This window comes from Lepus europaeus, chromosome X (assembly GCF_033115175.1).
Source record: "Lepus europaeus isolate LE1 chromosome X, mLepTim1.pri, whole genome shotgun sequence".
Classification (NCBI taxonomy): domain Eukaryota; kingdom Metazoa; phylum Chordata; class Mammalia; order Lagomorpha; family Leporidae; genus Lepus; species Lepus europaeus.
Window position 1 is genome coordinate 27650555 of NC_084850.1, and position 72089 is coordinate 27722643.

At 38.2% G+C, this 72089-nt stretch overlaps 1 pseudogene; it reads right to left on the reverse strand.

The window, feature by feature from the left end:
* Nucleotides 1–11922: 11922 nt before the first annotated feature.
* Nucleotides 11923–12925, reverse strand: LOC133752525 (bifunctional methylenetetrahydrofolate dehydrogenase/cyclohydrolase, mitochondrial-like; annotated as a pseudogene).
* Between the last annotated feature and the right edge of the window lie 59164 nt (nt 12926–72089).

Below are 72089 nucleotides of genomic sequence, written 5' to 3' on the forward strand. Positions count from 1 at the left end.
GCAGAATCTTGAACAAGTTACTCAACCTCTTTGCCCTTAAGTTTCCTCATCTGAAAAGGAATTACTACCTTGTAGACCTTTTCTGTAGATTGAATGAGATTATGCACATTAAGTACTTAGCCATCCCCATTCATACTAGATATGTAAGTCAAGCTATCTCAGGCCTTCCAACCCATCATATTATTCAGCATAACACTGCTGAATAATTCCAGGTGATGCCATGGGGAATAGAATTGCCCAGATAACCTTGTCCAAATTCCTGGCATACAAGACACATAAGATTTAACAAAATGATGGTTGTTTTAAAATGCATTGATTTAAATAGTTTGTTATGCAATAATAGTAATGGAAATAATTTTTATTATCAGTAAATGTATTGGGGTGGGGGATCTGCTGTAAAACAGTTGCCATGGCTTTGTGGGATAGGCAGCAGATGGAAGCTAGAAAGACTTTGAGGATACTGTTCAGGGAAGCTTTGTTGTTTCAAAGAGGCTGTGAGTACTTAAAGGAAAGCCCAGAAAATATTGGAATACAGTAGAAATATTTTGTGTGCAGTGGCAGAAAATTTAACAAATTTGTCACCATATGTATGCATGTGTGTGAATAGTGAATATATTTATAATTTTTACTTTATATATGTATATAGATAGATAGTTGCTACTGTTACAGAAATCCAAGGTGGGAAGACTCCCTTTGTTCAAACAGGCACCAAAGACAGTGGAGGATTGAAGCAGTCTATTATGCCAGTGAGCTCAGCTGGAACCATTTCCTGTGAACTGAGCAGCAATTCCAAGTTTCTTACAATATTTATAGGTTCATCAGCATCATACCTTAGCTGTTACAGCATTGGTGGGTTTAAATCGTAGCCTACGTGACTTAGGACCACGCTTCCAATGGTTGGTGGGCCTGGTATGTTTGTAGAAGAGATACCAGGGGCAGATTTCTTAGGACAGATTTATGACTGGAGTTTACAGAAGCAGAATTTAGGACATCTTCCCTCCCTAGACAAGATAATAGGGGGCAGCTGCTTCACTAGTTAATTGCGAACAGCCACTTTTCAAGGTCTGTGTTGGGAGGAGAGGTCTGCTTCTCTGTCTTTGTCTCTGGTTGCAGCCTATTTCTTCTACACTATGTATCTAGGTATATATAGATATATAATGTACCTGGACTGACAGATCTAGCCAACAGCTTTCCACAAAGAATGTGGAAGGTATCAGTTCGTTTCTTTCTGTTCATACTATACAGTGTGAATGGAGGTGAGCTACAGAAAGAGCTCTTTAGTTCTTTAGAAGAATCTTGAGGCAATATGAAGGAGCCAGGACTTAGTGAACTCAAAAATTATTTCTCATTTCAAGTCAATATGAAAAGATGATTCTCAAAATAGGAAATGTCTTCAATACAAAGGTCAGGTCCAATAAATATGATCCCAGTTTTTTTTTTTTTTTTAAAGAATAAGAAGAGGAAGAAGAGGTGGAAGAAAAAGAGGAAGAGGAAAAGGAAAGGGTGTGGCCATAAAACCCTTGGTTAAGACTTTTAAAAGAAGGTGCCTCAGAGATACTTTCAGACAGACAATATGCTTTCCAAGGATTCAGCCCCACATACAGCACAATGTATAGAAAACGTCATCTTGAAACTATCTGAGATTTTGGTTTAATGAAATGAATAAACTGATATATAAGTAAGTCACAAAGTTTTAAAAGCTATTATGTCAGCTGGGACTGAAAAGCAGAAAAACTGCAAAATTAAGAGTCTTGAATACCATACTTCTATGATCAAGAAACAGGTTGAGAAAACTATTCAACTAGAAACAGTCTACTTGTTTTTTTGTAAAAAGAAGAGTGACTCAGCAGAATCAGTAGACCAGAAAGTAGATCCAATGGGTAGGATTGTAATAAATGAACTGTGGGAAATTCTGATTTCCACATTATTCTGGATCCAGGAGTACTATGTATTTCCTAATCTCTTTAAATGACAATATCTATTGTTAGCTTATCTCTGCCCACCATCATATGTTGAGTGGAAATACTTTGTCTCATTTCAGAGGTCATCTGATGGAAAGGATCCATATCCCAGGTACTGAATCTATGGAGCCTTAAATTTACTTTTACCTAATTAAGATGACGAAGTCCTAAATCTCAAACCTAGGTCTAATGCCCTAATTGAATACACCTCTTGCACAACACTGGGAAGGACTGAGCACATTTCACATGTTTGAAGAATGTAAATATTTTTTAGGCAGAGAGTGCAGTGTCACTGTTTTAAAAAAATGGTTCAAATAATTTGCTATTTCTCTCCTGGACAGGAGGGATCAATATTTCTTCCTTTGAATTCAGAGGGCTTATAATTTTAACCACTTACATCAGGAGTAAGTGACTCTTCGTGACTTCTGAGGCTAAATCTTAAGAGGCGATATAGCTTCCTCATGCTTCTCCTGGGAGATTTACTCTGTCATAACAAATTCCACCACCTGAAGCCATCATGCTAATGAATGTTAGGTACTTTGGTTGTTATTCTCAGCTAAGCATAACCTCCAGACTCTGCCAAAATGTAAGATATGTTGAGTTGGCCATTGTGGTTTCTCTGGACTGCCTCATCCTCCTACTGAGTACCACTGAGTGACCTCAGTTAATGTCACGTAGAACAAAGAATCATGTCAAGTCTCCACTGAAATCCTGATATCTAGAATTCATGAGATATAATAGAATTTGCATATTTTATGTTATTAAGTCTTAAGATAGTTGCTTATACAACAATAGTAATTGAAACATGAAGTTTGCTATTATGCAGTTAATAGAAATTTTCTTCATATATGAGAGACCAAATAAAGTGATACCCAAGCATGTCCTCAATATTCCTCCTAAAATGACTCTTAATTTGAGTAATAGTTAACATGCTTTTATGCCTGTAATGTTGCATGGAAACCTGAAGTCTTTCATAGTCATTGTCCTGGGTACACCTTTGAGCTATAATAGGGGATACCATAAAATGTTCCCAGTTCCAAGATATCTCCTAGCAGTTCTGCTTTAGTGACTGAAACTCCTTTTATCTGAGTCAGTGCTTTGGCATGGAGCATACTCTGTATTGGAGGTTTGTACTAATTAGCCATTGCCAACCCAAAACAGGTATCTTTATATGATACCTCTCTATCATCTCTGAAAAGCAAAGATAATGGCCCTGGATAATAGGACATAAAATGAAAATGCTTATGCATGAGAAGAAAGAAATCTGAAGCATGGCAAGAGGGGAAGTAAGAAAGGTAGCTGTAAGTGGTCATCTCAGGAAATGACTCTTAGTTATCAGAAACAGCAGAAGAGTACTAAATGTCTAATAATAGTTTTGCAAAAAGCAAGGTCAACCAACTTATTACTTCTTGAGGTCTAGCAGTATATAGTCATATTTTGCAGCAACTCTCAATTGTTTGCTAAGTATTCATGTAATATTGCTATTGTCAGCAAGCGATCTAGGACTTGCTCCCTCATTTCTCTATTCTAAGCTCAACTTGTTCTTTCATTTCTCTATTCTCCTCAAGGTAGGAAACTAATTCTATTATGAAGGAATCTGTAGGACGCACAATTTAATCTTTAGATCTTATAAAAGAGATGGCTAACATTTTTCTGTAATAGCATAGCCAAAATAAGAACTTAAATAATAATCTCGCAGCTAGATTCACTTCGCCATCAGCGAAGTATACAATAAGTAGAAAAAACCTCCCTTTCAGACCAAAGGGAAAGAAAGTTTTAAAGTGAGAATATAATTTTCCTCATGGGCATTGTCTACCTTAGAAAAACTACTACAGAACATGCCTGTGACTATAGACTTGTAGTTCAGGCCACCGAAGATCAGAGATGGGATTTGGGCACTCCCTTGACTTGCATCCTCTGGTCTGCTTTAACACAAACCAGGAGGAAAAGAAAGCTAGGCATCAGAAGCAATGGGTGGCAGGCCTATTAATGGCTGATCTGTATAGTGATCTGCCCTCAAGGAGACACAACAGGCCAGTCCACTGCAGTGGCTTTCAATGTGGTAAGCCTGGGCTTCAGCAGAAGTCAGCTTGTGAAGAGCCCTGGCAGCTCTGCCAAGAGTTGGATCAATTGATAATTGGAAATATGGGTAGTTGCTTTAGAAAGTTTTGAGAGCTATTTTCTTGAAACTAGTATTTCCTCATATTTTGAATAGTACTTCATGATTTATTAAGGATATTTGCATGCTAGGAATGAAGAAAATGTTATAATCTGTTCATATTTTCACATGAGGGAACAGATCAAAAGAGTGAAATGGGTTTCCCCCAAACTCCATCACTCTTGACTTCCTGCCACAGTGACTTTGAAGCTCAAAGTTGTTTATTGTTTGTAGATGTCAGTGTGCATTCATATAGAATATATACAAAACAAAATACTCTGTATAGACAATACTAATGTGTATTTTTCTCTCTGCTAATTTGAAATGAAATGGTCTTCATAGACCATTATATAAAAAACTCCAAATGGCTGTCCAGATTTAATTTAGAGCTTGTAATTCAGAAATGTTGAAGCATTACATGGATCTTGAAAGCCTTTTAATTATGCCAGCCTTTCACTTTTATTTTTTGATGGAAAGATATCTGTCAGAAGAAATGAGATTTAGAGTGCAGATCAAATGAAATTAGTTAAAATAAGGTAATTGTGAAAAACACTTCTACTGTCTGTAGGTTTCCATGTTACATGGACACAGGGAACACCCATATAAGGATCCAACACAAAGGAACCTTCCTAGGGCTGAAACCATTAGATAATTTAGTCCCAGATCAGGGCACATTTTGGAGTGTAATGAATGAGAAGTAGTAAGGCAGGTTGATGGAAGGGATGAGTATACTTCAAAAGTTCATGGAAAATGGAGTTAAAAACCACGTTTGTATTGGTTTGAAATATTTTTGAAATCTGTGCATTGAGAGGTCTTCAAAAATTTCATGGAAATGTATATTATGAAATAACTGCACAGATTTTGATTTTTTTGTGTGTCAAATTTGTTTTTAGTTCTTTATTCCATGAACTTCTTGAAGTATCCTCAAATGTTGTTCCATGAGGCAACAATCCTGGTTTGTAAGTCTGTTTCATTTTGATTGGCTATGTAGCTTGGGCAAGTGATTCTTTGAATTTTAGTTTTCTCATCAACAAACTGGGAATTTATTTTTGCCTGCCTGAGGCAAGTAGCTGGAGCAGATGCTCTCCTGAGAGCTCTTCTCAATTTAAGGTCTAGGATTGTAATCTTTCCTCTTTGGTTTCCCATTTCCCTCTATGGACATTTCATTCATGAATTTATCTAAGCCCTTTTGTAACTGATTTATATTTTGGCCTTCAGGGTAGCAAGTGTAACTGAAATTCTAATTCTTTTTTCTTTAATACTCACTATTTCAAGCACCACGGGACTGTGGAGTGAGAGTAGTATTTCAGTATGTGGTCCAGTCTGCCCGGTTCTTTGGTGTTGCTAAATCCCAGGCTGATTTGAACAGAAGAATTGCAAAAGAGTTCTGGGTAAAAGAAAAATAAATCTGAACCATGTTTTCATTTTTTTCTACATCACTTGCATTTACAACCCATGAAGCATTTTCTTTGTGAGCTTAAAGTTGGCTCCTCCAATCTTTAGTTTAATAAAAATTAATTTATTTTCATTGTTGTCAGATAGCTTGCATTTTCCAGGGCTGGATATTTGTTATGATTCTTAATTACATTATAAATTTTTGTGATCATCACAAAAGAAATAACAATAGTATTGTATAACACAAAATGTGGACTTAAATCATAGTGGAGGAAGATAATATAGACTAAAATGTATTCATAACCCAAGGAAATAGAACTTGCCCACAGCAAATATTAATTATTGGGACAATTATCTGAGTGACATCACTTATTTCAGAGACAGGAAATAAATCTGAATCTCATGCCAGTATTGTTTTACAAACCAAATGCTATTTGTTTTGAGTCAGAGATGATATGTGACTTTTAAATTTAATTATTTTTTTTAAATTTAATTTTCTTTCAAGATTTGAGAAAGTCAGGCCTATGAATAACTCTACATGAATGGATTTCAAATTTAGTTCTTCAACTAACTTAAAGTCATCTCACATTTTAGGTGGAGGTTTCAAGCTGGAATTGAACTGCATGCTATGTGCTATGTGCAATGATAGCTAACCCATGATCAGATATTTTAAAGCTACTTTCATTGGGACAAGAATTACACTAAGCACAGGAGATATTAGGGTGAAAAAGACAGATGTGGTTCCTACCGTCATGGGATGTAAAGTCTAGTAGGAAGACAATCATGGAACAATTAATTTCAAGATGAAGTTTAAGCTTGTGCTCAGGTCACATAATCAGCTCTTTGTTCTTAGGCAACTGACCTTCTTATAACCTCAGGTTTTTCTTCACTTCTAATAAAAAAAAATGCCTTGTAGAATTGTTGTGTTGATAAAATGAGATGCTTGACCAAAAATCGCTCTTTAAATGTGCTGCTGCGGGTGTTACTGCACTTCAAATGCATCTAATTGTTTGAGAAGTTGATAGTCCATTTAGGTTTAGAACTCTCTTATGGTCTCTATCCCTGGTCACTTCTCAGCTACCTTTATTCCTCAAGCTTCTTTGTTTTTGTTGCACTTGCACTCCTCCTTCCCTGTCCCTCCTCAAAGGCTTCTTGGCTAGGTTAGACTAAGAGTTTGAAAGTATTAGTAATTTTACTGCCTGTTGGCATGTTCCATGAGTAGCTACCTCATATATTTTTACAAACTTTTCTTAATTGATTCATTTTGTTGATTTAGAAAGTAATGCTTGTTTTGCAAGTATGGGGAATTGTCATTCTTTTCAGGGGTAGAGTTGATCCCAAGTCTATTTTCTCTCACTGTTCCATTATGGAGAGCCTTTAAGTACAGACTCGGACTTACAGAACACTCATATTACCTTCTTGGAAAACAGCAATTTACAAATGACTGCACATTCTAATGAAACCGAAATAGATCTAGGCTTATGTGAAAGCATATTGAAAGGAGTACTATAGGAGTTTGTTTCTATCTATGAATATCATCATCCTTTGTCTTGCCAGTAAGTGTATAATTCCCTCCTATGAGTCACTGAACCAAGGCATTGAAAGAAAGAGTTCACAGAAAATGCTTTGATTTTTTTTAAATGATTCATTTATTAATTTATTGAAAGGCATCATGACAGAAGGAGCAAGGTAATGGGGCTGGGGGGATTTATCTATATTCTGTTTCACTCACCAAATGCCTGCAACCACAACTACCAGGACTGGGCCAAGAACTCCACCTGGTCTCCGACATGGGTGGCAGAGACCCAAGAACTTGGGCTATCATCTGCTGCTTCTCAGGATGCAGATTAGTAGGAAGCTCAATTAGAAATGAAGGTGAGGAGTCAGCGCCATGGCTCACTTGGTTAATCCTCCACCTGCAGTGCTGGCATCCCATGTGGGAGCTGGGTTCTAATCCCGATTGCTCCTCTTCTAGTCCAGCTCTCTGCTGTGGCCCGGGAAGGCAGTGGAGGATGGCCCAATTGCTTGGGCGCCTGCACCCATGTCAGAGATCAGGAAGAAGCACCTCACTCCTGGCTTCGGAACAGCGTAGCTCTGGCCGTAGCAGCCATTTGAGGGGTGAACCAATGGAAGGAAGACCTTTCTCTCTGTCTCTCTCTGTCTCTCACTGTCTAACTCTGCCTGTCAAATAAAAGAAAAAAAAGAGAAATGAAGGTGAAACTAGACTTCAGATACTATAATAGGGGATGCAGTCATCCCTAGAAGGTTTAATGAGAAATAGGGTAATATATCAAATTTTAAAATTGTCTTTTTCTATTTGAAGGAGACAAAGACCGAGAGAGAGAAGAGAGAGAGAGAGAGAGAGAGAGAGAATCTTCCATCTACTGGGTTACTCCTCAAGTGTCTGCAACAGCAGGGGTTGGCATAGGCTGACTAGGAGACTGGAACTCCATCTGGGATTCCCACATGGCTGGCTGGTGCCCAAAAACTTGATCCATCTTCTATTGCCTCCCAGGCACATTGTTTAGTGAGTTGTATTGGAAATGGAGCAGCCAGAACTTGGACCAGTACTCTGATATGGGATGTGGGCATTTCAAGCAACAGTTTGACCTGCTATACCACAATGCTTGCCCTACATGTGCTTGCCCTACATATGAAGTTTTATGGCAGAATAATTTAGTGGAAATGAATATCTATGAATTATTAATTTGTTAGTGTCATCCATATGTTTTGCAGTGAGGACAGGGCCAGAGAAGCATGGTACAGTGATAAAGAGCTTGATTAAGTCACAAAATCTGGCTTTCACTACCTACTCTGATTATTATTAGCTTTGTGATCTTGGGCCTTTATTCTTTTTGCAGTTCAGAATTCTTATTTGCAAAAACCGGGGGAGTGGGGTTTCGACTCTATAATCACTTCTGTAAAATAATAAAAATGAGGTTGAAGATTGTTCTAATAATCAGAGAACACTATGAAGGGCAAATGCCTAACTGAGGCAGTCAAATGGAGAAAAAGGAATGAACTGTGAAGAAGAGTATCCTCTAGGAATTATTCTTAGGATTAAGTGAATAACTTTATGGAAGATGGATAAGAGGGAAGAGTCAAAGCTGTCTTCAAAGTGTCAATTCTGAGTAGGCAAACAAGATTGACAATAACAGAGATAAGCACATAAAACCATACCTGAAAGGATTTGTTGTCAGTGAGGTGGAAGAATGGTCAAGATGATAGAACCGTCTGTTGGGATATGAACAATTTTAGAATAATGGAGTGGACAACCATACCAAGATTATTGTAAACTGACAAGAGCTTTGAAGAGAAGACTTAATATTTAAGGAGTGAGACATCTACTAAGACAAATAGGATGGGACCAAGAATATGCAAATACTTGTATATGTACATTTACTAGTTATTTCCTTTTGTATGGTAACCAAATACTATGTCTGGAGAATTTGAAGAAACTCAAGACATCATGATTCATGTTGGACATCTTTGTCATATCTTTTATTATGTTCATATGCTGGTTAGGAAAAAGTGATGTGTCAAAGGTCAGAATCTTTGGAGAAACATGCAAATGGAAAGATTGCTTATTCCTCACCCTTGCAACCCCATCTTATGGTCTAGATACATTTCACTTCAAAATAGATGTTTTTCATAGTCACTGTAAAACTCAGCTTTTTACTTCTCTTGATTTTTCTGTAAACACAGAAATCCAAGAGCTGCTTGGTAATTATCTGCCTTTTGTTTTTTCCTTTCTCTCTGTCATGTTTAATTTCACAACCATTTTCCTGAAAATGAGGTTGGATGGAGCTGAGATGCATTGTGCATCATCTGTCGCAACATATTGAAAGGAACTCACAATTGTGTGCAGATTGTATAACACCTTTAGATGAATCTTATTTCCTTCCCTTAGATGGTGCTAGTAGGGTATGAAAGCAAGACATGATTACATACGATGATTATTATGGTATTGCATAAAGGTCTGGAGTCACTTAAATGGTTTGGAATTAAAAACAAATGTCTTCTCTGAGAAGTCTGTGTTACTGTCACAGAGATGACAAGCCATTTCTTTCATCAGCTAGAGTCCCAAGAAATTTACTTTTTTTCTCTTCTTTATCCTACATACTTCTCAAATTCTCTCCAAAGCAATTTTACTACAAGTGAAGAAAAAAAATTCTTATTTAGTGCAAGTATTAGGAAAGTTTTCCTCTCAGATAAAATTAATCTTTTTATGTATTTGTACTGTGGCTTGAGTGTCAGTAACACACTTATGAAAGGGATAGCATACTGAGTCTGGGAAAATCAGTGTTAAGGCTGTGTGTGTGTGTCATATTGTGTGGATTGTCTACTACTTGGGGCACCAGAATATTGACTGCAATTATTAAGTGGGTTTGAGCTGACTCAGATAACTCTCAATAAAAAAATGCCATAGGATTTCTTTACCTTTATAGAGACAAGAAAAATGTTAATAAGGGCTTATTTACCAAACATGATAGAATGACAGTTTACTAAGTGATTAATCATAGGTACATGAAACATTGTAAATTAGCAAAGGTAGTGCTCTGATACCAGTATCTAATATGCCTACACAAGGGATTTTTTTTTAAAGGTTTTAACCACTTGATAGTAAGAACATGACTCTATTCTTATCTGATCCATGATTCTTTAATTTTGAAGTTGTCCAAGTTCTTCTGATCCTTGTTAAAGTGCCCTGAGCTGTTTTTGCCCTGTGTCACTCTGCTCTGGGGGTATTCTATGCTAGGACTCTTTATTTCAGGATTTCATTAAATTCTTCCTCAAAAATCATTTTCAGTTCAGAGTGTTTATCAATTTTATTTCCAAAGAACCTTGTATTAGCTCTGAAATGCCTGCTGTGTGTAGCTTATTACATTGGGAATAATTTTTTTTGCATCTTTCTTTGGTCCCTTAACTTTCCATTTCTCTCTTCTGTGAATATTCTATGTTTTTGGGCAACTGCTTTTCTCCACACAGTGAAGATGGAAACAGTGTTTTAAATTCCATGTATCTTGTTGGAGAAACTAACTTCCAGGTTGGTTCTGAGTTGTAATGGCTGAAGCTTGGATGCCAAAGTATTTTCTATTTAATGGTATTAAACAGTTGCCCCAGCCATGTAAGTTCAGGATTTTATTTTATGATTCCTTCTTTGACATAGACTAAGCTTCATCTCAGTGACATATAACACTGGACATGATTTTACCTTCTTGATCTATAATTCCAGATTGACACTTAGAGAAAGGCCAGTATACCAGGAGAGGCAGCATGTTTTCTGCTTAGATATATTTCTTAACTATGGTGTCATTTGTAACTGAGACTGAAGGTGATACATTTTTTTTACAGCATATAAATGTTTTTGTTTAAAACACACACACACACACACAACCTTTAATCAGAAAGTATTATTAAATTCAGTATTAGCTCAAGCTCTTAAAAGTCTTTTGGGAAAGCCAGCACAGTACACGAGAGGAGAGTAGGCAGCTGCTGGCAAGTCTCTGGTGGAAAAGGAAGTTACATACTTGTGTAAGCTGCCCTCATGATTATCAGGCCCCAGTTTTGTTTCCCAAAAATAGGTTTCAAGAAATTACCAAAGAGATCATAGAAACTCTTGCCCTCACATACAAAAATTTAACAATGAAGTTTAAGGACATAGCAAAATCAAATATGACATAAACATGACTAATTGGTAAAACAGACCTTCCCAGGGTTCTAGAAAACTGAAATGGGAGGCCTCACTGAAAGGGTAACATACGTAAAAGGAAGACTAATAGCAAGCAGACTAATAGCAAGCACTAGGGAATGTAAATATTTCCCTAGTGAATAAGCCACAAAGACATCTCAGGAATACTGCTGACTTATAGAATCTTCTTTCTCATCCAATTCAGTTCTCTTTATACAAATCTGGTTATCAATCAACACATACAGACACTTGCTTTTTTTATTACTTAATTATCATGATTTACTTTTCACCTTTTCCCTAGTTCTTTGTAGCAACATTTTTTCCCTTTGGTTTGACTGACTGAACTCAAAAGGTTTGGAACTATAATGAGATCAACTCTTAGAGGAATAGCAATTAGGAAATACAACCCTATAAAAGGCGAATTTTCAACTGAAGTGGCTTGACAAATTTAGGCATCCATTCTCATTTCCCATGCTAATCACTAGGTAACTGGCTTCTCTTGGAGAGAGCACATAACCCAGTGTGACACTGGAATGCTCCCTGGTGAGATACTGCAGAGCCATGTGGGCAAACACCCACTCATTTGAGTTTTCAGTAAATACAGAGAATCATTTTAAATCATATTAGGAGAATAAATTTAAAAATTGCATTTTTTATTGGCCCACTCGCTTCTTGAGTTGGCTTGGAGTGCTTTGCCTCACCTATAGACTTAACAGTTAATTGGTGGCCATCTCATGCTCAGACCTCAGTACTTTTTTCACAGCAATAATGGTGTTCTTCATTAGCATTGCCACTGTCATGGGACTAATACCCCCTGGGACTGAAGTGATGTAACTGGCTTTCTTCCTGATGCCTTCAAACCCATGTCCACAACATACTTGGGTTTAGCAGTTATGGCATCTTGTGCTTTGTTTATTCGCACATCAATCACTGCTGCTCCATCCTTAATCATATCTGCAGTAATGAGGTTTGGGATGCCTGCAGCAGACACTACAATATCTGCAAGAATGGTGTGTTTCTTCAGCTATTCTTTGGGAGTGTATTGATGTAACAGTGGCATCACCTCTGGATGTTCATATGCCCCATCTGTGTGCAGTGACATTGCAATTGGCATGCCACCATTTTATGGCCTTCCACTCTCAACCACGTTCTTTCCTAGGGTTGGGATGCTGTCGGCTTAATTATTTCCCACACTTCCTATGGGATGACCCGTCCAAACACATGCATATTATGTTGACCACATGGAATCCTCTGTATCCTTGTTGGAGGATACAGTGGAGGACAGTGTTGCAAATCTTCCTCTCATCAATGTGTTCTGGAAGAGATTGCTGAACTCGGAGGCCATCTACATTATTGTCATTAGTGAGCTTGGTGACTTCTTCCTCTCAAATTGAAGCTGGCTTCACAATTGTCTCACTGTTGATTTCTTCAGCAGCAGCTGCCCTGGTTTTGTTGAGGACATAGCAGTGACTGGGGGGATTCTTACCCATCAAGACCATGTTCAGGTGTGGTTGCTTATTGACTGAGGCCACCTACACTCCACCTTCTGCCTCACTTTTGTACTTGCTGCTTGATCTTCCAGGCCAGATTTCTCCCTGAAATGACCACAGCTTCATTTTCAACAGCTGCGAGGTGGAAGGAATTCTGGTAGAGATTTCAGCTCTGTGCAGGCTGGAGTAGCCAGGTGGCCAACTAGGAAAGGAGAGAAGCCCCAGCCATGGCCCACGCTGGTGCCTGTGCTGGGAGGCTGAAGTTAATAAATTTTTTGAAGATTTCTTCTATTTGTTTAGTAGCCACACTAGTTATTTTTTAGGCAAAGGGTCAGGACTAGATTAGCAAATGTCCCTATCACTAGAAGAAGAGGATATTTGCATGGAACAGGACTTAAAACCTGAAAAAAAAACTAGAATTTTGGTCCTCAATTAACTGGGATATTTAAATGATGCTTAATTAGAAGAGAAAAGAATAAATAGCAAGAAACACTCTCACATCAAGCATCTGTTGAATAATTTTATTTATTCAGCAGTAGACATTGGATAGAGTGACAAAGGACACTATGCATTCATTGGATTCAAACAGAAACAAAGGGACTAATGAATGATTACAATGAAATATTATAAGCATGAACATAAGCACCATGTTATAGACTATGTAGGATAGACAGTTACAGTGATATAAGGAAACATTCATGAGAAGATGACATATGAAGTTAGTTTTGAAGGATGAATAGAAGTAGACTTAGTGGACAGCTAGAGAAAGGGCAAAGGGCACTCCAGACAAAATAGGAAACTCAAGGGAAAGAGGCACATAGTATGAACTAGAAGTAGTTCATTGTGGCTGTAGCAGGCAGTAAGACATGGAATATGGCAGAAAAGAAGCTGGGCTAGTAGACAGAAGCCAGAGTATTAAAGTTAAGACATTTAAATTGGGCTTTAAAGGCAATAAAGAGTCAACCACCTGGTTCTAGCCCCTGTCGGGGTGCCGGATTCTGTCCTGGTTGCCCTTCTTCCAGGCCAGCTCTCTGCTGGGGCCTGGGAATGCAGTGGAGGATGGCCCAAGTGCTTGGGCCCTGCATCCCATGGGAGACCAGGAGAAGCACCTGGCTCCTGCCTTCGGATCAGCACGATAGGCAGGCCACAGCCCGCTGGCCGCAGTGGCCATTGGAGAGTGAACCAACGGCAAAAGGAACACCTTTCTCTCGGTGTCTTTCACTGTCCACCCTACCTGTCAAAAATAAAAAAAGGAGTCACTGCAGGGTTCTCAGGTGCAGAGGGTCATGGCTGTATTTGCAGTTTATAGAGGTGCCTGGTTGCAGTATGGAGGCTGGCTTGGAGAAGTTAACATAGAAGGCATTATGAACAACTACTAAAACAATTAGTACTAGGTTGTATTTTACCAGGTGAGTGATGAAGACATGGAGTGGAAGGGAGGTGGCAGATATTAAAATATAAATATTTATGAGATTGAATGGATAACACATGGTCATTTCCTGGAGTTGGGAATTGAGGGAGGGGGTGTATGTATTCATGAACAAAGATGGAAGCAGAGAACAGGATGTGGGAAAGATGCACGTGACAAAAACAGTTGGAGGTGAAAAATCACATTTTCCTAGGTCTTGAACTTGGCCAGTAGTATTAAGGTTTTACAGCAGCCTAACTTAGCAAAGAGAGATACAAATATGTTCTATAGTCCAGATTGATTAAAGAAAGTTTCAGATTAAGCTTCAGTTGCACAGCAATGTAATTAGCCCAAACCCACCATTCCCTGAGCATCTCACTTATTAAGGATTCGTATTTCTTAGAAAGTAAATCTGTCTTAAACTCAAATATTCTAAGACATTACTGTTTCTTTGGCCTTTTCATTATTTTTAAAATATATCACATTTCCCTAATCACTACTGTCAAGGAGATAAGAAGCAATCTTCTTTTTTAACAATGGTACAAAATCTCTTTAGTTTGATTTTTCACATTCTCTGTTACCTCTGAAATGAATCTGTTATTTTTTCCTTGACCCTTCACTCATATTCATTATTGATTTTTCCTGAAAGATGCCAAAGCAATTACTGCCTAACTCTTACTTCATCCTTCATGAAAGGATCTCAAATGGCTTCTTAGGGCCCTACAAAATCAAGGATTGTTTGTCCCAATCACACAACTCTACACTTTTTCTCAGCTTTCAAGATAAAAGTTAAAATGTCTCCTGATTAAAGTGCTTCAGTGATTGTAGCTCTGCATTTAGTTCTAGACTTCCCCCAGCTTTCCTTAGAGCTTCTTTTCAATCTAGGAAGCAACTTGGTGGAGAATATCCTGGGGTAAACAGAAATCATATGGGTGAGATATTTTAGTTACCTGTCTAGAAACTAGTGGGTCTCACTTGTTTCTTTTTTTTTTTTTTTTTGACAATCTTAGATTACCTGAATCTCCCTGTTTTCTCACCTGTAAAATATATGATCACTCACACTCTGCTTTTATCTTGGGCTTGATATGATTTTCAAGTTTGGGAAGCATTTTGTCAATTCCAAACACTCGACATACATATTTGGTACTGTGGGTGCATATTTAGAAAGCATGAGGGGAAATAAAAAGGTTTGCTGATACTCTCTGAAAGATACAGTGAATAATGTTTGGTGATCTGGCAGGATTTATGTATGTATTAAAACAAAGATGTTTACAGAAACATTTTTTTTTACTGAAATAAAACCAGGAGAACTACCTTTAGTTGGGTACTTTCTAAATGCCAAATGCTGTTCTCTGTGCATTTAGGTTAATTATCTCATTTGATGATCACAACATTGAGTTGGGTTTTAAGTAAATTTTAGGGCTGAGTCTTGCTCCAGTTCATCCAGATAGTAAGTGGGAAAGAGAGGGGACTTAAATTTGGGCATATTGAAAACTCCATGATTTAGCCACAGTGTGGTTGAATTTCATAATCTTGATTTAAACTTGCTTCATTTTAGCTTGGCATAATTTATCCTGCAGCTATATTGCTGAAAGACAATCTAATTGGTGGTACCAGTTTCTACTGTACATGGGGGAAGCAAGAGAAAGATCTAGTGGGGATAATGTTCCTAAATTTTAAAGTACCTTGTTCCCTGGTTTCCACATAAACTGTAGTAGCAGATTTAACACAGTCCAAAGAGATACTCAGAAAACTCTTCAAATAACTTTGGATCACTTGACTTTAAAGTATTGTAAGGTAGGGAACATTTGCCTGGCAGAGAGGCTGGCACAAAGTTGGTATTCGAGTATTTGTTGAATTAGACTGAATTTTTCTCTCTTATTTCTCAGCAGAGCTTTTATCTTCCCGGAACCCCTGTTGACTGTGGCTAGCTGCATAATTAAGCAGCTCTGCAGAAAGCAGCATAAAATGAGATTCAAATGTAGTGTTTGTGTCTACCAAGCAATTCTTAAAGTTTCTGTACACAAGCAGAATTATATTCGATCAATTGTGAAGCATGGCCAAGATAGATAATTTACTTTGAAAAAATCTGTGGTTGATAAATGTTTAGCAAATGTAATGTGGAATACATTAAACTTAAATTTAGTTCAAATAATTTTGAGATGAAATAATTTAAATGAGACAAGTGTAATGAATTATGAAGTCACCCCCAACTTTACCTTTGTATATCTCTGCCTAAACTTTATGCAAATCTCTGAAGAATTACATAATAGTTATGACTAGTTACAAAGGTATTATACCCATCTTCTTATTAAAACATTTCCAAGAATGCTTCCCTTCAATGTTAGGGTAATTATTTTCAAAAGTAATTAAGAATCAGAAAAAATCTCCAGCAACAAATCTCAATCTTTTTGGATTTAGCATCATTTTTTTGCTCCTAAAAATTATGAGGACCTATGAAGAATTTTTTTTAAATTGCAGACTGACAATGTTTTTACTTATTTTTCTATTTATTTGAGAAAAAGAAAGATCAAGAGTGAGTGCTTCCATCTACTGGTTCACCGCCCCAAATGCCTACAATGCCTGGGGAGGTAGAGGTGAAGCTGCAAGCTGGAAGGAAGCTCAATCTAGGTCTCCTACATGGGTATTGGGAACACAAGTATATTAGCTATCACCTGCTGTGTCTCAGAGTACCCATTAGCAGGAAGCTGGATTTTTTTTTTTTGACAGGCAGAGTAGATAGAGAGAGACAGAGAGAAAGGTCTTCCTTTTTGTCGTTGGTTCACCCTCCAATGGCCACTTGTGGCCGGCGCATCGCGCTGATCCGAAGCCAGGAGCCAGGTGCTTCTTCTGGTCTTCCATGCGGGTGCAGGGCCCAAGCACTAGGGCCATCCTCTACTGCCTTCCCGGGCCATAGCGGAGAGCTGGCCTGGAAGAGGGGCAACCGGGATAGAATCCGGCGCCCCAGCCGGGACTAGAACCCTGTGTGCTGGCGCCACAAGGCGGAGGATTAGCCTGTTAAGCCACGGCGCTGGCCTAGGAAGCTGAATTTTTTTAAAAAAAGATTATTTATTTGGAAGGCAGAGTTGAGAGAAAGAGAGATAGAGAGCGAGAGTGTGATATCTCCCTGCTGGTTCAATTCCCAGATGGCCACAATGGCCATCACTGGGCCAGGCCAAATCCAGAAGCCAGGAGCTTCTTCTGGGTCTCCCATGTGGGTACAAGGTCCCAAGGACTTGGACCATCTTCTGCTGCTTTTCTAGGCCATTTGCAGAGAGCTGGATTGGAGGTGGAACAGCCAGGACTCAACTGGTGCCCATATGGGATGCTGGCATTGCAGATGCTTGCTTAACCTTACTCTGTGCCAGAGTGCCAGCCCCAGGAAGCTGGATTTAAAAGCAGCAGCTGGGGTCGGCACTCTGGCACAGCAGATTAAAGCCCTGGCCTGAAGCACTGGCATCCCATATGGGTGACGGTTCTAGTCCCTGCTACTCTTCTTCCGATCCAGCTCTCTGCTATGGCGTGGGAAAGCAGTAGAAGATGACACAAATCCTTGGGCCCCTGCACCCTCGTGGGAGACCTGGAAGAAGCTTCTGGCCCCTGGCTTCAGATCAGCATAGCTCTGGCCATTGCAGCCATCTTGGGAGTGAACCAGTGGATGGAAGGCCTCTGTCTCTGTCTCTACCTATCTGTAACTCTGTCTTTCAAATAAATAAAACAGAGAGCAGCAAGATGGCGGAATAGGATGGGAGCACACTGATAGTCCGGGGAGAGACAGTTTAATAAAAGTGGAGACTCTGCAGGTTCAAGGAAGAGTAGGGGAAGAAACAGCAGAGGAAACTCTTCCGGAACTAGTGATTCACAGTGGACCTGCATGGAGAGCGTGGGAGCCCAAGTTCGGGACACCAGCGGCAGACACAACACACTAGCGCTGGAACGCGAGGTGAGCCGAACCTCAATAGCCTGAGACACCAGCGGGCAAGTGGAAAGAGGAGACTAGAGAGAACAAAGCTTGAAACTCTGTGGGGAAAAGTTCACCAGGCTAACTAGAAGAGAGAGAGAGAGAGAGAGAGAGAGAGAGAGAGAGAGAGAGAGAAAAGTGACCGATATGGACACGAGTTTCTCTCTCTCTGCTCACCTCTCAAAGGTGAGCAAGACAAAGAGCAGGCGCCATTTTGGATATACGTCATAAGCAGGGCGACCACAGGTCTGCACCAGCCCTGAGCCTAGCAGAAAAACCTGACTCTGGGGGGGGGGGTGAAATAACAGGAGATTAGGTTCTAATGAATGTGTGGTGCTAATGAACTGAGAATGTGAAAAAAGAGACGGTGTGGGAGAGAACTCAAGGAATTCACGTGAGTACTCTCCAGAGACGCTACAATTTGGAAACCTTGGCAACGCAGTGGGAGACTGCAGGAGAATTTAAGCCCACACTGAAGGCAGCAGAGATTCCCTGTGTGGTCCTTGGGAAAGAGCTTCCAATCTCTGGCTCCTGTGGGTATATCATTTGTCTGCTAACTACCTCCAATTACGTTCAGCTCTGCGGAATTACTTCCCTTTTGAATCAAAAGAAAGAAAGAAAGAGAGATTTACCACACCTAACCTGGGAGTGTCACCTTTGGCACACGCTCAACCCTGAGGAACCAAACAGAGCTCTCAGGCCACACCCATCTCAAGCCTCTAAGGCTCCATCGAAAGCAGACAGTCCACTTAATCTAGAGTCATAGTATAACAAGAAAAAACACCGCAGTGAAGAATCCAAAGAATATCTCCAATATGCCAAACACAAAAACCGAGGTAACAAGAACAAGGAAGACACTATGACGCCCCCAAATGAAAAAGACACCCCAATTCAAGATTATGAAGATGATGAGATCGAAGAAATGCAAGAAACGGATCTCAAAAAATTAATAAGAACATTAAGAAGTTCTCAAAAACAAATTCTTGAACTACAGAAATCCTTAATGGACAAGATAGAAAATCTCTCTTGTGAAAATGAAATCTTAAGGAGGAATCAAAATGAAATGAAACAACTAGTAGAACAAGAAACTGTGATAGTGACGAGAAATCATAATGAAATGAAGAATTCAATAGATCAAATGACAAACACATTAGAGAGCCTTAAAAACAGAATGGGCGAAGCAGAAGAGACAATATCAGAATTAGAAGACAGAGAACAAGAAAGGCAACAGGCAAACCAAAGAAAAGAAGAGGAAATTAGAAATCTAAAAAATATTGTTGGGAATCTACAGGATACTATTAAAAAACCCAACATTTGGGTTCTAGGAGTTCCTGAAGGCATGGAGAGGGAGAAAGGATTAGAAGGCCTTTTTAGTGAGATACTAGCAGAGAACTTTCCGCGTCTGGAGAAGGACAGAGACATCCTAGTACAGGAAGCTCATAGAACCCCTAATAAACATGACCAAAAGAGATCCTCACCACGACATGTTGTACTCAAACTCACCACAGTGAAACATAAAGAAAAGATTCTAAAATGTGCAAGAGAGAAACGTCAGATTACTCTTAGAGGATCTCCAATTAGAGTCACAGCAGACTTCTCATCAGAAACACTACAAGCTAGAAGGGAATGGCAAGACATAGCTCAGGTACTAAGAGAGAATAACAGCCAGCTCAGAACACTATATCCTGCAAAGCTCTCATTTGTGAATGAAGGTGAAATAAAGACTTTTCATAGCAAACAGAAATTGAAAGAATTTGTCGCCACTCGTCCAGCCCTGCAAAAGATGCTTAAAGATGTGTTAAACACAGAAACACAGAAACATGGTCACCAATATGAAAGAAGGTAAAGGAAGGAAACCTCAGAGCAAAAGATCACAGGAAGCTCCATTTCTCTGTGACATAGAATTAAAATCTGATTCTCTGTTTAAGCAATATGTTAAAATAATATATTATGTTCTCTTGATGTCTGTTAAATTCTAATGGTTCAAAAACAGCTGAAATTTTATTAAGAGCTATGGGTTATTTAAATATGTGCTTATTTTCAAAGATTTGAATAATCACCTTGTAACAATGATCAAATTTGGTCTATGTTATGTCATGATTTTAAGGAATCTTATTTCAACCAGATATTAGGGATTTTGAGCCTTCTTGACATGCTTGAGAGGCATTCAAAAAATCAAAGTTTCAAACAATCTGGACTCTAAAATTTCCAGTAGATCTTGGACTTTGGTTTTTCCAGTTTGGGCCCAACTGAAAAAATCGAAGGACCTATTTCTCTCATCATACAGAGACACCAACTAATCAGTCTATTTGGATTATGTTAGAAGTGCTGTCAAGATGTGACGTGGTACTAAATTTTATTTTCTATAATGGAAAATGCTATTAATACAAATGTTTGAGAATTAAAAAGTCTAATGATCTTGTGTTACTAGACATGATAGTTATCTTAATAAGAAAGCCCCAGAGGCCTAAAGGGTTAAGTACTTGTAAAATCCTACAGGTGCTTTCAAAAATACTGTGAAGTAAGCAAGTGCCTCTTGTAGGTTGATGAGTTTATAATTTTAAACATGGCAACTTAAAGTCTTTTGTCATCCACAGTTATATATGATTTGCTGCTCATAAAACGGAAGCGTTGTTGGTTCTGTGTTTACCTGTCCTCCTATAGGTTCCTATGGACTTTTTCCAGCCACTTCTATTGTATTCAGTACTTTGGGACGGCTCTGTAAACAGATGAAGCCAATACTGTATTAACAGTATCAACTGAGAGAAAGTATGGTTAACTGAGGTTACTAAAAATAAAAAGCAATCAAATCACTTGGCAATCTACAAAAAGAGTTAAAGATTTTAAAGCTATTATTAAAATTGCTATATTGGTCTATCATGTTATGTTATATGTGTGTACATATTGTATGTCCACATGGGAAATTTTATTAAGAATTTTATTTTAATTGGCTTATAGATAAGATTGTCCATATATTTAAGCTGCTAAAATTAATCAAAGATACATTTTAATTCGTGTGACCAGAATCTCTGTGTCATATGTTTTTTACTTATTGGTAGAAAGAAACTAAAACATTTTATATGGTTGTGCTTAAGTTTACTGGTTAAACAAACTACACCATGTTAGATATTTAAGAGGTGTTTTCAAATACATGATTCTTAAAATTTATAGAAGGCATTGGACCTTCTGGTAAATGTTTTCTTAAGTTGTTATCTAATGATTGAAACGGTTTGCTAAGTATTCATGTGATATTGCTATTGTCAGCAAGTGATCTAGGACTTGCTCCCTCATTTCTCTATTCTAAGCCCAACTTGTTCTTTCATTTCTCTATTCTCTTCAAGGTAGGGAACTAATTCTATTATGAAGGAATCTGTAGGATGCACAATTTAATCTTTAGAGCTTATGAAAGAGATGGCTAACATTTTTCTGTAATAGCATAGCCAAAATAAGTGTTTAAATTAAAATCTCATAGCTAGATTTACTTCGCCATCAGTGAAGTATACAGTAAGTAGAAAAAACCTCCCTTTCAGACCAAAGGGAAAGAAAGTTTTAAAGTGAGAATATAATTTTCCTCATGGGCACTGTCTACCTTAGAAAAACTACTACAGAACATGCCTGTGACTATAGACTTGTAGTTCAGGCCATCGAAGATTAGAGATGGGACTTGGGCACTCCCTTGACTTGCATCCTCTGGTCTGCTTTATCAAAAACCAGGAGGAAAAGAAAGCTAGGCATCAGAAGCAATGGGTGGCAGGCCTATTAATGGCTGATCTGTACAGTGATCTGCCCTCAAGGAGACCCAACAGGCCAGTCCACTGCAGTGGCTTTCAATGTGGTAAGCCTGGGCTTCAGGAGAAGTCAACTTGTGAAGAGCCCTGGCAGCTCTGCCAAGAGTTGGATCACTGAAAATGGACCTGCCCTGGAGTCGAAGGATGCCCAGGTCAGAGCCACAGATATTATTGGCTCTAAGCTGCAAAGCCCTTCACTCAGCCCAGCTTCCAAAGTGACCCCTGCAGCTGAGGGGATGGCCAAGTAGGGTCAGCAACATTGCAGGCAGAACTGTAAATTTCTTGTTAGAGATGCCACCTGCCTTTACCTGGCCAGCTCTCCTCCCAGGCCAGCCAAGTAATGAAAGTCAACAGAGTGCCTTCCCCTAGGAGGTTCATACCTCCCTTAGGATATACCCCATGTGAAGAGATAGATAGGTCTGGGCCTCTTAACTTACAAGGCCTAAAGCCCAACAGATTATTATCAAGCCCCTTCTGTCAGGCTCTATTTGCCTCTCAATCAGAAAACTTAACTGTAGCTTGGACAGCACCTTTCTTAGCTCCTCTAATAATGACTCTGTCTGTTGTTCTAGACCCTGTCTTGCACACTTGGGCCTCATTCCTTTGTAATCATAACCTCTACTCTACCACCAATGGCTCTATTCCCAACCTGTGTGTACTGATGGTCCTCTTCCCCACTTAATGCTGTATAATTGTTCAGACCTGGTAAATGCCACTCTTAGGATCATTGGTTACTATCCTCACCCTGTCTTTTATGACCTTGTCTAAATATGATCAGAGTCGGCAAACTTGGAAGGCTTCCATAGCCTTGGCAACTCATGACGAGAGCCTAGGGTGGTTACTGGCGCCATAAACTAGAGTGTCAATTTGTTGGGTCAACAACAGGAGCCACTGTGCACTTGCTCCTCATGTGGGATGTCTGTCCTTAGTGTGTTGTACATTGTGATTTAATGCTATAACTAGTACTCCAACAGTATGTTTCACTTTGTGTTTCTATGTGGGTGCAAACTGTTGAAATCTTTGCTTAATATGTACTAAATTGATCTTCTGTATATAAAGAGAATTGAAAATGAATCTTGATGTGAATGCAAGGGGAGAGGGAGCAGGAAAGGTGAGGGTTGCGGGTGGGAGGGAAGTTTTGGGAGGGGGAATCCATTGTAATCCATAAGCTGTACATTGGAAATTTATATTTATTAAATAAAAGTTAAAAAAAGAAGCAAACAAAACAAATAAATAAAACAAATCTTTAAAAAAATGCAGGAGCTAGGAATTGAACCAAGAGACTCTGATGTGTGACCCAGGCATTCTAACTGGTGACTTAACCACTAGGCCAAATGTGTGTTGCCCCAACAAGAACATTTTTTAAAAAAGATTTATTTATTTGAGAGGCAGAGTTATAGACAGAAAGAGATGGAGAGGGAGAGTGTTCCATCCACCTGTTCACTCCCCAGATGGCTGTGAAGGCTGGAGCTGAGCTGAACCCAAGCCAAGAGCCAGGAGCTTCTTCTGAGTCTCCCACACAGGTGTATGGGCCCAAGCACCTGTGCTTTTCCAATCCATCAGCAGCGACCTGGATTGGAAGAGGAGTAGCTGGGAGTTAAACCAGCGCCCATATGGAGTGCCGGTGTAGCAGGTGAAGGCTTAGCCTACCATACTACAGCACTGGCCCTCATTTTTTATTTTTTAAAATGTGGGTTATATTTATTGATAACTTGCTATATCAGTAATTAAAATGAGAAATTAAATTATCTTTTTATTGATTTATTTAAAAATAGTGATGGGTACAGGTGTTGTGGTATAGCAGATGAAGCAGTTTCTTGGGACTCCTGCATCCCATACCAGAGTGCTGGTTCCAGTTCTAGCTACTCTTCTTTCTTACCAGCTCCCTGCTAATGTACCTGAGAAGACAGCAGGTAATGCCTCACGTACTTGGATTCCTGCCACCCACATGGGAGACCTGGGTGGAGTTCCTGGCTCCTGTTTGGACCTGGCCCAGTCCTGGCTATTATGGCATTTGGGTAGTGAACCATCTAGTGGAAGATTCTCTCTCTCACTTTCAAATAATAAGTAAGTCTTTAAAAAAGTAATAACAAACCAATTATGTAATTATGTAACACAGCTTTGTGAAAGCTAATCTAATTTCATGAAAAGAATGGAATTGTTTATATTTTTGCAAATTTCTAATATCCGACATAACAGATGATTAGCTGTATTATCATATCATTTATTTTGCATTCAATTCGTTGCAGTATGTGTTTTTGTTTGAGATACAAGAAGAAAATCCAGTCTTATTTAGATATGTAATTGAGAAGTTTAATAGCTTTTCCAGGTAATTAGCAACAGTTTGCTTTGATATTACACCCAAATTCAACAAGTAGTAGTTTTTTAGAGGTTAGTTGCAATATTGCATTCAAAACTATAGTGATCAACTTTTCTTACTCTGTTTCCTTAACATCTATCAATTTACCTGGCATTTCTGAATGGATATTTTTAATCATAAATGAGTTTATAACATCATGCATTGATTATTTGGAACATTTTAATTCATTGAGTTATAGAAATCTTTGAAATGTTGACATATTTTTATACAAATAAAAACATTCATTAATATTACTAGAAATACTCATATTACTAACTGCCGATTAATTCATGTTCCTTTATGGGTGGGAAAGGTCATGATTTTGGTTGGAGATCACAGTTTTTCAAAGTTCTAATTCTTCACTTGAATGTTTGAATTTTATCATTGGTAACCAATAGTGTCAGTTGATTTCCTTGAAGTGACAGGATTATTTCATTAATTTCTGAAGAACATATCAAGAAATACCACATATGAAAACTATAATTTGTCAGTTCTTCAAAATTAAAATAGTGTTCGCTGAGAAAAAGTTAGTTCAGTTTGCAACTCAAACCACACAAGTGTTTTTCCTTGAGACAATCAGTCTACTTCAGTTAGTGTTAGAAGTGCTTTATACAGATTTTGCATTTTGTTATACAGAATATTAAAAAGACACATACTCCCTAGATTAAGACTTACTAAAATTCTTCAAGTTAATTCTTCAAGAACATTTTAAAGTGAAACTGGCTCTTTTTGTTATGCATTTAGTGCGAATGCATGGGAGTGAAGAATACAATTATTAGTAATAAAGAGTGTGGTTGCCTTGATGCATACCAAGCCACCAGAAGTTTTACCCTCCATTGTTTTTGTGATATTAAAGCAAATGTCAGCACAGGCTTATACTAATAATTGCTATAAAAATCTTTTTGAATTCAGGGAACTCCCTAAAAACCCCAGGTGTCTGCAGATTGCTGTTTGAGAACTTTTGACCTATAGATGTTCTTAAAAATGCTGTTTTTTTCCCTAACGTGAGAGCGTACTTCCAGAAATGCCAATTGAAATTTATGGAAGGGTCCAGTAATGTTTATTTTTAGCTAGTACCCCAAGAGACTTTTGAGAAATGTGGCCTATGGAACACATTAGAAAAATGCAGCACAATATGAGAGATACCTTCACTTTCACTACTGTAATGTGAAAATGAAATATACATTTGCCTAAAACAACAAATTAATTAACTTAATTAGCAAATGTTACTGTTTCATTGATTTATTTTGTCTGTTCTATCCAAAGGATAAATTGATAAACCTTTCTTTTTGTACACTCATTTCTTATCTCCTATCTTCCCTTTCAATCTCCTTAATTATTTTTTATTTTCTTTATTTTGAACCCATTTAGACCATGTCTCTGCCTGCTATGTTGTGAAAGCCAAAATTGGTCAGACATGCCATCCTCTAAGTTTCTGACAATGTTAAGGTGTCCCTGAAGTGTTTCCCCATAGTTAAATAATCATGCTATTTGTCCCCTTAGCTTTCTGTTCTCAACTAAAGAATTTTAGCCCCATATTTGCCTTTGGAATTATTTTTTCTTGCTTTTATTATTATTATTTTTACCCAGAACACTTTTATTTAAGGTATACAAACTTCATGCATTTCATAAATACATCTTTAGGAACCGTACCTGCCCTCCCAGCTGATGATTGCCAGGTTTGGTAAAGTCAGAGTATAAATTAATCTTTTTTGGCATATCTGTAGTTGAATACCCTGGATTCCTTTCCTTAGGGAATGATACATTGGGTATGCTAGACAAAGCAAATAAAAAATATTAAACATGAGTAGTAGAGAAAATAGGAAAAGAAGTTTGAGAGTGAGTACAAGCATCCCTTATGTATTCTCACTTTCCCAACAATGGGTAAGTAGGACTCAGTCGCTTTGACACCTCTCTCTCTCCCTCTGTCTCCAGATATCCTGAAATTTGGATGCCTGGCTTCAAGCCCCGCTGAGGAATTCTTGATGCCTCATTGTCATGTCTCACTAAAATGTACAAGAAACTTGCAGAGCATAAAATTTCAGGCTTAAAATTTTCCCAGGTGAGAAAAGACTACATTGGTTTTATTTGCATTTCTTGTTGACCTGTTCACCTTATCCTTTAGGACATATCCTTCAATTTTGAGGGCTCAGGTTTTATCACTTCCCAGACAATTATAGATTACTATTGGTTTCCAAGACAGCTGGGTAGTACTAAGCAAAATTTTCTGTCCTAAATGCTCACATCCAGTATGACACTTCAGTGAAACAGACTTCCTTTTTGTTTTAAAGTTATTTATTTATTTATCTAATTATTTATTTATTTTTTAAGGAGTACAATTTCATAAGGACAATTTTAGAAAGTTATTCTTCATACCATACCCTCCCTCCCATCCATACTCCCACCCCTCCACCTCCTACCTCTCCCTTTCCCAGTCCCATTCTCCATTAAGAATCATTTTCAATTAACCTTATACACAGAAGACCAACTCTATACTAAGTAAAGATTTCAAAATTTGCACATATATGCACATACACAAAAAAACCCGAGAACTCGTTTTACAGTAAATCTCATAATACAACTCACTGAAGACACAGATCCTGCACAGCAAATTAGTGCACAGTGACTCCTGTTAATTTAACAATTAGCACTCTTATGTATGATATCATTGACCACCCAAAGCTTTTGACATGAACTGCCTGCACTATAGAAGACTTTTTTTTTCATTTATTAAACTTTTTTGAATCTACAAACTCCATCAGTATTTAGACAAGGCCATAAGCAAAGTGGAAGTTCTCTCCTCCCTTCAGAATTGAACTTCAATAAACATGGGGGTACAGATAACTCTTTTGTTTACTGATTTCATTTCCTTTGGGCAAATTCCCAGGAGTGGGATGGCTAGGTCATATGGTAGGTCTATATTCAGGTTTTTGAGGTATTTCCATACTGTCTTTCATAGTGGCTGTGCCAGTTTACATTCCCACCAACAGTGGATTAGGGTAGTTTTTCCATACATCCTCACCAGCATGATTTGTTTGTTGATTTCTGTATGAAAGCCATTCTAACTGGAGTGAGGTGAAACCTCATTGTGATTTAGATTTGTATTTACCTGATGACTAGTGATCCTGAGCATTTTTTCATGTGTCTGCTGGCCATTTGGATTTCCTCTTTTGAAAACTGTCTGTTTAAGTCCTTGGCCCATCTCTTAAGTGGGTTGTTTCGTTGTTGTGGAGTTTCTTTTTTCTCTTTCTTTTTTTGCCGGGCAGAGTTAATGAGAGAGAGAGAGACAAAGAGAGAATTATAGACAGAGAGAGAGACAGAGAGAAAGGTCTTCCTTCTGTTGGTTCACACCTCTAATGGCCGCCACGGCCGGCCGGTGCTGTGCCGATCCGAAGCCAGTAGCTGGGTACTTCATCCTGGTCTCCCATGTGGGTGCAGGGACCCAAGCACTTGGGCCATCCTCTGCTGCCCTCCCGGGCCACAGCAGAGAGCTGGACTGGAAGAGGAGCAACCGGACTAGTACCCGGCACCCCAACCGGGACTAGAACCTGGGGTGCTGGCACTGCAGGGGGAGGATTAGCCAAGTGAGCCACAGCACCAGCTGTGGAGTTTCTTAATCTCTTTGTATATTCTGATATTAATCCTTTGTCAGTTGCATAGTTTGCAAATAATTTCTCCCATTTTGTTGGTTGCCTCTTCACTTTGCTGACTGTTTCTTTGGCAGTACAGAAACTTCTTAATTTGTTGTAATCCTATTTGTTAATTTTGGCTTTTATTTCATGGGCCTTTGGGTTCTTTTCCAGGAACTCTTTGCCTGTGCCAATGTCTTACAGGCTTTCCCCAATGTTCTCTAATAATTTGATGGTGTCAGGTCATAGACTTAGATCTTTAATCCACGTTGAGTGGATTTTTGTGTAATGTGTAAGGTAGGGGTCTTGCTTCATGCTTCTGCATGTAAAAATCCAGTTTTTCCAGCTCCATTTGCTAAAGAGACTGCCCTTGCTCTAGGGATTTGTTTCAGATCCCTGGTCAAATATAAGTTGATTGTGTCGAGGAATGTTCCTTCTATACCCAGTTTGCTTAAAGTTTTCATGATGATAATGATAGGACTAAGAGTCAAATGGATCACATAAACAAGACTAGTGTCTGCAAATACTAACTGATTGAATAAAAAAGGGAGAGAACAATCCAACATGAGAAGTGGGATACACAGCAGACTCATAGAATAGTGGATGTCCTAATCAGCACTCTGGCCTCAGAATCAGCCCTTAAGGCATTCGGATCCAGGTGAAAAGCCCATGAGAGTATTTCAGGCATGGAAAGCCAAGACACTCCATAAAAAAAAATGGAGGTACCTTTCTCTGAAGGGAGGAGAGAACTTCCACTTTAACTATGACCTTGTCCAAATATGATCCGAGTCAGCGAACTCAAAAGGCTTCCATAGCCTTGGCAACTCATGACAAGAGCCTAGGGTGATTACTGATGCCATAAACAAGAGTGTGAATTTGTTAAGTCAACAACAGGAGTCACTGTGCACTTACTCCTCATGTAGGATCTCTGTCCTTAATGTGTTGTACATTGTGAATTAATGCTATAACTAGTACTCAAACAGTATTTTTCACTTTGTGTTTCTGTATGGGTGCAAACTGTTGAAATCTTTACTTAATATATACTAAACTGATCTTCTGTATATAAAAAGAATTGAAAATGAATCTTGATGTGAATGGAAAGGGAGAGAGAGAGCAGGGGGTGGGAGGGAGGTTATAGGGGGGAAGCCATTGTAATCCATAAGCTGTACTTTGGAAATTATATTCATTAAATAAAAGTTAAAAATTTTTCATGATGAAAGAGTGTTGTATTTCATCAAATGCTTTCTATTCACCTGTTTAGATATTCATATGGTTTTTCAGTTTATTAATGTGATGTGTCACATTGATTGATTTGTGAATGTTGAACCATCTTTGCATACCAGGGATAATCCTACTTGGTCTGAGTGGATGGTCTTTCTGATGTGTTGTTGGATTTGATTGGCTATAATTTTGCTGAGGATTTTTGCATCTATCTTCATCATGGATATTAGTCTGTAGTTCTCTTTATTGCATCTTTTTCAGATTTAGGAATTAAGGTGATGCTGGCTTCATAGAAAGAATTTGTGAGGATTTACTCCCTTTCCATTGTTTTGAATAACTGGAGAACTGGAGTTAATTTTTCTTTAAATATCTGGTATAATGCACCAGTGAAGCCATCTGGTCCTGAGCTTTTCTTTTTGGGAGTGTCTTTATTACTGATTCAATTTCTGTCATGGTTATGAGTCTGTTTAGGTTTTCTATGTCTTCATAGCTCAATTTAGGTAGGTTGTATGTGTCCAGGAATCTTTCCATTTCTTCTAGGTTTCCCAGTTTCTTAGCCTAGAGCTTTATGTAGTAATTTCTGATGATTCTTTTTATTTCTATAGTGTCTGTGTGACATTTCCTTTTTAATCTATAATTTTATTGATTTGGGTCTTTTGTTTCCTTTTTGTGGTCAGTTGGGCCAATGGTGTGTCAATTTTGTTTATCATTTTCAGAAAAAACAGCTCTTCATTTGCTGATCTTTTGTATTGTTATTTTTTGTTTCAATTTTGTTTATTCTCTAATTTTAATTATTTCTTTTTTCCTACTAGGGTTGGGTTTGGTTTGCTGTTGCTTTTCTTTGTCCTTGAGATGTATTGATAGCTCATTTATTTGTTATCTTTCCATTTTCATTTTGTAGGTACCAACTGCTATAAACTTTCCTCTTAACACTGCTTTTGCTGTATCCCACAATTTTTTTTTTGACAGGCAGAGTGGACAGTGAGAGAGAGAGAGAGAGAGAGAGAGAGAGAAGGGTCTTCCTTTGCTGTTGGTTCACCCTCCAATGGCTGCCGTGGCTGGCATACTGCGGCCGGTGCACCACGCTGATCCGAAGGCAGGAGCCAGGTGCTTCTCCTGGTCTCCCATGGGGTGCAGAGCCCAAGCACTTGGGCCATCCTCCACTGCACTCCCTGGCCACAGCAGAGAGCTGTCCTGGAAGAGGGACAACCGGGACAGAATCCGGTGCCCTGACCGGGACTAGAACCCGATGTGCCAGTGCCGCAAGGCAGAGGATTAGCCTGTTGAGCCACGGCACTGGCCCACAAGTTTTGATATGTTGTATTGTCATCTTCAGTTGTTTCTAGAAAGTTTTTGATTTCTCCTGTTTATTCAGGAGAATATTGTTCAGTTTCCAGGTGTTTGGATATGTTCTAGAAATTCCTGAGTTGGTGATCTCCAGCTTCAATCTATTGTGGTCTGAGAAGATGTATGATATGCTTTCAATTTTTTTGAATTTGCTGAGACTTACTTTATGGCCTACTATGTGGTCAATCCTAGAGAAATATCCATGTAGTGGTGAGAAGAATGTATACTCTGCAATCACAGGATGAAAACTTTTGTAGATATCTGTTAGGTCCATCTGGGCTATAGTGTTGATTATCTCTGCTGTTTCCGTGCTGATTTTCTGTCTGGTTGATCTGTCCACTCCTGAAATTCAGGTATTGAATCTCCCATTACTATTGTATTTGAGTCTATGTCTTCCTTTAGATCCCTTAACATGTATTTAAATAGCCAGGTGTTCTGTAATTAGGTTCATATACATTTATAATAGTTACATATTCCTGTTGAATTGATCCCTTAATCATTACATAGTGCTCTTCTTTATCTCTTAACAGTTTTTGTTTTAAAGTCTATTTTGTCTGGTATAGGATGGATACAGAAGTTCTTTTTTGGTTTCTGTTGACATCGATTATGTTTTTCCAACCTTTCACTTTCAGTCTGCGTGAATCTTTGTTGGTGAGATGTGTTTCTTGTAGGCAGCAAATAGATGTGTTTTCTTTTTAATCCATTCAGCCAGTCTGTGTCTTTTAAATGGAGAGTTGAGGCCATTTATATTCTAAGTGACTATTGATTAATAATGAATTTGCCCTGCCATTTTCTCCAAAAATATTCCTATTGTTTACTTTGAATTCCCTTTGATGTTTCACTGAGAGATTTTCTTCCTTTACCTTCTTTCATAGTGATGACCATGTTTATGTGTTTCTGTGTGCAGCACATCTTTAAGCATCTTTTGTAGGGCTGGACAGGTAGTGACAGATTCTTCCCATTTCAGTTTGTTATGGAAGGTCTTTATTTTACCTCCATTCATAAATGAGAGCTTTGCAGGTAAGTGTATTTTGGGCTGACAGTTTTTTTTTTTTCTCTTACTACTTGAAATATATCTTGTCATTCTCTCCTAGCCTGTAGGGTTTCTGACAAGAAGACTGCTGTGAGTCTAATTGATGGTCCTCTGAAAGCAGTCTGGCATATTTCTTGTGCACATTTTAGAATCATTTCTTTATGCTTCACTGTTGAGAGTTTGATTACACTGTGTCGTGGTGAAGATATTTTCTGGTCATGTTTAATAAGAGTTCTATGCACTTCCTGTACTTGGATGTCCCTTTCTTTCTCCAAATTACCGAGGTTATTTCACTAAAAACACCTTCTAATCCTTTCTCTCTTTCCATGCCTTCAGGAACTCCTAGCACTCTTATGTTGGGTCATTTGATAGTATCTTGTAGATTCCCAACAGTATTTTTTAGTTTTCTAATTTCTTCTTTTTGTTTTTTGTTTTACAGTATAATTTCCTTTGCTTTGTCTTCTACGTTGGATATTGTTTGTTTTGCTTCACTGATATGTTGTTAAGGGTTTCTGCTGCATTTTTTATTTGTTCTGTTGAATTCTTCATCTCATTTTTATTTCTCTTTAACATCTCAATTTCATTGGAGGAATTTTGTTTAATGTCTTCAATAGTTCATGCATTTGCTTCTGATTCCTTCTATGTAATGTTATGATCAATATTTTGAATTCCACTTCATTCCATTTCTTAAACCTCATCATTTTCACAATGTAGTATTGTAGTGTTGTGTTCTTTTGGGGGCATCCTGTTGTCTTCCTTATTCTTGTTTCTTGTATTGGTGCATTTGTTATTTGGCATTTGTAGAAATACTCATTGGTTTCTTCTTTGCTTTCTTCCGTTGTGGCTTTTATTTTTGTACTATGCCTCTGTAGATAAATAGAGTGTCTGCCTTCAGGAAATATCTAGAGGCATGTGGTCAGTGTGGCCAGGGAGCTCTTTTCAGTTCTCCAAGTTATAGGGCATGTCTAAGGTGACACACCCAGTTTGACATGGTAAATCTCTTTTTTTGTTGTTTAATCAGAAGGGAAGTTTATTTTGCTCAGCTAAGCTCCTTTCCTCAAAGGAGTCCAGTGCCTGATTTCTAGCCTCAGTGGGTATAATATTCATCTGCTCTGCCCCAAGGACCACACAAAGGACCTGTGCTATCCTCAGTGTAAGCTCAGATTCCCCAGCAATGTCCCTCACCAGGTAACCAGGAAGCCCTGAGCATGTGGAGTCTCCCATACTGACTGCCAAAAGTCCCAGCCACACGGTGAGTCCTCTCACACACAGCCTCTGTTTTATTCACAGTCCTGGAACACAAGCCTCCCACAGTCACGGGTTCCCAGTCCCGTTAGTTCTCCCCACCAGTGTCAGGAATCTCTGCTCTGCTGGTTGCTGGGTGCAGACATCAGCTGGTGCAGCTGTTAGGTATGTCCAAAATTGTGCCCTCTCAATCACTTGTTTCAGAATGCTGTTTTAGGTGATCTGGGAGAGTGAAATGTTTCCCTCTTTTTTTTTCTCCTCTGATTTGGAAGATAAACTATCCCGATGGAGCTCCAAGCCGAGTTCCCTCTAGGCTCTTCCTGCAACTTTTTTGCTAGTGGCTTGGGCTGCTGCAGTCTGGTCTTACCTCACTCTCCAATGCTGATATGGAAGCTCTCGGTTGCTGGAGTCCTGAGCTGTGGGAGTCCATGCCTTCCATGTAGATTCACTGTGTCCCTCTAATTTGGGTATAGTTTCCTCTGCCATTTTCTCCCTAACTCTTCCCTGAGACTGCACTCTCTCCACTTTTTTTAACCTGTCTTCTCCTAGACTAGAACACTAATGTCCTTCTCTACTCTGCCATCTTGGAAGCTCTCTTCTGTAACAAACATTCAATTGCAATGCTGCTTTGGTTCGCATCTGTCCTGAGGGTCATAATTTAGCTGAAAAGACTGCTGTGTCTGATGAAAATTGTTCAAAGAGCTGCTTTCATCATGGTCAAGCAACTTAAAGGGATATAATTTTAATTTTCAAAAAATCTTAAGTAATGAGAATGGAACTCTGAGACAGTGAGCACTTAGTTTTTCAAACCTGACTTACAAATATGACTACCCTTGCCATATTCTATGATTCCAGTACATTAATAGATATCCATATATGTACACAGCTGTTTAAACTTTAAGGATCAAGCACTGATGCCTGCAAGAAATCCACAGCAAATAAAAGCTCCTGATTATACCTCTATTCCTAAAACTAATTATATATTTGTGTAACTAATATCTACAGACTTTATCGGGTATTAGCAAATATATGTGTTTGTTAATCTTGACCTCTTTGATATAAAATTCAAAACTATTTGTGGAAAAGGAAACACATTTTTTATAATAATTACTCCAATCATGTCAGGGTTTTTCTTACTTAAACCAATAACAACAATAAAAAAAAAAAAAACAGCATTAGGAATAGTAGCAAAAACTAAACCATAATTTTTGAATTTTAAAGTTTTTTATGTAACAGAAATTAAAATGAACTATATTTTTGTTCATGACTTATATGGACTTCTATGTGATAGAATAATATATTGTGCTACTAATATTTACATCATTCTCACTAGGGTGGGTATTTTTTTCCTTCTCCATTTAGAAAGATGTAGCCAAGATTTTGTTTGTCTGCCATGACATGGGTGGGACTAGAGGACTGTCAAAGTTTTGAGTCACTGAGAGCAGTAGTTTCCAGAAACTCAGACGGTAACCCCTTACCCAGGCGTTTTGATTTTTAAAAACATAATCTTCTGTGGGAATTCTTCAAGAGGAGAAGTTCCAAAATGTGGAAAAAGGGGAACGAAACATCCTGGGGAAAAGACCATCTGGGGACAGATTTTCTAAGGTGTCCTGGAGTAGACAAAAACGGAACTCACTTTCTCTGAGGGCTCCTGATGGGGAATTACTAAGGAGCGGCTGTAGAGCCGAGGCTGTATATATCATGGATATCAACACAATGGTGAGTCTCCTGCGAGTGAATCTTGAGTCAGTCAGGCAGATTATCGTAAGTAGCACTCTGGATTCCATGCAAACAGAATGCTTAAATGGACTTGGAGCATCTGCTTGATAGCAGGATTGTATTGCCTAAAAGACAGCATGAAAGATAACTGGTATAAACTAAGGGTTTGCATCACTCCTCAGTCCTAAAGGCAGTACTTAAGGCTAGGCTTTTTTTTAAATCCTGGAGAGAGTTGAGGGAATTGTCCCCAAAATGACAAATATGAAATTTGGTGCACATTTTGAGTAAACTGCACAAATTAGAAATGTAGTGAAGTAAGATGGTACTTAAATGCAAATACTTTGGAATATAATTCATATCTATAACAAATAAATCTAAACAGACTGTGGTTGTCAGTGAGTGGTGGTATCTTTCTCACTAGTTTTCTAATTTCCCCAATTTACTGTAGCTCACATTTTGTTACTGTAAAACACTATCTTTACCTGCAACTTTCCTACTGAAGAAGAAGTACCACTGGTCCCTTTGAAGTACTATGATGATATTCTCAGTTGTTTTTATTTTATGAACACTTGGGTGATAAAATCAAATAAATTAAAGTCATTGCAAAAGATTGGTGGGCTATGAGGAGTACTGAAGTCTTATATCTTACATATTTATTGTAATTTATTTTCTGTAAAGAATAGAATGACTGAAATCAGAGACTTGGAATCAAACAATGGTATAATTTATATCCTATATTGTTGTCTAAAGGTGCACTCGTTCTGAAATTCCCAGAGAGCCGAATGTGACTTTAATACTCTGTTCTTTTCCTCTGTGACTTACAGGATTGGTTACTATATATTGTAAAATTTGTGTTGTGTGTTGATAGCAAACTGGTCACCTGGAAAACCTATTTGAACTTAGTGGAAAATTACCCATTGCATGACATGGACATAGGAATATCTACGGGAAAAGATTCCACGGCTAATCTAGAAAATTTTATTTATTATCTCTTGCCTGCTGCACAATAAAATCAAAGCTACAAGCTTTGAGCAGCTACATTTCTATTACTAGACCATATAAATAGTAAACTGTGCATTTTATATAAATATGTATCTCCAAATCAGGAAAAAAATGGTAGGAGCAGGGGTGCATGCCTCTTGCTTCTTTGCCCATATTCTATCATCAAAGACATTAATTTAATAAAACAAAACAACAAAAATAATGTGCAATACAGCTTCTGGTAGGGGACTAGTAGAAAAACAGAATCAAGTAATGGAGCAGTTTAAATTCCTACTCAGGAGTCTATATTTAGTATTTTTGGGCACTGGACTGCCATCATACTTTGTAAGGATGGAGAATGATAACATGGAAGTGATATTTTAGTCTGGCAGTAGTGTGCATAATAGATTGGAACATGAGAGAGATGAGAAGACAGGGAGACTATTTGGAAAGTGCTACTGAAATTCATTCTTGAAAACTATGACTTGTCTATGTAATATATACCATGCAATATGGATTTGAAATATGTGCCACTGATATGCTATTCAGCTATTTGCCCCCTCAATTTCAAGTTTTAAATGTTTTTTCTCTAGTACAATTACTTGAATGCATGACTTCCCAAGTATCAAAATACTCACTGTAACTGTTGAGAAACAAAGAAAAACATACTATAATAATTACTCATTTTTATAGAACATTTGAATTAAAGTTTGCCTCATTAATAATAGAACATAGAAAAATTCCCTTGTAGTCTAATGTAAATTTTAAAAAGCATGAATTTATTTAAAAATACATTAATTTCATGCTGGAGGTAGACTAAATTGATTTCAGGTGATAAGAAATAGATTTGATAGAATGTTATCAGATTGTAGAAGTGAGATTATGAATGTTCAATTTGGGTTATAGTCTGAGCCCAGCTTTCTTGGAACCTGAAATGAGGAGGCCAGATTTATAAATCCAATATGTTATTAATGCAGTATGTAGTCATTTAGAATAAGAAGAGTCACTAGAATGAGTTACATGACCTCCAAAGGTGTCAATTTTGCCATTTAGAAAAAAATGAGTAATCAGTTATATCTCAAATGACAAAGCTAATGATTCTTGCTTAGCTTTTTGAATACATTTATTTGGGTCAGTTTCATCTCCAATGCATATATAGAAGGGGTCAAACAAATATTTCCTAAATTAATAAAAAATTGAACTCTGCATATGTAGACTGGTGATCAGTGCCTAGAGGACACACAGGATAGCTCCTGAAAGTTTACTGGCTTCTGACCTGTTACAGTTATCATCTGTAGGATTGTTTCAGAAATCCTATTGATAGTTACGTGTTTGAATGTGGGGACTGGGTGGTTTTTGAATTCACAACCATAGAACTCCAGGAATTTTCAGTACTGCTTGTGTAATGAGGGCTTGTCTTACTGAATTTGGGCTGCTGTAAAAAATTACCTTAAACTGGGGGAGTTAAACAACACAAAGGTTTTTTTTTTTTTTTTTTTTTTTTTTTTTTTTTTTTTTTTTTTTTTTTTTCCATTTTCTCTCTCTCTCTCTCTAGTTGTGGAGGCTAGGGAGTCCAAGATCAAGGCAATGGAAGATTTTGTATCCGGTGAAAAAGTCCAGTTCTTGATTCACAGATAGTTGTCTTACCTCTGTGTTCTTTTATTTTTTAAAGATTTATTTATTTATTTGAAGGGCAGAGTTACAGAGGGGAGAGAAAGAGAGAGGTCTACCACCCACTGGTTCACTCCCCAAATGTTCACAAAGGCCACAGTTGGGCTGATCCAAAGCCAGAAATTTCTTCTGGGTCTCCCACTCAGGTGCAGGGGTCCAGTGACCAGGCCCATCTTCTACTGCTGTCCCAGGCCATAGCAGAGATCTGGATCAGAACTGGAGCTGCCGGGACTCAAACTGGTGCCCATGTGGGAGGTTGCCACTGCAGGTGGTCACTTTATCCACTATGTCACAGCGCCAGCCCCACTACTGTATTCTTATATGATGGAAGTGGGTGAGAGAGTGCCCTGGGATCTCTTTTATAAGATCATTAATCTCATTTTTGAGGGCTCCATCCTCCTCAAGTAATCATCCCCTTAAAGGTCCCACGTCCTAATGTCACAGTAAAGTTGGGATTTCAAGATCTGACTTTTAGAGGAATGAAAATATTCATTCAATAGCAGGAAAGGAGTGATGAGTGTCTTTAAGAAATCCCTTGGAGCATAGGCATGTTATGGGGCATCCTAGGTTTCCTACAAAATCCAAATGAGGGTATACTACATTGAAGATGTGTGCTAGGCAAAGGTAAGAATTCATGCTGAAACACAAATGTTTCAGGAATTTATATTGGTAAAGATGAGGATGATGATAGAATGTCATAGTGTAAGGAAAAGGAGGAGGAAAAACAAGAGGATGACCACGATGAAGAGAAGTAGCAGCAGCTAACATTTATAGAATTCCTACCACATGCAAATACTATGTTGTATGTTTTGCATTTGTTATGTTTATTTATTTATTTGACAGAGTTATAGACAGTGAGAGAGAGAGACAGAGAGAAAGGTCTTCCTTCTGTTGGTTCATTCCCCAAATGGCCGCTATGGCCAGTACTGCGCCGATCTGAAGCCAGGAGCCAGGAGCCAGGAGCCAGGAGCCAGGTGCTTCCTCCTGGTCTCCCAGGCAGGTGCAGGTGCCCAAGCACTTGGGCCATCCTCCACTGCCTTCCCAGGCCATAGCAGCGAGCTGGACTGGAAGACAAGCAACCTGGACTAGAACCCAGCGCCCATATAGGATGCTGGTGCTGCAGGCACAGGAATAACCAAGTGAGCCATGGGGCTGTCCCCATGTTTTGCATTTAATCCATGCAATTGACCTGTGAAGTGGTGGTTATCATTAAATTCACCAGGTCACGGATAAAGAGACTATAACACAAAGGTGTTAACTGACTTGCCCAAGGTCTCAGATTACAATTAGAGAAGCTAGGATGCAGTATTGCTCAGTCTAGCTTTAAGCTGAGAAAGCTTTCAGTTTATTTGTCCTTTTTGTTGAATCACTACGGTTTTCCATGTAAATCACTGAGATACTGCAAAATTCATAATTATTCTATTTATTTGTAGTTATTTTATGTAAAATTTATTACTGACAATTTATTAAAAAGATGTGTCATTTCCATCAATTATTCAGTAGACAAAAATGGTCCGGGGGCTGGTGCCATGGGTCACTTGGTTAATCCTCCACCTGCGGCACCAGCATCCCATATAGGCGCTGGGTTCTAGTCCGGGTTGCTTATCTTCCAGTCCAGCTGTCTGCTGTGGCCTGAGAAGGCAGTGGAGGATGGCCCAAGTGCTTGGGCCCTGCACCTGCATGGGAGACCAGGAGGAAGCACCTGGCTCCTGGCATTGGATCGGCGCAGTGCGCCGGCCGTAGTGGCCATTTGGGGGGTGAACCAATGAAAGGAAGACCTTTCCCTCTGTCTCTCTCACTGTGTAACTCTGCCTGTAAAAATTTTAAAAAAGGTACTTTTATAAAGAATAATTTGATTATTCCTGGAACCAAATTGTCTTTCAGAGAAGTACATAATCAATTTTGCAATGATAATCAATGAAAAAATAAACCTTTGTATAGAATTTTGTCTTGCAGGCTACATCTAAGTTATGCATCTACTTCACAGGGGAAGAAGTTTTCACCTTTGCTATTTTTCCCCACTGTGGTAAACACTATTGCTTCTAAATATTTGCTTAATATTTTCTTTTAGGAAGCAGCGCTTTGCTGTAGCTGTGAGATTTAAGCAGTGGGATCAAGGCCAGATAGGAAGTAGGTGGGCAGAGAGCTTTGATGTTTAACACCACCAGAGATCATAGGCTCCTCTCAAAGATTAATTCTGGCGTGGTGCTCCTTTCTGAAAATGGTACTTGTTTGTGAGCCAATTCTGAAACTTTCCATGTTGTGCTTAAATTAGAAGAAAATAAAAGAGCATAACAGAGTGCCTGCTTTGTACTCCTTCAGATGGGGGAAAGGATCCTGATAGATTGTTTATCATGCCTGATTTTGTATTTTAACACAGAAATAGTAGATGCAGCATGCCCTTTGATAAAAGCCATTTTTGGCCAAAGACAAATTCATTGATTTCTTGCAATTGTGAACCTTGGAATGATTGCTTCTGAAAGTTTTCTCAGGAGAATAGACCAAGGGTTAAAAGCATTTTCTATAAAAGATGAGCTAATAAATACTAGGCTTTATGAGACATATGATCTCAGCTACAACTACTTGGCTGTGGTATTATAGCAGGAAAGCAGTGATATACTATACTTAAATGAATTCATGTCTCTGTTCCAATAAAACTTTATAGACAAGAAAATTTAAATTTCATATATTTTGTATGTCATGAAGTATTATTATTTCATTTTTTCACCCATAAAAAACCTCCTTAACTTGCAAAATACACATCAAGATATGTCAGGCCAAATTTGACCCATGGTTCACAGTTTGCAAATCCATGGAATACAACAAAAATTTTTTACTATAATCTTCATCATATATCCCCTCTTGTGCCTCATATGTTCTAATGAATTCAATCAACCTCTTATTTTCAGATATGACATAGATAGCAGTACTAGAATTACAGAAGCAGATCGAATGAGGGGAGTAAATAAAAGAAACTTAGACTGCTAGATACTGGATATCTTTTCAAGTCTGTATATTTATGGCAGGATTAGCACCTGGACTTTGTGGATCAGAGTATGACTAAGGCCATTCTTTAAAAAAATACTAGGTGGCTAAGATTGTATTATTATGGATCCTGGATAATCAAGACCTGACTTCCTGTCACTGAAAGGCTTAGCTCTATATAATAGGCCAGTTAGCATATATAGTGGGGGTCATTTTTGTTGTGGGTACAAAGGAAATCAATTAAGTTCAAGTTTTGTTATCCTACGATTAATACTGTCTTCTAGAATTATTTTGTTCATTCATTCACTTTTTAAATTCTTTTTATTTTTAAATTTATTTAATAAATATAAATTTCCAAAGTAAAACTCTTGGATTATAGCAGCTTTTTCTCCCCATAACCACCCTCCCACCCGCAACCATCCCATTGCCCACTCCCTCTCCCATCCCATTCCTCATTAAGATTCATTTTCAATTATCTTTATATACAGAAGATCAACTTAGTATATACTAAGTAAAGACTTCAACAGTTTGCACCCACACAAAAACACAAAGTGTAAAGTATTGTTTGAAGACTATTTTTACCATTGATTCTCATAGTACAACACATTAAGGACAGAGGTCCTACATGTGGAACAAGTGTTGTTGATTTAACAATTGACACGCTTATTTATAATGTCAGTAATCATCTGAGGCTCTTGTCATGAGCTGCCAAGTCTATGGAAGCATCTTGAGTTTGCCAACTCCGATCTTATTTAGACAAGCTCATAGTCAAAGTGGAAATTTTCTCCTCCCTTCAGAGAAATGTATTTCCTTCTTTGATGGCCTGTTCTTTCCACCGGGATCTTATTCACAGGGATCTCTCATTTAGTTGTTTTTTTTTTTTTTTTTGTCAGAGTGTCTTGGCTTTCCATGCCTGAAATACTCTCATAGGCTTTTTACCCAGATCCGAATGCCTTAAGGGCTGATTCTGAGGCCAGAGTGCTGTTTAGGACATCTGCCATTCTATGAGTCTTCTGTGTATCCTGCTTCCCATGTTGGATCATTCTCTCCTTTTTAATTCTATCAATTAGTATTAGCAGACATTAGTCTTGTTTATGTGATCCCTTTGACTCTAAATCCTATCACTATGATCAATTATGAACTGAAAATGATCACTTTGACTAGTAAGATGGCATTGGTACATGCCACCTTGATGGGATTGAATTGGAATCCCCTGGCACGTTTCTAACTCTACCATTAAGGGTAAGTCCGAATGAGCATATGCCGAAATGTACGTCCCCTTCCTCTCGTATTCCCACTCTTATATTTAACAAGGATCACTTTTCAGTTAAATTTCTTTTTTTTATATACAGAAAATCAATTTAGTGTAAAGATTGCAACAGTTTGCACCCACATAGAAACACAAAGTGAAACATACTGTTGGAGTACTAGTTATAGCATTAAATCACAATGTACAGCACATTAAGGACAGAGATCCCACATGAGGAGCAACTGCACAGTGGCTCCTGTTGTTGACCCAACAAATTGACACTCTAGTTTATGGCGCCAGTAACCACCCTAGGCTCTCGTCATGAGTTGCCAAGGCTATGGAAGCCTTCCAAGTTTGCCGACTCTGATCATATTTAGACAAGGTCATAAAAGACAGAGTGAGGATAGTAACCAAGGATCCTAAGAGTGGCATTTACCAGGTCTGAACAATTATACAGCATTAAGTGGGGAAGAGGACCATCAGTACACACAGGTTGGGAGTAGAGCCATTGGTGGTAGAGTAGAGGTTATGATTACAAAGGAATGAGGCCCAAGTGCACTAGACAGGGCCTAGAACAAAGGACAGAGTCATTATTAGAGGAGCTAAGAAAGGTGCTGTCCAAGCTACAAGTAATTTTTCTGATTGAGAGGCAAATAGAACCTGATAGAAGGGGCTTGATAATAATCTGTTGGGCTTTAGGCCTTGTAAGTTAAGAGGCCCAGACCTATCTATCTCTTCACATGGGGTACATCCTAAGGGAGGTGTGAACCTCCTAGGGGAAGGCACTCTGTTGACTTTCATGACTTGGCTGGGCTGGGAGGAGAGCTGGCCTGGTAAAGGCAGGTGGCATCTCTAACAAGAAATTTACAGTTCTGCCTGCAATGTTGCTGACCCTACTTGACCACACCCTCAGCTGCAGTGGTCACTTTGGAAGTTGGGCTGAGTGAAGGGCTTTGCAGCTTAGAGCCATTAAGATCTGTGGCTCTGTCCTGGGCATACTTCGACTCCAGGGCAGGTCCATTTCCAGTGATCCAACTCTTGGCAGAGCTGCCAGGGCTCTTCACAAGGTGACTTCTGCTGAAGCCCAGGCTTACCCCATTGAAAGCCACTGCAGTGGACTGGCCTGTTGGGTCTCCTTGAGGGCAGATCACTGTACAGATCAGCCATTAATAGGCCTGCCACCCATTACTTCTGATGCCGAGCTTTCTTTTCCTCCTGGTTTGTGTTAAAGCAGACCAGAGGATGCAAGTCAAGGGAGTGCCCGTTTCCCATCTCTAATCTTCGGTGGCCTGAACTACAAGTCTATAGTCACAGGCATGTTCTGTAGTAGTTTTTCTAAGGTAGACAATGCCCATGAGGCAAATTATATTCTCACTTGAAAACTTTCTTTCCCTTTGGTCTGAAAGGGAGGTTTTTTCTACTTACTGTATACTTCACTGATGGCGAAGTAAATCTAGCTATGAGATTTTTATTTAAACACTTATTTTGGCTATGCTATTACAGAAAAATGTTAGCCGTCTCTTTTATAAGGTCTAAAGATTAAATTGTGTGTCCTACAGATTCCTTCATAATGGAATTAGTTTCCTACCTTAAAGAGAATAGAGAAATGAAAGAACATGTTTGGCTTAGAATAGAGAAATGAGGGAGCAAGTCCTAGATCGCTTGCTGACAATAGCAATATCACATGAATACTTAGCAAACCGTTTCAATCATTAGATAACAACTTAAGAAAACATTTACCAGAAGGTCCAATGCCTTCTATACATTTTAAGAATCATGTATTTGAAAACACCTCTTAAATATCTAACATGGTGTAGTTTGTTTAACCAGTAAACTTAGGCACAACCATATAAAATGTTTTTAGTTTCTTTCTACCAACAAGTTTAAAACATATGATACACAGATTCAGGTCATACAAATTAAAATGTATCTTTGATTGATTTTAGCAGCTTAAATTTATGGACAATCTTATCTAAAAGCCATTTAAAATTAAACTCTTAATAAAATTTCCCCATGTGGACATACAGTATGTACACACATATAACATAGCATGATAGACCAATATAGCAATTTTAATAATAGCTCTTAAAATCTTTAACTCTTTTTATAGATTGTCAATTGATTTGAATTGCTTTTTTTTAGATTACTTTAACACATTGCTTTAACAGAGCATCAGAGTTTAATTCTATGTCAAAGAGAAATTGAGCTTCCTGTGATCTTTTGCTGTGAGGTTTCCTTCCTTTACCTTCTTTCATATTGGTGACCGTGTTTCTGTGTTTCTGTGTGTAACACATCTTTAAGCATCTTTTGCAGGGCATGATGAGTGGCAACAAATTCTTTCAGTTTCTGTTTGCTATGAAAAGTCTTAATTTCACCTTCATTCACAAATGAGAGCTTTGCAGGATATAATATTCTGGGCTGGCAGTTTTTCTCTCTTATTACCTGGGCTATGTCTCGCCATTCCCTTCTAGCTTGTAGGGTTTCTGATGAGAAGTCTGCTGTGACTCTAATTGGAGATCCTCTGAGAGTAATCTGGCGTTTCTCTGTTGCACCTTTTAGAATCTTTTCTTTATGTTTCACTGTGGTGAGTTTGATTACAATGTGTCGTGGTGAGGATTTCTTTTGGTCATGTTTATTAGGGGTTCTATAAGCTTCCTGTACTAAGATGCCTCTGTCCTTCTCCAAACCTGCGAAATTTTCTGCTAGTATCTTACTGAAAATGCCTTCTAATCCTTTCTCCCTCTCCATGCCTTCAGGAACTCCTAGAACCCGAATATTAGGTTTTTTAATAGTATACTGTAGATTCCCGACAATATTTTTTTAGATTTCTAATTTCTTCTTCTTTTCTTTGGTTTGATTGTTTCCTTTCCTGTTCTCTGTCTTCTAAGTCTGATATTCTCTCTTCTGCTTCACCCATTCTGTTTTTAAGGCTCTCTAATGTGTTTGTCATTTGTTCTATTGAATTCTTCATTTCATTATGATTTCTCATCACTGTCACAGTTTCATGTTCTACTAGTTGTTTCATTTCATTTTGATTCCTCCTTAATATTTCATTTTCACGAGAGAGATTTTCTATCTTGTCCGTTAAGGATTTCTGTAGTTCAAGAATTTGTTTTTGAGAACTTCGTAATGTTCTTATCAATTTTTTGAGATCCCCTTCTTGCATTTCTTCGATCTCATCATCTTCATAATCTTGAATTGGGGTGTCTTTTTCATTTGGGGGCATCATAGTGTCTTCCTTGTTCTTGTTACCTCGGTTTTTGCGTTTGTTGTTTGGCATATTGGAGATATTTGGTTTCTTCACTGCGGTGTTTTTTCTTGTTACACTATGGCTCTATATTAAGTGGACTGTCTGCTTTCGGTGGAGCCTTAGAGGCTTGAGATGAGTGTGGACTGAGAGCTGTGTTTGGTTCCTCAGGGTTGAGGGTGTGTCAAAGATGACACTCCCAGGTTAGGCGTGGCAAATCTCTCTTTCTTTCTTTCTTTTTTTTTTTTTTTGCTTCAAAAGGGAAGTAATTCCGCACAGCTGAATGTAATTGGAGGTAGTTAGCAGGCGAATGATATACCCACAGGAGCCAGAGATTGGATGCTCTTTCCCAAGGACCACACAGGGAATCTCTGCTGCCCTAGGTGTGGGCTCCAATTCTCCTGCAGTCTCCCACTGGGTTGCCAAGTTAGATGCTAATCTCCAGTTATTTCACCCCTCCCCCCAGAGTCAGGTTTTTCTGCTAGGCTCAGGGCTGGTGCAGACCTGAGGTCGCCCTGCTCATGACGTATGTCCAAAATGGCGCCTGCTCTTTGTCTTGCTCGCCTTTGAGGGGTGAGCGGAGAGAGAGAAACTCGTGTCTGTATCGGTCACTTTTTTTTTCCCTCTCTGTCTTCTAGTTAGCCTGGTGAACTTTTCCCCACGGAGTTTCAAGCCTCGTTCCCTCTAGTCTCCTCTTTCCGCTTGCCCGCTGGTGTCTCGGGCTATTGAGGTTCGGCTCACCTCGTGTTCCAGCGCTGGTGCGTTGAGTCTGCCGCTGGTGTCCCGAACCTGGGCTCCCACGCTCTCCACGCAGGTCCACTGTGAATCACTAGTTCCGGAAGTGTTTCTGCTGCTGTTTCTTCCCCTACTCTTCCTTGACCCTGCAGTATCTCCCCTTTTATTAACCTGTGTGTCTTGCTGAACTATCAATGTGCTCCCTTCCTATTCCGCCATCTTGCCTCCTCCTCAACTTCAATTCAGTTAAATTTCAACACCTAAGAATAATTGTTTGTTAATTAAAGAGTTCAACCAATAGTATTAAGTAGAACAAAAATACTAAAAGTAATAAAATAGTAAGTTGTTCCTCAACAGTCAGGGCAAGGGCTGATCAGGTCATTGTTTCTCATGGTATCCATTTCATTTCAACAGGTTTCCTTTTAGGTCCTCAGTTCATTGTCACCGATCAGGTAGAACATATGATATTTGTCCCTTTGGGACTGGCTTAATTCACTCAGCATGATGTTTTCCAGATTCTTCTATTTTGTTGTAAATGACCAGATTTCATTTTTTTCTACTGCTTTATAGTATTCTATAGAGTACATATCCCATAATTTCTTTATCCAGTCTTCTGTTCATGGGCATTTATCTTGATTCCAGGTCTTACCTATTGTGAATTGATCTGCAATGAACATTGAGGTGCAGACCACACTTTTATTTACCAATTTAATTTCCTTTGGAAAATTCCAAGGAGTGAGATGGTTGGGTTGTATGGTAGGGTTATAGTCAGGCTTTTTAATTCAATACATATTTATTGAGCACCTACAACGTGCTACACAGTGTTCTAGTAATTTGGTGCACGTGATCTCATTGAGTTTCCTGCAGGAGTCCTCCTTTCTCATATAGATGCAATGAAACTCAGCAGGTAAATGACTTATCTAAGATCACATGGATGATATATGTGAGAACTGTAACTTAAAAAAGTGGTTTGTGGCCTAGAGATTTTGAAGTCTTCTAGGATTACTGTGTGGGCAGAGGATAGGGCAGTGCCCTACACAAGAAGACATATATAACACAGCAGACTTGTAGAATGGCAAATTCCCTAAACAGCACTCTGGCCTCAGAATCAGCTATTGTGCAGGACATTTAGGAAGTGAATCAGCAAGTGGATGATCTCTGTCTCTCTATCCCTCTACCTCATTACTTCTATGTGTGTGACTGTATTTGTGTATGTGTATGTGTGTGTGTGTGTATGTGCACTCTCTTCCAGCTCTCTTGAGAACTTAAAGATGTCCCCTTATTGCATACAAATTCTTGAAACAACTAACGTCCCTTTTAGAAGACTCACATATACTTTTGGATATGAGCTCTAAGGGTTAGAACTATTCTGAGGGCCTGGTCACAATAAATGTTTTTCAAAAGATGTATTTACTTAGAGAGAATGAGAGAATGAGAATGAATCTTCCATTGTAGTTGACTTCCCAAATCTGTGCAATAGCTAGTTCTGGGCCAAGCTGAAGCCAAGAGCATAGAACTCTATCTTGGTCTCCCATGTGGGTGGTAGGAGCCCAAGTACTTGGGCAGTCTTCTGCTGCCTTCTTACACACACTAACAGGAAGCTAGATTGGAAGCGGAGTATCTGGGACTCAAGCTGGCACTCTGATATGGGTTGCTGGTCTTGCAGGTGGTGGCATAATCTGCTGCAACACAGTGCCAGCACTAGTCACAACCAATTTTATGATTCCTAGTACATTATGTGAAAGCAATAGTTTCATTTGGGAAAGAGATACTCTGCTCCATTGTTTAGTGTCAGGAATATTGTGAATCTATTTTTTTAACCCTGTTTAAAGGAGTCAGTGCTTTTAATTAGTTCTTCTATTGCCAAGTATGGATGTTGAATACTTTCTTTACCGACAGACTATGTACTGTTCTGGGTGACTCTGTGTGTTCCCAGGATACTGAGCTATAGAAAGCAGGCATGCAAGTCAGGAAAAATATCCCTATTTTGATATTTGGTCTGTGATGCAGTTCAGTCTAGTGGTTATAATCAGAGATGTATGGAACTAGACTGCCTTGGTTCAAATTATAGCTGTACCATAAACTATGATCTTGATAAATTTATATAACCTGTGTCTTACTTTCCATATTGATAAGATTGGAATATTGCTATAATACCTATTGTAATATTTTAATGAAGCTTGAATTATTACTTGTCAAGTACTTAGACTAGTAAGAAGCTTACAATAAGATTTCTGTAAGGTTTACTTCGTATGCAGCATATTCAGGATAAACAGAACTCCTTTTCTATTTTTTGAAAATATTCTATTAGTGGGAAAATCAGTCCTGCTCTTCTTTTTCCTGCCCAGGACTGAGGAAGTTCCTCTGCCATTGCTTGCCAGTGGACTTATCCATGTCAGTTTACTAATGGTGACTGTGTTGAATAATCTACATGGGGTTTGATGGTAGATCAACCCTCACAGCAGAGCTCCTGCTAGATTATTTTCCAGTGGTGAAATCCTCCCCCAAGTACTTCTTGCTGCATTAGATTCCCAAGAACAAGTTATAAATTGACCAATTTCTTAATGGCGAATTGAGTAGCTCTTAGATTAATAGTAGCCCTTGAAAGCACAGAGATTGGAACTTCACCATAGCCATTCTTGTACCAAACAAGGGGGGAGTCTCTGTATCTTTGGGCCTTAAGAAGAGTGTTCATGTTCTGTCCACCTCTTTACTTGGTACTCATGTCCTCTTCCATTCCATACAGCCTCCTTTGAGATGTTATCCCCTTAATGTCTTACTCCACTCCCCCCACCCATCATGATGATCAGTTATTGCTTTGAACTTGACTGCATTCATTAATACATTATCTTGGGCACAACTGTGAAGCTATTTCCAAACAATAGACTAGGTGAAGATGACATAACCTCAATGGAGGTGGACACCATTAACTGATGGAAGGTCTGGAAAGAATAAAGAAGTCAAATTGATCTCTCACTCTGAGAGCCAGAACAGGTTTAACTTGATCACCTTCAGCCTTGGTTTTCAGAATTCGAGACTTGCTGGGTTTTGAACTCTAGGACTTATACCTGTTGTCTGCTTGCTTCCTAGGGTGTGCCTCTTCAGGGGCCTGGAACAGGGGGCAGAGATTGGACTTGAACCCAGGCAGGTACAATATGGGATGCTTAACTGCCAGACCAGACACCTGTGCCAAAAGACTATATATCGTACCTAAAAATTATATTTCTTCTAGCAGCAGTTCTTTTTCCTAGTTAAAAAGTGTGCTATTATTAAGCTAAAAAGTATTTCATCTGTTCTGAATCTGCCATGTATTATAAGAACTGCCATCTTAAGTATTTGCAAAGGTAAAGGTCATTCAATTGAACAAATCTGTAGAGATTAAATTGCCGTTATCAGTGAAACATTTAGATAGATATCTCTGGGATATTTGGACACTGATGTCAAAATGTGAAAGTCCTCTTAAATCATACAAGACCTATGTACCATTAGGTATTTTGATACAAGTACCAAAAAAAAACTTATTCAAGAAAGATCATAGACTTAATCTAGATATTTCATCATTTTACAGATAGTTGGATTAATCAGACCAGGTCTACACTAGTGAAATGAAGGTGATGAACTGAGTTAATTATCTGGACTATCCAAGCCAATAAATTTTAATTGCTTCCATTTCCTGAACCACTCAGGTGAAAGCCTATTTTGGCTTGAATTATTTGAATAAATTCCTCAGTTTAACATTTCTCTCTGACAATGGAGCCCTTAGGGCTTTGAGTCCAGTAAGCATTACATTTGTCACAAGACACAATAATGGAAAAAATGCTTCTGGGCCTTGGTCCTACATTGCTTTATCAAACCTCCTTATAGTGCCATGTTGAAATGTCATAATATTAAAACGCAGCAACATTTACTGAAAAGGGAAGAATGATGCCTCTAACAAAGATGAAAGGTTCACAGAATAACAATGAATGGAGGGGCCGGTGTTGTGGCGTAGCTGGTAAAGCTGCGGCCTGTAGTGCCAGCATCCCATATGGGCGCTAGTTCAAGTCCCGGCTGCTCCTCTTCCAATCCAGCTCTCTGCTATGGCATAGGAAAGCAGTAGAAGATGGCCTAAGTTCTTGGGCCCTTGAACCCACATGGGAAGACATGGGAAGACTTGGAAGAAGCTTCTGGCTCCTGGCTTTGGATCGGCACAACTCTGGCTATTGAGGCCAACTGGGGAGTGAACCAGCGGATGAAAGAGCTCTCACTCTTTCTGCCTCTCCTTCTCTCTGTGTAACTCTGACTTTAAAATAAATAAATATTTTTTTTAAAAAGAGTTGTAAATTGCTTGGCTGAGTGTTGAAAGCATGCCCCAACCTGCACACACACACACACACACCTCTTGGCAAACACTAGGAGACATATTGGTCCCCAGGCATCAAAAAAGGTGATATTAATAAAAATATGAATATTGGGGCTGCACCATGGGTCACTTGGTTAATCCTCCACCTGCGGCGCTGGCATCCCATATGGATGCCGGGTTCTAGTCCTGGTTGCTCCTCTTCCAGTCCAGATCTCTGCTGTGGCCCGGGAGGGCAATGGAGGATGGCCCAAGTGCTTGGGTACTTGCACCTGCGTGGGAGACCAGGAAGAAGCACCTGGCTCCTGGCTTCGGACTGGCACAGTGCCAGCTGTAGTGACCATTTGGGAGTGAACCAACGGAAGGAAGACCTTTCTCTCTGTCTCATTCTCTCTCACTGTCTGTAACTCTACCTATCAAATATATATTAAAAAAATAAAAAAAATATGAATAGAAATAGAAAGATCTATTTCCCTTAGGTGCAAATGGGGAGAAGTGACTTTACCAGTCCCAATACCTATCATTAGGCATGTTGATGATCCTACTTCCTCATTTTGTAAGGTATAGTGCACTGACTAAGTCATAAGTACAAGACATAGTAAGAACTTATTGCGGGCAACATGATCAAGTGTGTTTTTGGTGCTGTGCCCCCTTACCCCTTGTTTTCCTTTTCCCAGCAACATTTGGATGTCCAGGAACATTTCAGTTAGTTATACTGTGCTCACTTTCATTTTTGCTTAGGGACTCATCCCTCTAAGGCCTGATTTGGTTTGAAAGTTTTTGAACTAGGCTTATTAATAATCCATAATCACTTAATGTAATAACCTTTCCTAAAATTACATTTACACAATTGTTCATTGATAAGAATTACCAAAGTGAGCTTAAGTCATGATGTTATTATAGTAGAACTAGTAGGAAAGAAGCTTAAAGTCAAGCATATTTTTCTAGGACCCATTAACTCATGCAACAGAAATTACTTCCTAACCTGTCTCTGCATAGTGATGAATCCAGAGGCATAGGAAGCTGCAAAACTTGGAGAAAAAGCATGAAACATTGGGTTAAGTATCTGGATAACTATTTTACGTATCCAGGAGTTTGACCTTATATCTGTGCAACTACATTTAAGCATTATTTAAAAGACCTTTTCAGGTAAAGTCTAAGAATTAATGCTTCTCAAACTTGAATGCAGTTATGAATTGCCTGGGGTATCTTATTAAAAATGCAAATTTAGACTCTGCAAGTGTAATTGGTGTCTGTGATTCTGCATTTTTAACCAGCTACATTACACAGATGCTGCTAGTCTGTGGAATACACTGAATAGAAAAAGACCTGTATAGAAGGTGTTCAAAAACTGGATTCATGAAGCCTAAGATTGTATAAATGGGTACATGGGTAGTGGGGACATGAAACTCTGGGTTTTCATTCTCTCATTCTTTTTTTTTCTCTTTTAAATATAGTCTACATTTTTTGCTTAATATAATGCAACCTTGTAGAATATTTTTAAGTAATAAATTATGATTTAGTTGCTAAAATGCAAATAAATGACAAAAGTAATAGAATACTAGTATTTCTAAAGGTGAAGGTCATTTAATCTGGTCAGTTTATAAGAAAAAGTACCTCAGGAACAGAAATATTTTGGTAGGTATCTTTGAGCTATCTGGGTACTGATGTGAGGATTCCGTGATTAAACTTCAAATTTCCCAGTGAGTGTATTCACAGGAAGAAAGATTTCATAAAGTGAGAAGTATGATTTGGCTATGGATTATTAATAATCCATAATCACTTAATGTAATAATCTTTCCTAAAATTACATTTACACAATTGTTCATTGATAAGAATGACCAAAATTAGCTTAAGTCATGATGTTATTACAGTAGAACTAGTAGGAAAGAAGCTTAAAGTCAAGCATGTTTTTCTAGGACCCATTATCTCATGCAACAGAAATTACTTCCTAACCTGTCTCTGCATAGTGATGAATCCAGAGGCATAGGAAGCTGCAAAACTGTGCTACTAGCCACAGCAGATTCATAGAATGACAAACGCCCTAAACAGCACTATGACTTCAGAATCAGCCCCTAAAGCATTTGGATATGGCTGAAGAGCCCATGAGAGCATTTCAGGCATGAAAAGACAAAACACTGTGGCAAAAAATGATGTACATGAAGGATCTCTGTGAGTGAGATCCCAGTGGAAAGAAGGGGCCATCAAAGAAGGATGTACTTTTCTCTGAAGGGAGAACTTCCACTTTGTGTATGGCCCTGTCTAAATACTGATGGAGTTTATGGACTCAAAAGGCTTCCATATCCTTGGCAGCTCATGACAAGAGCCTCAGGTGGTCACTGATGTGATACGTAAGAGTGTCAATTGTTAAATCAACAACAGGAGTCACTGTGCACTTGCTCCACATGTAGGATCTCTGTCCTTAATGTATTGTACTATGAGAATTAATGGTAAAAATAGTCTTCAAACAGCACTTTATACTTTGTGTGTCTGTGTGGGTGTAAATCGTGGAAATCTTCACTTAGTGTAGAGTTGGTCTTCTCTACATTAAGTTAATTAAAAAATGTATCTTAATGAAGAATGGGATGGGAGAGGAGTAGGAGGTGGGACGGCAGATATGGGGGGAAGAACATCTATACTCCTAAAGCTGTTCCTAAGAAATTTTTTGACAGAGATAGACAGTGAGAGAGAGAGAGAGAGAGACAGAGAGAAAGATCTTCCTTCCATTGTTTCACCCCCCAAATGGCCGCTATGGCCAGTGCTGTGCTGATCCAAAGCCAGGAGCTAGGTGCTTCTTCCTGGTCTCCCACTCAGGTGCAGGTGCCCAAGCACTTGGACCATCCTCCACTGCCTTCCCAGGCCACAACAGAGAGCTGGACTGGAAGAGGATCAACGGGGTCTAGAACCCGGCACCCATATGGGATGCTGGCTCCGCAGGTGGAGGATTAACCAAGTGAGCCACAGTGCCAGCTCATGTACCTATGAAATTTGTATTCATTAAATAAATGCTTTCTTTTTTTAAAAAAAGTAAGTGAAAGAAGGTATTACTAGGTGTCAAAAAATCTACCTTTCACTTATTACTCTGATACTTATATATTGGTGACTTTGGACAAATTTTCACCTCTGAATGTGTCTTGTTGGTAAAGAAAGACAATGACCCTACCCTAAGTACTTTGCAAATGTGAAGATGGAATAAAATGATGGGTAGACTTTTAGAGGGTCAATGCAGAACCAGAGTATTGTTAGATTGCTGCAGTAATTCAGGTGAGAGGTGATAATGGTTTGCCTAGCATGGTAGACATGGAGTTAGTGAGGGGTCATATTCTGCTATTTTCAAGGAAAAACTGGTAGGTTTTTTTGTTTAATTAGCTATAGGGTTTCAAAAAAGAGAATATTTAATTGATTAGAGTATTTTTGACTTCAGTTTTTAAAAAAGCCTCACCAAGAAGCAATGCATAGCAAATAACTAATTTTGATAACAATGATGTAAAAAGCTGGTTTGTTCCTGGGAAGAAAAAAAAGCTGCCTATGAGACACAGCCACAGAGAGACCTGTTGGTTCATGTGACATTTTGCCAGAATCACATTGCTTTCCATTTAACTCTGTTCCTCTTCCTAAATTGAGGCTTGTTTTCTAGAAAAACAATAGGACTCTTAATGAGGGAGCCATTAGGCTTTATAGAAATTTGATAGATCATTAATCTAGAATGATGAGTTACTTCATGGATACATTTTGGAAAATAATTGAAATGAAATAGACTGATTTTTTCAGAAATGCAGTCATGTCTTCCCTCCTACAGCTCTATGTGAGTACTCTATATTCAGTTACCTAGACAATGTCCCTTCAAGGCTATTGAATTCTTAATGATAAAAGTAAATGGAGTCTAATTCTCTTTTCATGTGCACTTCATTTCCTATAACTGTTGTGTTGCTGAATGCTGGGTTATGGGAAAATGTTGTATTTATCTTGATTTACTTATACATATAATCATCATTCTGTATTTCTGCCCTCCACCCCCACATTTATTGAGTCCATACTAGTTATTAGGTACTTTGCTGAAATCTCAAAAGTCAAGGAAAAGTAAGACACAGTGTTTGCCTGTAGGAATATACATTCTAGTCTAATGTATGAGATTACAAACAGACACATGATATGGAGTCAAGTCCTTTAAAAAAACCTATGCGTGGGTGGGTGGTTGGTACAGTGGTTAAGACATTGTTTGGGATACCTCCATCCCATATTGGAGTACCAAGAATTGAGTCCAAGACTTGGTTGTTGCAGACAACTGGGGAGTGAAGCAGCACATGGGAACACACACACTTTCTGTCTTTTAAATAAAGTAAATCAATAAATAAAAAATTCAAAACTATAAAAAAGATATGACTGGAATGTTATAGGAACACAGAGTAAACACACATAACCCAGACTGGAGATTTAGCTATGGCTTAATGGTGGCAGTAATTATAAGCTAGGTTTTAAATGGACAGTAGGAGTTAGCTAGGTGATAGAGTATTGAAAAATCATCCTTCTAGACAGACATGGCTACATGGAAGTATAAGAGCTTGAGTATGGTTGGAGTTAAGAATGCCTGTGAAGGGTTGAAGAATATAAGGCTTGAGAGGAAAGCAGAATTAAATAATGAATGGTCTTATTTGTTAAGATAAGAGGTTTTAATTTTATTAATGATAGCTAGGCTTACTATGTGCTACTAGGTATTATATAGACTTTATAAGCATTATTTAATTCTTGTGATCACACAGCACAATATATCATTATCACAATTTTATGTCTTGGGAAACTGTTGTTCAAAGAGACTACATAATTGCCCACAATCATTAAGCCACAGATCTTGGATTCAAATACAAGCAGTTTATTCTAGAATTCTTCTGCTTACCCAATAAATTCTGTAGTCTCTTTTAAAACTGAGAGCCTTGAAGAAACTATGGTAAGTTAAAGATGGCCACAAACTCTGTGATACTTCTCCCATTGAGAGATTATACTGAATTTCACAATTGCTTTAACAAAAATAATATAGAGAAAGAGATGTTTTGCTGGTTTCCAAGTCTAGACCATAAGAAAACTGTCAGGTTCCATTTCTTGTCTGTTGAAACATTCTCTCTGTAAACCCGGAGCCACCATGTTCATGGTCCATCTGTTTTGACATTATCATGCTGGAGATCACACATGTAGGTCTGACAGTTGATTGTCCCAGCTGAATTCAACATTCTATGCATACCTGCCAAAGAACCAGCTCTGCAGGAGAAGCCATTTTGCAATGTCCAGAGAAGTCTATTCATCTGATGAGTTGTGCTGAATGACCTGACTTGATCTCAAATGGAACAGAAGAGTCATCTAGCCTAACCCTCCGTGGGATCCTGACCCATAATATCATGAAGTATGATATAATAGTTGTTGTTTTAAGCTATAAAATTGTGGCATAATTTGTTGTGAAGTTATCCATAATTATATCCATGCCATTGAAGAATTCTAAGCAGATCAGATACCTGTTAAAGTCACAAGAAGTGCCTCATTCATCTAAAATTTCTGACATATAACATGGACATAATAAATGAATGAAGAAATCCAGTGTATATACTAGCAATTTATAATTTGTACATTTTGAGTTTATGTATGAAATAAGACAGTCTGTAGAGGTTGCTATGTAGTACTAGAGAGTGCTAGTGAATCTGAGCAGGCTTATCTAGCCAACATGACTTGGCGCTTGCTCGCTTCTTACCGGTCACATTGGTAGGGCATTTTGCAGGGAGAATCTATTTTTTGAACTGCCTTAGTCACTACCATCTCACTCTTTTTAGAGGTCAAATTCCCACTTCTCCCATGCTTGGCATGTGTTTTTGGCATATTATTCCCTCTGCACTTTCTTCCAGCTTCCTGATGGAGCAGAGGGAATCAGGGAGTTGAGAGAAGTGAAGTATTTCCCTAAGTGCGCAAGTTGTTTTCAACAAAATGTCAGTTTTAGCAGGTGGAGTAAACTATGAAATGCAACATCTGAATACTGGGTGAATGTTCAAATCCCTAAATGCCTATTGCAACTTGGAATATGAGGCAAGAGGGCATACCTGGTTGAATAGCAACCTCAACTTTTTTCCCTCAAAAAGTCCCCAAATACAGATTTACACTCACTATCAGAAGCTGCATTTAAAATACCCCAAATACATATTAATGAACCATAAAATGTACTTTAAAATGTCAAGAGTCTGGTTTTAATTTGGAGTAGAATTCCAGAGCTCCTAAATTTTGGGAGGAACACAAAAGTGTGAGTGATATATTTAGTGTCTACTTGTTTTGGAATCTTTCATGTCTTGTAGGTATAAGATAACTTTTACTTCTAAAACAGACTTTACCCCTTTCTGTTAAAATGATTCCTTCCTTTTTTCCATTCTTCCTCCCATCTGTCCATGTTTCCATCTATCCATTCTTCATCTCCTTTATTTCAAATGCTCTGTTTCAGATACTGATATGTTTCAGAAGAATGAGAATTATGCCTTATATCAATCATTTACTTTTCACTAGCTAAAAGGCAAATCTTTTCTAGGAGATCTGTTTCCCTTTCTGGCAGCTGAAATCTGCTTTCATCCAATTTCTGGGATGAAAGCAAAGAGATTCACTTAAGGTGCCAAGTAGAAATGGGTGGAAATGAACACTAGATTAACTTTTGCTTATCATTCCAGCCCAGACAGTGGGACGGATCCATATGACCTGTGCCATAGAAAAGGAAGAAAACGTGAGAAGGCAGAGCAGAAATACTCTTTGAGAGTAGATTAGAAAATGGCAGTGTTAACTATCATAGCCCAGCAGAAACTAGAGCTAATCTAACATTAGTTATTTTGGTTCCTTGACTCAAGTTCAGTTGAAGATTCATAGACAACTGAATACACAGTGGTTTAAGCGTAAGTAAGTTCCTTTAGAGTAAGCCAACCGTGCAGAATGTTTGATTCTGAGTCTTATTAGCTGTTATGTGACCTTGGTCAACTCACTTTACTATTGTGAGCCTGTTACCTCATGTATAAAATGGGAATCATTTCTTTATGGTTTGCCAATATGCTCTCATACTTTGAATGACAATAACTTGTGTGTTTTTAATCTTCTGCTCCCACTACAAATTAGTTTATTCAGACACATCCAGAATGTACTCCCTTTTCTATTATTATAGCTGTTTTTTGCCCTTGAATATTCATAATCATTCAATGAGATTAAACATTTGAAGGATCCACGCTTTGCCAAATCTTGTAACTGATTCATCCAATACCCTTTGAATGTAACTTACAAGTCTATAACTCTTATCGCCTCTCCAACTCTTAATTTTCTTATAAAATAGAGATAAATATATAATAGAAGTAGATAGGTTTTGGAGGTAATAATTAAGATGAGAGATGAACAGAGTCTGGTATATAGCATGCCAGTAAATATATTTCCTTTCTTTGATAAGTTCCTTTTGAAGTACAGATGTATCATTCTTTGTTTATAAAAATGTGCTCTTTCTGTCATAGAGAGAATGGACCGCTATGGACTTATAACTCTTTGAGCTTAGTATCATTTAAACTTGACACATATGGTGAGGGTCTAGGTAGAACTTGAGGATAAGATTTTCAAAAAAGAAAACTAACTGAGCTATAGAAGACCAAACCTATTACCTTAGATTTTTATTCATTTTTATCATGGAGGAAAAGGCACTAAATCAATGATTTAAGTGATCACATGTATGATGGGTATGCCACAGGAACAACTGATTTTATTTGCTTATGATGGCAGCCAAGTAATTGTCCATTTATACTCCATGAATGATATTGCCAAATTCTTTCAAACTGTCCTAGAAATAAAGGAGCAGCATATTTAGTCAAAGGAGAAAACTTGCAAGAGTTGCTGAGGCAACAGAAGAAAGAATAGTATGAATGTTTCCAGGAATGGTTGGCCCTGAACAAATCTGTTGAGATTTTTATGGGGCCTTTTGAATTCAAAATGAGTGAGTCCATTGGAACTCATAGAAGAGTTTGGTAAAATGGCAGGATATAAAATCAACACACATAAAAACAATAGCCTTTATATACACAGACAATATCACGGCTGAGAAGGGACTTCTAAGATCAATCCCATTCACAATAGCTACAAAAAAATCAAATACCTTGGAATAAACTTAACCAAGGATGTCAAAGATCTCTATGAAGAGAATTATAAAACATTAAAAAATAAATAGAAGAAGACACAAAAATGGAAAAAAAACTTCCATGTTCATGGATTGGAAGAATCAATATCATCAAATGTCCATTCTTGCAAAAGCAATTTACAGATTCAATGCAATATCAATCAAAATACCAAAGACATTCTTCTCAGGTCTAGAAAAAAATGATGCTGAAATTCATTTGGAAACGCAGGAGTCACCAAATATCTAAAGCAGTCTTCTACAACAAAAACAAAGCTGGAGGCATTACAATACCAGATTTGAAGATATACTACAAGGCAGTTATAATCAAAACAGCTTGGTACTGGTACAAAAACAAACGGACAGACCAATAGAACAGAATAGAAATGCCAGAAATCAATCCAAGCATCTACAGTCAACTTATATTTGACTGAGGATCTAAAACCAATCCCTGGAGCAAGGACAGTCTCTTCAGCAAATGGTGCTGGGAAAACTAGATTTCTACATGCAGAAGTGTGAAGCAAGTCCCCTAACCTTACACCAAAATCCATTCTCAATGGATTGAAGACCTAATTCTATGACCTGATAACATCAAATAGTTAGAGACCATTGAGGAAAGCCTGCAAAACTTTGGCACAAGCAAAGTTCCTGGAAAAGACTCCAGAGGCAGAGGCAATAAGAACCAAATTAACAAATGGGATTACATCAACTTGAGAAGCTTCTGTATTACAAAAATAGGAAAGTGAAGAGGCAACCAACAGAATGGGAGAAATTATTTGAAAATTATGCGACTAATAAAGGAGTAATAACCAGAATATTCAAAGAGATTAAGGAACTCCACAACAAAACAAACATCCCAATTAAGAGATGGGCCAAGGACTTAAATGGTTTTCAAAAGAAGAAATCCAAATGGCCAGCAGACATGTGAAAAAATGTTCAGGATCACTAGCCGTCAGGGAAATGCAAATCAAAACCACAGTGAATTTTCACCTCACCCCAATTAGAATGGCTTTCATACAAAAATCAACAAACAACAAATACTGGCAAGGATGTGGGGGAAAAGGTACCCTAATCCACTGTTGGTGGGAATGTAAACTGGTAAAACCACTATTGAAGACAGTTTGGGGATACCTCAGAAATCTGAATATAGTCCTTCCATCCTACCCAGACATCTCACTCCTTTGAATTTACCCTAGGGAAATGAAGTCAGTAAATAAGAGAGTTATCTATACCCCCATGCTTATTGAAGCTCACATCACAAGAGGTAAGACATGGAATCAATCTAAATGTCAGCTAAAGACTGGATAAAGAAATTATGTGATATGTACTCTATGGAATACTACACATCAGTTAAAAAAAGTGAAATCTGGTCATTTGCAACAAAATGGATGAATCTGGAAAACACCATACTAAGTGAAATAAACCAGTTCCAAAAGGACAAATACCATATGTTCCTCCTGATCTGTGGTAACTAACAGAGCACCTAAAAGGAAACCTGTAGCAGTGAAATTGAAACCATGAGAAGCAATGACTTCAACAGTCATTGTCTTGACTATTGAGGAACAGTTTATTTTATTTTTATTTTAATTTTTTTCCTACCTAATGCCATTTGTTGAACACTTTATTTAACATAGAGTTAATCAGATGTGTATAAAGATAATTGAAAATAGATCCCAGTAAAAAATAAGAGTTGGAATAAGAGAGGGAAGAGCTGTATAGTTCTGCATACATTCCCATGAACTAACTTCTAACAGTGAAGCTAAAAACTTGCCATGGGACTCCAAATCCCATTAAGCTGGGTGGTAATAATGCCATCTTATATGTTAAAGTTATCATAGTTAAGTGTTTAATTGATCATATATATATATATGATTAGGTATCAAAGAGATCATATAAATAAGATCAAGTGTCTGGAAACAATAATAAAATTAAAAAGGAGAGAATGATCCAACATGGGAAGCAGTCCACACAGGTGACTCAGAGAATGACAAATGCCATAAACAGCACTCTGGCCTCAGAATCAGCCCTTGAGGCATTCAGATCTGGCTGAAAAGCTCAGGCATGGAAAGCCAATACACTGTGCCAAAAAAGAAGGGTCCTACATGAAGGATCTCTGTGAGTGAGATCCCAGCGGAAAGGAGGGGCCATCAAAGAAGGAGGTACGTTTCTCTGAAGGGAGGAGAGAACTTCCACTTTACTTATGGCCCTGTCTAAATACTGATGGAGTTTATGGACTCAAAAGGCTTCGATAGCCTTGACATCTCATGACAAGCTCATGATCGGTGACGTCATAAATAAGAGTGTTAATTGTTAAATCAACAACAGGAGTAACTGTGCAGTTACTCCCCATGTAGGACCTCTGTCCTTAATGAGTGTACTATGAGAATTAACTGTAAAACTTGTTCTCAGTTCTTTATACTTTATGTGTGTGTGTGTGCAACTTGTTGAAATTTTTACTTAGTATAATGTTGGTCTTCTGTATAAAGTTAATTAAAAACAAATATTAATGAAAAATGGGATGGGCGTGGGTGTGGGAGGGCAGGTATGGGGGGAAGAACCACTATATTCCTAAAGTTGTACTTAGGAAATTTGTAGTCATTAAATAAAAGGTTTCTTTATAAAAGGAGTGATTCCAGCAGATAAGAATATATATTACTAATATGTGAATAAGCTAAGTATCCTGGCCAAATTAATGACTTTGGAAGTTTGTAATGGGCTATCAGGTTCTCGATGCTGGCTGTGCTTGTGTCTTACTGTGAGAATCTTTTAAAATGGTGTTGGAAGGAAGTCAGAGTAGAGCAAAATACCCAACTCATTAAATTTTAGGGTTTTTTTTTGAAATGCAAGGGAAACAGAATTGGTTTTCTTGGGCTGAGGGGGACCAAATAAATTCCAGGCATGTTGTCCAAACAGAGTTGACAATCTCTCTTTTCTCACTCTTTGTCCCGCCTTGATTCTATACAGAGATGAAAGAATTATTTTTTTAAAAAGTTACATTTGAATAGTTCATACTGCTTTAATAAGAAGGTGAAAATCATTGTCTGAGGTTATTTTTTGAGCTCAATGTGGGTTCCAGATGAATTTAGCTTCTCAATCCGATATGTTCTAGGAGTGAACCAATGCCTAAACTTAGAACACTCTGTTGATAACACCATCTTTGATCTCAATTAGTGTTCTCATTTTTCTGACCCTTTTTTACATTCAATAAATACTAGTACCTAATTATTAGTGGTATTTTCACATTAGGTAGTTCCTCCTTCAATTATTTACTTATTGAAATTCTATTTATTAAATACTTATTTTACTTCAATCTCCTATCTGGGCACTGGGAATACAGATATGGGTAAGATTTGCTTCCTGTTCTCAAGTCCACAGTCTTTAATTATTCTGTAAGATTTTCTAGGGCAGTAACAATGACTTCTATTTCTTAGTACCTACAACTAGAAATACTAGATATGGGGGCTGGTGGTGTGGCATAGTGCGATAAGCCACCACTTTCAACACTGGTATCCCAAATTGGAATACCAGTTGGAGTTCCAGTTGCTCTGCTTCTGATCTAGCTGCCTACTAACATGTCTGGGAAAGCAGCATAAAATGACCTAAGCACTTGGGTTCCTGCCACCCATGTGAGAGACTTGTTCGGCCTGGATTAGCCCCTGCCACTGTGGCCATTTTGGAAGTAAACCAATAGATGAAAGAACTCTCTCTCTCTCTCTCTCTCATTCTCTCTCTCTCTCTCTCTCTCTCTGTGTGTGTGTGTGTGTGCGCGCGCCTATAACTCTAAATTTCAAATAAAATAGAAGTACTATATATGGTAAATTAAGATGTAATAAATTAATTTTGATAGACTTTAATCTGAAAAATACATTGTTCCAGGTTGTCTGCTTAGTAAGCAATGCAAGTTTCTCCTTAGTGAGAAAATGCAAATATCCTAAGATTGTTCAAGTTTTAGTGATTGATGCAAGATATTAGCCAGGGTTCTGTAGAGTGACAAAATTAATAGGGTATATGTATAGGCATATGAAATGGAATTTGTTAGGGGAATTGTTTCAAGACAGGTTATCTTCAGGCTGGAGATCCTGAGATGCCAGTAACCTGGCTCAGTCCAAGTTAGAGGGCCTCATGAGCAGGGAAGCTGAGGGTGTAACTCTCATCTCAAGGCTAAACACCTGAGTACCAGAAAGGGTAGCCAGTACTGTGTGGAATCATAGAATCCAGAGGCTAGCAACTGATGGCCAAAGCAAGAGTCCAATGTGTCCCAGCTCTCTCAGCGTGATACCAATTTACCTGTATTTCCTCTCTGCAGATCTCCAGCCAATTGATAGTGTCTGCTCACTTTGAGACAATATCTTCCCCACCTAGTCCTCTCAGGGTCACGTGATAATATCATTTAGAAACATCTTCACAGACACTTCCAAAATAATGCTTTTCCTGGTTTCTAGATATTCCTTGTTGCAGCCTAGTTGGCAACTAAAATTAACCATTACATAAAGCATCCCAAAGAACTTCAAATAGATATAAACTATATATGGTAGGAAAAGATCAACTGTGCCTGTGCCAAGGTATTACATTCTGGTCTCTGTCATCATAACCAGTAGCTCATTTTGCTTTTGTTTACATGTATTCATTCACACTTGGTTGTATACATAGCCCTCTTTCTTTGTGTGTGAAATCTCAGAGAAGCACAGGCATTTTCTCTAATCATTTTTTTCTGGTCTGAACTGTGTTGGTTCCAGAAAAGGTAGTCACAGAGGTACTCTTGTTTCTTACTCTTTAGCCACTCAATGATAAATTAGATTGTTTAACTTGGAATTTTTAGCAGTTACTCCTTTACAAAGTCTCCACAGTATTATGTATCTTTCCAGAGCCGTAATTATTCAGCAAGCCAACTGGTCAAGGCAAGAGTTCATGTCTGACCAAACAGAATTCATGATTTGGCTTTTGTCAATATGAAGCCCCTAAGGCAAGTAGAGTTCTATGGGGGTTTGGTAGAAGCGCATTTTTAGCAACGAGATGGGTCACATATAATCCAATTACTATCTAAGGAAAATAAGCCATTTCCTAGCACTTGGAGTGTTTCATGAATTTTCCTTTAAAATTCTGAATTTTTTTCTTCTCTCTTTTTAAGCCCTCTGCTGGGGTGATAAACTGATGGCTAAAGAAGCAGTTTAATTCCAACCATTAGACAAGAAATGAGCTCATATCCAAAGCAAGTGGGACTGCAGCACTAATATGTGTGATGCTATCCTTTTTTCCTTTCTTTAGGTATCTGACCATATGGGTCATTTGAGTCATCTTGGCAGCTTTTCAAAATGCTTGTTTTGAATTGATGAGCTTGAACAGTAGCAATTTGTTACATCGACAGTTCTTACACACCTACAAAGAGATAGCTGTTTGCGAATACGCTCTTTTTCTTCCCTAGAGACTAGATTTTCTCTTGGTATTTTTCAGATGATATGAACAGAAAGGAAAAGTTTAGGCCTGAACTGAAGGTCAAAGTTGATTGATTGGCTGAAAACTAGCCTTGGATATACAGATTAGGTGGTAAATCTCTCTGAAAATTTCATTTTACACACACATACACACACACATACACATACACACATGTATCCCACAGATAAAAATTTCTGGAGCAATAATTTTCTCTTTTAAACAGTGTATATAGTTTTATTCTCTATCTATGTAACAGAGGCGCTTAAGAGCATGTATTTATGTATGTTTTCTAAAACTATCTTCTTCAGTTAGCATAGTTGAATACCTTATCATTGGAATAGAAATGATCATTTCAATGCCCAGGTAAGATTGTTAAAAAATTTTATGTGTGTATGTACATATATGTGTGCATAAAATTTATATATATATATGTATGTGTACATAAATACACATATATATGTGATAGTAACACATTAAAATGTGCAATATATAAAATTAATAAACTCATCTTATGTCATGTTTGTAATTAGTAACTAAATGCATTATTTTGAGTGTGACTAAAAATTCAGCGATTATGTTGAAATAATTGTATCCTGAAGCACCTAAGTCTAACTGCCTCTGTGAGGCAAAACAAACACAAAGGAATGAGTTCAATTAATTTCATAAAATCATGTCGCTATTTTAGCTCTCAGGTAGGAAAAAGAGAGTATAATTCAGCACTGATAAAACCTATGTTTGTGGAAATCAGTGTGAAAATGATTATATTGGTTTAACAGTCTGATACAATTTTGTGATGTGACACATACGCACATGTTGTGAGCCTCAGTAACTGCAGGTCAATCAACTCAAGGGGAGGTTCATCCCTGTCCCTGAAAAAGATGATGATGACAATCCAATATGGATCATCTGGGTAGGAGACCTCAACCTCCAGGCAACCAAGAGTGAAAGTGAACTGAGCTTGAATTGATTAGACTGTCAGGAGTTCAGGATGATAGATGGAAGCCTATCAAGAACACCATGGGGCAAAAATACTAATGGCCATTTGTACTGCTAAGTGTACAGAATATTTCTGGATAAGTAGATGTCCTCACAGTTTTGAAGACACATTATCCTTTCTCTTAACCCCTCTTCTTATTTCCTGTCTAAAAGATTATTTTTGTGAACATCACTGATTACTCTGAAAATTTATTGATTCACAAAGAGCTCATGGTTGAAAAGATAAACTTGTTGGTTTTAACAGTTTACTATGTACACCTGACACCTACTTGCAGAGTAGAGGTAGGTATTGAATACATTTCAGAAATTTAGGAAATCATATTATCCAAACCTTGCCTTCTGTTATGATAAGGTTTGCAACAGTCACCTGCTATTACTGCTTTTATAAATCAATGATCATGTACACTTATTTTATATGACACTTTATGGGTTTCTTCATAGTTTTCAACTAGCCATTTTATTTGCCCATATTTGTTTTCCTCATCTAAATTGTAAAGTCCTTGAACTCAGGAGATAACTTTTCTACTTCTGCTGAATGCCTTAATTAATTAGATCACAAAAGGAAGGCGGGGATAGTGAGAAAAGAAGATAAGATTGAAGCTTCTGCTGAATCACAATGTACTAGCCAAAGCAGGGGGGGGGGGGGATGAACAAGTGGTGATAAAAGGTGCAGAAAGACAAATTCAACATGTTCTCTGTCACATATGGAAGTTAAAAATCATCTAGCTGCAATTAGAATAGTGATTAATACAGGCTTGGAAGGATTGGTGTAGAGGGAAGCTGGATAATAGGTTCCCAAACACCGAAGTAGGAAACTCTAGCATTCCACAGCACGATAATGTATTATAGTTACAATACTATAATAGTTCACAATAATGTATTACATATTGTGGAAAGAAGTAGAGAAGAGTTTCTGGTAGGCTCTAAACCCAGGAAAAGTATAGGAGAATGAAAGGATGGTTGCCTGACTTAATTGTTTTACTGTGTGTGTCTGTGTGTGTGTATGTGTGTGTTTGAAGTATCATACTAAACCCTTTGAAAATGTACAACTGTTAAATGCTAATCAAAATTTTTAAGGAAAATAATGTTAGTCTTAGGCATTCTGGGAAAAAAGCACATTTGCTTGAAGATGCAAGATTTAGTATATTGGCTACAGTCTTTATCAAGGGAAGAATTCAACTAAGTTGATTTGATTTCTTTCTAGCAATGTGAGTTATGGGCAGAGGCTCCTAATATACATTAGGAAGTATAAAATAGGACAGAGAACAAATCACGTCTGTTCTAGGGTTAAAGTTCAAATACACTCGTTAATGCTGATTTTGTTGACTCTTCATCTTCTGGATTCTGAATCTTGTCTGATCACTTGCCATTTAGTGATTTGCTTGTTGCTTCATACCTTAGCCAGTTTACCTAGGCATAATCCCATTCTTGCCTGTCTAAATTTATTATTAATCTCCCACTTATTTAACAAAATATGCAGTGCTAATATCTCTAGACTAGCTACATGTTTTTATTCCTTACACCTCAAGTAACAGATGCTGAAGTGGTCAATTGTACACCTTTAGTTAATCTCTAAAATGGAAGATTAAATGCTAGCTTGGGAATGACCAATGTACATCTCAAGGAAGGATATTGTGATTATATTTATTCTTCAGGATTAATATGACTCTTCAGAGAGTGACCCTATACATAGTGATTGGCATGTGATGATAAGCACACAATAAATGCTATTTAATATTTGGTCATTTTTTCATTAAAAAAAGAAGATCAGAAACATTCTAAGGTACTTTGATGATACACACACACACACACACAAACACATCACTTTGAAAATCCATTGCTTTTCCCACATTTGTATAACTAAAAGCTACTGTAATAGTCAAAGCTGAAAGGCCAGTGCTTTGATCCTTAAATATCATTGGACTTGTGGACAGTTATTTTGAGAAATTGCCTCTTTTATCATTTAGCTTGTATTGGCTAACACTGTAGTTACTTTCTGCGAAGGTAGTATCACATCCATAATGACTGGCTGCAAGGTAGCTTATAGTTTTCTCTTTTCATCAATTATTCAGTGAAACCTCAGTCTTGGTATTATGGAACAAATGAACGAAGTGCTCTTGAAATGGATGAGCTACAGCATGACAAATCCTATAGATCAGATCTGATGTTCTAAGAAGCCATTTTTGATATTCAGAGGTGATTTTTTTTGTATTAAAAATTGGGCAAAAAGGGAACACAATGGCTGGCCAAAACAGAGCTTTCCATCTGTAACTTATGACTATTGTCACTTAAATGGTCTATATATTACACCAACTTGTTACAGGCCCGTGACATCTAATGCAAAGAAGATATCATGCAAATAATTTACAGCCTATTGTATGGATGATAAAGTGCCTTGTGTGCACATTCTTTCCAACCTGCAGATTGAACCAGAGGCTTTCATAACCAAGGTTTCCACTCACACACTCACTAATATAGACCAACATTTTTCAGCTTGTTGGGTAAATTTCATATATCCTTCAGAACATTTGTAAGGGTGAAATATTGGTCTGTTTGATAAGTTTGAGGAATGTTGTTTAGCGTCGTGACTATATCTGTTAACCTTCTAACATTTTCCTCAATCTTAGATGTTTAAAGAAAAGAAGTCTTTTAGTTGATGTGGTTTTGCCAAAAAAGGTGAAAATCCTCTCAGAATTCTACCCATATTAAACACAAAATGAACAATGTCTAACTGTTCTCCCCCTTGTCTAATTCAGGCTAAACCTCTGATAGAAATACCTAGAGACAGCATTATGTCAGCCCCCTGTATCTTGAAAGATCAGGAAGCCAGGGTATCCCCTAACTATTCTGACCTCCTTAAGTGATCCATAGTTCTACTGTACACAAATGTTTCAAAACCTTCAATTCTTTTTTTAATGTGTACCATATGCTCATTCCCTGTTGTATAAAGTAAAAAAAAAAAAACCTATAACTTGTAGAAACTGAGCAAGTAGCTTTATATACAGGGAGGAATTGTAATCAGTGCCTTATGGTATACCCTTTGGGCAGTCTAAGAGATGTAGATATCTGTCAGCTGTTATTTTGATCAGTGTGGACAGTAGAAATAGATAGTTCATTTAAATCCAACATATCCCTTGTAGCTAGTGAGTAAAGAGATTGGGATAATTCAAGAAGCATAGAGCAGAGGAATCAGTTCATTCTAAAGGTAGAAGTGGCAAAAGAGTTGATGAAAAAGGAAGTATTGAGACAGGAGTGCTTGTTTTGGTGTTGGGGAAGATGTTTGTGTAATTGGACAATGCCACCAGTGATTTAGGAGCAATGGGGTATAAAAGAGCAACAATGAAGACAACCTTTGGAACTAGGGTGGAGGGAAGGTAAACTATTTTAGAGATTTATTGATTTACTTGAGAGGTACAGTCAGAGAGAGAGAGAGGCCTTCCATCCTCTGGTTCACTCCCCAAGTAGCTGTAACAGCTGGAGCTGGGCTGATTTGAAGCCAGGAGGTTTCTTTGGGTCTCCCACGTAGGGACAGAGGCCCAAGCACTTGGGCCCTCTTCTACTGCTTTCCCAGGCCATAGCAGAGAGCTGAATCAGAAGTGGAGCATCCAGAACTAGAACTGGCTCCTATATGGGATGCCGGCACTGAAGATGGCAGCTTTACTTTCTATGCCACACTGCCAGCCCTGAAAGTAAATTTTATAAGGGAATTATCCTCAATATTTCTTTAAAAGGCCTGGCCTGGCCTGGCCTTTGTACCCTCATATCTTTTTTGTTTGTTTGGACAGGCAGAGTTAGAGAGAGAGAGAGAGAGAGAGAGAGAGAGAGAGAGAGAGAGAGAGAAAGGTCTTTCCTTTTCTGTTGGTTCACCCCCCAAGTGGCTGCTATGGCTGGTGTGCTATGCCCTTCTGAAGCCAGGAGCCAGGTGCCTCCCCCTGGTCTCCCATACAGGTACAGGGGCCCAAGCACTTGAGCCATCCTCCACTGCACTCCCAGTGCCACAGCAGAGAGCAGGGCTGGAAGAGGAGCAACCGGGACAAAATCCGGTGCCCCAACTGGGACTAGAACCCGGGGTGCTGGTGCCGCAGGTGGAGGATTTGCCAAGTGAGCCGCAGCACCAGCCCCCTCATATCTTTTTCTTTCTTTTTTTTTTTTTTTTTTTTTTTACCATATCCACACAACTAGGTATTGTTTGAGAAACCAGTTAAAATGTGACCAGCATTGGTGCCAGCATTGTGGCAGAGCATGTAAAGCTACTGCCTGTGATGCTGGCATCCCATATAGGTACCAGTTTGTGTCTAGGCGCACCATTTCCAATTCAGCTCCCTGCTAATGACCTGGGAAAAAAGCGGCGTGAGATGGCTCAAGTACTTGGGCTCCTGCCAACCACATAGGAGACCTGGAAAAAGCGCCTGATTCTTGGCTTCAGACTGACCCAAATCTGGCTGTTAAAGCCATCTGGGGAGTGAGCTAGTGGATGGAAGATTCATATTCATTCTTTCTTTCTCTCTCTCCTTCCCTCCCTCATCTTTTTCTCCCTCCCTCTCTTTCAAATAAATAAATAAATCTTTAATAGAATGTGACCATTGTTTAACGCAGCCCACATTCAACTATACTTCTGCTGAATTCCTTTATCAAAATGCTTTCTTTCATATACTACATCTCACTTTTATATGTAAAGGGATTTAGGTGTTCTACTATAATGAATATATAGTGTTATAGTTCATATCAATCTAAGTATCCTTTTATAAAAATGCATTTTTTAAGAGTAAAATTCCCCTTCAGAGTCAGATATACCTTTTATCTGAGGAATGGTTTCTGTGAAGTATGGAACTATTATCTCTTTCCTGACCACACACAGTGATCTTCTGAGTATCTACATGTGAGTCCTTACACATGTTCCAGTGAGATAAAGCAGATTCGGTAGCCTTATTTTAATTGGGGCTCAACATAAAGTAAAGACTAAGGTAAGTATGTGAAGGATAGGTTCTTCTCTTAACAAGTGGTGTATGTGGTATTAAGGACTCTGTGAAATGTCTTCTTTTTAAGCTGGCCATGTTGAGAATATCTGGGTTACTGGGTAATGATATATTTAGATAGGTCATAGTTTAAAATTGTTCTTTCACTTCAGGGATGGCACGTTTCCCTGAGAGAGATGTATAAAGACGGCTTCTTTAGAATACACTCTCCTTATTCCTTAAGAATAGTCACCAAAATGTGTTTTGTTTCGTATTTTGTCTCACGTGTGTTGCTGGGCCAACTCTGACCCTGCTTATACCATAAACAATATTGATGGTAAATGCATAATTCATTGGGGATGCCATAGAGTTAGCAACAAACTGAAATTAAGGAGATCTAACCTCAGTGGCACCAGCTTTGCCTCCAAATGACTGTATGAAATGCATTACTTAACTTGACTAGGAATTGATTTACTTATTTTGAAAATGAGGATTGGGAATATTGGTAAAGATTAGTAATTTTCTGTAATATGTTTATATGTATACATTTTCTGAGCATAATTTTTATTCAAATAAAATTTAATATAGAACTCCCACATTTAGAAGAGATTAAAATAGAACTATTCTAAAACTGCCTCTACTTCATCAAACCTCTCTCAGTCCTTCAGTTCAGTGGAACACAGTTGAAAAGTCACCAGTCTGGATTTAAGGCCCCTTGTCACTCTGATCTTCCTTGGTCTCTTGACTTTGCAGTGTTGAGTCAACAGGTCCAAATGACCCCATTTAAGGTAAACCTTATCTTTATTCACCAGTACAGGAGAAACTGGCGGCTTATTTAGCAGAGCTGAACATACAGAAGATTTATCCAAAGTATTTATTGTCTACCACATTAAACATTCAATTTCAGATGTGGTGTATTAATTTTTGCAGCCTTATTTTAAAAAAAAAATGATTGGAGCTCTGTTTAATCAGCCACACACTGTGCTAAAAATGAATTTGTCCCATTAAAAAGGGGCAGCAAGAAATAGAGTCTATCAAGGCTAAAGGCAACTAGAAATGTTACTAAATTGCTGGTGTATGTGTATGTGTATAATATGTGGTGGTGAAGATGTTTGAAGTTTCACTGCAGTGAGTTTTCAGTGACCACATTTACTTATAAGTGGCAGCACTAGCCGTGAGTTATGCTGGTCTTCCAAAGTAAGTGGCAATAAAAACTTTATAGCACCCCACACCATCACCATATATTTTATTTAAACCACTTATTTCTATGGATTTTGTCTCTTTTAATCCATCTCTATTAATTGTGTCTTGCTTATGTTACTCAATATAGAAATATGACATCTTTGCAGTGGGTGGGGCCAAAAGTATTTGAAAAGGACAGAATGAAATAAATTTATGTTCCAGTTACAAATTTATATAAAAGTGTAGAAAACCTATAGTATATCTGCTGGTGGTTGTGGTAAAATATAGATTGGAAAAGATAAATTAAAAACCATAATTTATGAAAAAAGTAGGAGAATTGGAACATTGGAATGGTAATAAAGCTATTAAATATTGTTGGCTGTTTTCACTGGTTCTGCTGGATAAATGTGTCCTCATAGTTGGATAGGTAAGTGTACACAAACCAGTCCTCTGGCATAGAAAATAAATTTGCTTCAATATTTAATCAATATTAGAATTTGAGATTCTCTGGAGCAGGTATTTTCTTGGTAGCTAGTGCTTAGAAGACAACCTAGCACATTCTAAGTTACTAAGATTTTTAATATTTTTTAGAATGAGTGGTTGAATGGAAACAATCCTTATGTTTAAGAGAAGAATGCATACTCTAACTTCCATTACTGAATGAGAGAAAAGCTTTGGCCGTCATTTGCTTGAACCATTTCTAAGCACATTCTGAGCCTGTTAGTCTGAAAATATTTCATGTCAGAAACTCAAGATATGCAATGAAATGAGATACAAGTCTCAATGGCAATAAAATTTGCTAGAATGGAAAGCTATGAAAACTGGGATCCAGACACATCCATTTGGGTAGACTAAGGTGCTTGAAGATAAATCCAATTTTCCATATGTAATAAACTTTAGCTCAACATTCTGACAGTATCATAAAAGCAAGTAAGTAGCACTCTAGGAAGACAAGCAATATCTGATATGTTTGGATATTAGTTTGGGTGCCCCGTAAAGATCCATACGTTAAAGGCTTGGTCGCCAGGGTGGTGTCAGTGGGAGGTGGTAGAAACTTCAGGAGGTGGGAGGTCGTTAGGTCTCTGGGGGCATGCTCTTGAAAGGTAGCTATCCTCAGAAGGGTATTATAAAAGCCTGAGTTTGGGACCCAGTCTCTATTTTCTAGCTCACCATGTGATCCTTTCTCTGCATGCATTCTACCATTGCAATCTGCTTCCCTTACAAGACACTAAATCAATGGGGCTCTCTGATCATGAACTTCAACCTCCAAAATTATGAGAAAATATAGTTTCACTCTTTATAAAATTATTTGTGTCAAGTACTTCATTGTAATAACAAAAAAAGCTGATTAATACAGTATCAAAAGAGGTAACCTAAATGGGGAGAAAAAAATAACATCAATAACAACAAGAACACTTAGAGGGAGAGCTCAGATTTTTGTCTTATAGTCATTTATTCAGTTATTTTCATTTAACTGTTTATGAATTATAGTATATAAAAAGCAAAATTTTTATTCAGCAGAGCCCCTGTCCCAAATTCTCCAGATATTTCCTTTTTACCAGGTTGGAATTTTCTCTCATTAATTATATTCAAATTTTTTGTTTGGTCTCAACACTTTGCCTTCCCATATATTAAAGGTTTGCCATACCCTTTAGCTGCTTTAAAGTTTTTGCACTTTCATTCATCTGTTTGATCTAACAAAAATTATTTAATACTGTGTATTACTTGGAACTGAGACTACAGTGATTT